Source organism: Malania oleifera, chromosome 8 (assembly GCF_029873635.1).
Source record: "Malania oleifera isolate guangnan ecotype guangnan chromosome 8, ASM2987363v1, whole genome shotgun sequence".
NCBI classification, from domain to species: Eukaryota; Viridiplantae; Streptophyta; class Magnoliopsida; order Santalales; family Ximeniaceae; genus Malania; species Malania oleifera.
The window spans coordinates 102,156,965-102,229,053 of NC_080424.1; the positions used below are offsets into that span (position 1 = coordinate 102,156,965).

Below are 72,089 nucleotides of genomic sequence, written 5' to 3' on the forward strand. Positions count from 1 at the left end.
ACATTATCCTCAAGCTACTGAAAAAGGACAGACACCAAATGAGGAGGCAATTATCATGGAATCAATGAAAAGATTAATTGAATAAGATCATCAATATGTCCAGCCAACCTCTGACACCCGATATATGTGCACTAGTATTACTGCTACTGCATTGAAGAAGCAAGCCGGTAGAAACCACAGAAGAAGACGAGAAGCAGCAGAGTGATAAAGTTGACAAGACTCTGACAGCTGGCCCCAATTTCCAGCTCAACTGTACTCGACAAATTAAGCAAGCAAAAGGACTTACGGCTGTACCAGAAAGAGCCTGTAGCTGCACGTATATACATACATTCATGCTCACATATATAGGGTCACATGCCATGTTTGGTCAGCCATATTATTGTGTGGGGGAAAGATTCGTGCATGTAGTCCTTGCGGACAACTGTGTGAACATATATCCTGCAAGGCCACCCATGGGAACAACATTCTACTCTGGTGAAGAGGGTCCAAGCCAGGGTGGGTGGCCGATTGTTGTGCCATTAATGATGTTGTGGGCTATTGTTGTGCCATTAATGCTGTTGCTGGTTCATGTTAATTTGGATCGAGAATGGATTTATGGTTTCGGATTTTGATTTTTATGCATAGATTTAAACAAAATTTAAAGGGCCATGTTTTGTTTGAATCTGCAAAATTCGAAAGCTAGGGTCCAAATTCTATATCCCGGAACACATAGTTAGAAAGAAAAACCAAAATATAGTACTCAAAACTATTTGGTTGTGCCATAAATGTTGTTGACTTGTATTTGAGAGTATGAATTTAAGTTACAAATTCAAATTTACATGAATTTGAACAAAATTGTATTACCATTTTAAGCCTAAATGCGAAAATTTTCAATTTAAGATGATACAAATTCCAAGCTCTTAGACACAAGAAAAAAAAATGCAATACCAAAAATTATTACCCGTGTTTGAATAGATTTTGAATTTGACTTTGTATTAAATTTAGATAAGATGTAGTTTAAAACTGTATTGAAATTTGTCTAAATCCACCAAAATTCATATCCAAGATGCAAAATTTATAGTACTAAATGCAGCGTCACCTATGTTTAGTGGATGGCTTGAATTTGGATGTGTAAATTTAGATAAAATGTATTACAAAATTATGTTAAATTTTATCTAAATTAAAATTTGAAACTCATTTTCTCAAACGCAATGTTAATTTCTTGCCGTAAAATTCGATATATTATCTAGCTAGCATAGAAGAACATATCGCACTCGCTGTTGCTCCAAACAGTCAATGCAATTTCCTACTGTAAATTTCTTAGAACTAGCGTGTGGGGGATTCCCAAATTATCCTATTTATGTTTGGCTTGAACAAGCTGCAGGTACTTTCAAAGATTTCATATATTCATTAAAATGATATGGGGTGGTGCCTATTTTCCTGCAAGCTTGCTCAAACCAATGAATTGGCAATGGACAACAGTACAGAAATAATGTAACAGTGTTGGGCCAACTAAGGAAACTTGAGTCATCCTTCTCATTGTTACATGCTGAGAGGCCATAAAAGGTTTAACTGTAGTAGTTCATCCACCCCCAATAATTCAGGGGAAAAATGACACTAGAGAGCGTGTGCTTATACATTGATTAGAAGATATGAAAATTTATTTTTTGGCAGTTCTCCGGTTAAAGTTTGAAATTTTAATATTTAATTTATTTTTAAATTCAAATCTTAAAATCTGTAAATTTAATTAGTTGTTGTTTTTAGGAGCATAGATTTAGTGTTTAGATTCCAATTTTTCTATATTTGAAGGAAAGGTAATACAATTTTATATTATATTTTGTTAATACCTAATCATAGGAAATTACAACATAACTTTGATTAACCAAGTATATTTGTTATGATGTTTTTGACCGACCGCCCATCTACAAGAAATGAATTAAAAATGTATATAATATAATAGAACGAAATAGAATGGAACAAAATAAAATCTAGTTTATCACTTGATTTCTAAATACTCCTTGTAAATACATTTTTCATTTCATTTTGCAAATCAAGCTCTAAGGACTAGAGTGGATGTTGCACGGTGTGTGAATTCATTTATAAACATTCGACAGTTTCAAAATTTGTGTATATTTTAGGCAATCCATGTCTTTCAAATTTCTCATGTACCATCATGCATCAACATCCTTTTCCAAGTGCATATGAATGGGATGTTGATGAAGCAAACCTCTGTTCTTGTTTGGTGGAGGTTCTCAAGCTCTTGCTTCTCTTTTTGAGTCACGCAATCAATGTCAACAGGGACCATTCAATCAATGACATTAACCTCCAATCAATTGAAACATATAGGAAAATCAAAAAAATAGCCACCAGCAAAACAGCAAATCTAGTTGTATTTTTTCCTATTTAAAAAAATTGGCATCAACCCATTTTAGTAAAATTAAACAAATCAATGAAACTTACCCAATATTTGGAGAAAACTTGATTTGAATTTGTATTAGATTTGGATAAGATATAATACAAAATGAATTTGTCCAAAGCCACTTAAATCTAAATCCAAGATCCGAAATTCATGCTCCCAAATGCAGCTTTAATGGATATTTGTCAGCAGCCTAAACAATTCACTTGATTGGTAAGAATTATAAGTTTAGCGGTACGATTGGTAAAATAAACTCCATGATAAAATTGAAACTTACACAACTTAATTTGCAAGTACATGGAGTTACTAGTGATAATTTCACTATAAAATATGGCTATGCAGCCAAGACTCGATTGAACTGTGGCATGACAGTAAGAATGAGATATTTTGTAAATAAGAAAAATAACTAGAGATCTCAGGAATTTGGATCTGCATGCTTTGGTTCTTGCAGCAAACAGCAAACACAATCACATGGACATGTTGGCTACTTATTTTGTACCATAAATAGCTAGCCTTCAGCCTTGAAGCCCAACCACTAGTCGAGCATCTGATTCTTTTTCCCCTTCAACAGTGACTTCACAAAGATGCAGCTGCATTCCCCAAATGCTAGACAATAACTACACCAGAGAGAGAGAGAGAGAGAGAGGTGTGTAGAGTTGCATAAGCAGAGCCATGTGATATGGTTCCTGCATCAACCAACATAATAAAAACTAGCAGCACCCTGCTAACTTCTGAAACACTGAAATATCAATTTTGCATTTAACCTCAAGAAATTGAAACATCAGTTCTGTATTTAGCTTTTCAAACATTGAACATCAATTTCATAACCATTTTACAGTATCTTCATATACTGTGGTCTGGTAAAGAACAGGTAATAAAAGTATCTTCTTGGGAGAGGAAGTGAGAAGCAGTGTGTTCAACTCCAACAAACATGAATTACAGAAAAGTGAAGACGCCTATACTGAAATTTTCCTTCAGCCTACTTATGTAAAGCAGACTGCTTATAAGGTAGTGTACTTGTGCACTTACATTGATGCTGATCCAATTCACCTTTTTTAATGTCAAAACTAGCTACCATGTATTGCAATTTCACAAGTTCTAGAGCTTGATTCTCAAGAAACTCTACCAAATTGCACCATAATACTCAGTTTTTTGTATTGAAATGTGAAGCTTTACAGGATATTAGAAACCAAAAGCTTAATGCTTGCATAATGCAACTTTGCCTGCCATATTCATCACAAATGAAGCCTGTCGCTGGTAGAATACAGCAAGCAAATGGCTAACCCTGTGTGGCTGATCCGCATATTCTCTTTATACAGATGAAATGTCCATTATTATTCAGTCACACTTGGGTATCAACAAGACACTAAAATTTTTCTACATCCATAATACCTGGCATCCAAAACATCCTCACCTTAGAGGCTTAGACCCACAAAATAAACCGCAGATACCCAAACTGCCAAGCGCTGAACATTGGGAGAGCCATCAAATGCGTAACTTCTGGAGATTCAAACAAATATCTCAGGTAATCAAAACACTATATGTATCTTACAACTTCCAATCTGGAACACAGAAAGCTTCTATATTTCCAAGTTCGCACAAGAAAGGGAGATGAAATACAATGAGTGAATGCAAGAGAAGCATAATATGACCCCTACCTGGATCATCACTGAGAATGCAATATAATTTATGAATAATTCATTGAAGAAAACTTCAATCTTTCTAAAAGAAGACCACCAAGTAATCAGATAAGCAGCCATAACATCTACCATTTCCTTCTTAATTGCTGTAAACTTAACACTACAGCAAATGTGGATAAGAGTGTGGTTTGTTAAAGACTTCTGCAGAAAAGGTACTTGTGATTCTAAGGTTTATTGTATCCCAAAGACGAGGTTCACAGGTGTATTAACTATTAAGGCTCATTCAGTTGGGCTTGATACCACCATGCTGTCTTTTTAATGCAATAGCATGTATGAGTTAGGACAATATCATGGTAAGCTTTGTCAAATTGGTCGTGAGTAGACTTCTAGTGCCTCAATCTTTCAAATTCTTTAAATCCAAGCAGTAGGCCAAGCATGTATCATCTCTAATTGAAATTGTTTAACAAAACAAACGTCACATGGATGCGTGTCACTTTGGGCTTTTAGTGTCTGCTGTTCAAATGAGAACTAATAATAACCATAGTCAATCTTCTACCAAGACAAGGATGAAACGGAGGGTCATTGCACCACAGATTGAACTGGTGGTGACAGGGGAAGAGATGCAGACTTATATGAGCAGACCACTCAAGGTAGTAGACCACCAACTCTACCTTATAGCACAGCTCCTGACCACATACTCCATCCATAAAAACTGGCAATATTGTCTATAAACAGATATACATTGAACTAGCCTATCAACATCCAAGTGTTCAACTACATTGAAATTAGAAAGGTTCTTTAAAAGGACAGTCATGTGTTTTGGATTGCCTTTGGTGGTTTCTCATGTCAAAATCAGTTTCTTAGGCCTGTTTGGTATTGTTGCTATTTTCTGTTTTCTATTTCTGTTTCTTCACAATAAAAAAATAGATTATAAAAAGGCCAATTCCAAAATACTTTAAAAAATTAAAGGCCAATTACAAAATAATTAAAATAAAAATATACATAAATTTTAAAAAATAATAATAAGGCCAATTACAAAATACTTTTACAATTTTTCAATTATCATGTCCAATAAAATTTTTATTGTAAATTAAATTTTGAAAGTAGAGCAATTAAGTAAAATAATTATAATAAATTTTATTTTTATTATAGTAATTTTTTAATTTGTACTTTTTTAATTTTATCATTTTAATCAAATTGTTATAATATTTTTATTTAAAGATGAAAACAAATATTTTTTTAATTAAGTTTTTAATTTGTACTAGTTTTATGAATGTTAACCAAACAGGACGTTGGTTTCTAATTGTTAGTTTCTATTTCCAGTTTTTGGTTTTCGTTTCTTTAATTTTTGACTGTGATAACAAACAGCCCCTTAATTTACAGGATCCTCCTGCTAGAAATCAATTGTCTCCAGTAGCATCCATGGCAAGTATTCCAAAAAGGGCATTTTGCAGTTTATGTTGGGTAAACAAGAAGCACAGTTGTCATCAGTGGGGGTGTTGGTTGGTTGGAATATCAACCCTGGGAAAGTATCAACCCAAAAAGATGTTTCTATTGGTGGTCATTCAGTGTATAAGGCCACCCTGCAAAAAAGTGTCACACCCCAATACTGTCACCATAGTATCAGACTATCAACCTGTGCAAATAAGGCATCATAATTTGTATCGCTACATTAAGTTGTTGACTGTTCATCTCCTTCTCAACCAAGCAATAGGCCCTAACTCATCAACATTTTGGATTATACTAGTCATTATGCCCAACATTCACATGAATATCTTGCAGTCTGTCTTCTAGTGCACAATATACATTTATTTTGAAGCCAATCTGGTAACACCACATCAAGATTTTATTTGGAAATTAATTCAAAGGTACATGTAGTTCTGTTGCACCATGCTATTGGTGAATGGATAAGAACTTAGCAGGGAAGCAGCAAGGGAACCACATAAGCAAGCCATGTGACCCTGACCTAGTTTTACTCATCAATCTCTTGAATCCTATCCAAAAACTCCATTAATTATAATCCTGACCATAAATACATGATCAAGGAGCTGACCTTAACTTTCAATTCTTCAATTGCAGTAAGTCGTATCATAATCATTACTCATTCCTCTTCAACAGGATATAAGTTTCCGCTGATCTTTGAATATTTCTCAAGTCAATCAGATTCTTAAATTTACATCCCCTTCCTCCCAGTATATTTTCAATTAAACTTCAAATGAAAGAAGATTTCCAGTTTCATGCTGGGGCAAGCCAGAAGCACTTTTTGTTCTAAGACCCTCCTTAAACAACCTTCCATTTCAAGACTTGTGCAGACAAGCCGAAGATGACAACTTTGGGTTCAGCAATCCTATGGGTGATCTCACAATTCCATGCAAATTACCCACCTTTGTTGAACCAACTTCTCAGTTGAATGCCCAATGGTTAACATCGAGAACAGTAGGTGCTTCCTGATGGGGTGTGACATGAACTCCATTATGTGAGGTTTCTTCATACATGTTTTGATTTTCAAACCCAGCCAAAACCATTGACAAAAATCGCTAATCACACCATGAAAGATTTTCACATGCACCTTTATATTGTTCTATGTAAAAATATAACAGATTGAGGATTTTACATTTCACACCAAGCCTTCATTAACAAATTCATTTATAGATTCATCTTTCCATTTAGCACATTGGTTTGTATTCATGTATCTGGAACAATTCATGCCAAAGTCAAACACTCTCCGATGATCTGTTCTAGCATCGACTTACTACAGTGCACTTCACTCCAAACTCCAAGGCCTTGCAGAGTCGCAGAGGAAAGTTTGAAGTCAAGTATCCAACAGATTGCCTAAGAAATCCAAAGAAGGAAAATGATCACATCATTCCTTTTAAATCACCAAAGCATCTCAAGAGAAGATTAACAACCCTAGTCCCCACCCTTTGGGACAAAAAATAAATAAAATAAAATGAAAAAACTAGCATGAAGCATCCCAAATCCATGCTGCTGTTAAGGAATGAGCCATAGAAATGGTTAGCTTGCCAAAACCATTATTTTTTTTTTTCATTTTTTTTCCCCTGTAAAATAGTGAACATAGCTGCAGAAGCAAAGGATGCCTTCCGAAAAAACAAAATTACCAACTGCTACAAATTCATTTAGTTGTCTCCATAACTCTTTCCATTGAGTCATGATGTTGCATGTTACCTCTATATTTCATATTGGATGCCAAATAAACTTTAAGGACTAGCCCAGATCCCACTACACTCAGAATCTAACTAGTAGAACCAGACTCAGTTTCAATTAACACCCAAAAAAGGGATAGGCACACAGTCCCCGTAATATCTTTTTCTTTTGATACTTCTCAATTATTTTAGCTAGATATCCGCAAGCTTAAAATAGGTACATTTACAAGTTTGCAGGCTGGTGCACGCAGACAAAATATCCAGTCTTGTATAATTCTCATGGGTATAGTTTATGAATTTTATCTAAAAGCCTGCTGCAAGTTGAAGCCACAATAACAAGAAACAGAAACAGAAACAGAAGCATCTTATCCTCCAAGTAAATATTGTGGGGAACCAATTAAACCATCACAAGTGAATGCAGCCTCAATAAGTTCCTTCACAGCGTCCATGTGGTTCAGAGAACTTCCAAATCAAATCCATCAAGCATATTCCACAGCCAGATGGCAATCTGTAACAATCTATAAACATCGTTTTATCTAAAATTTATATATGAATACATGCAATCTGAATCATGATGCCATAGAGCATAATAACATAAACTGAAACTTTGGGTGTCTAACACAGATCAAGCTTCTCTCCAAGTGACGCAAGGGATAAAGCATCTGTCCCACACCTTGCCAAATCATCTTAGACATGATGATGGATGCCCAAGATTGCACCATGTAATCAATGCATTATGATGATGTCCTCGAGCAAAAGCATGACAAACCAAGTTCCTCTTAACATGTTCTGTAGCCAACTAAGCTCACATGTAGAGTGGGCCATGGCCCAACACTAACTCAGCAGTGACTGGATCACCATGGTTTATTTCTTTTCCACAATAACAAGTTACCACTTACCACCAACAAAAACACAATAACAAGTTGAGGATCTTCAATACATCTGTATATCCTTGGAACATAAGTGTGACCTCAATCTTGATATAAGGGAGACCTAGGGCACTTGAGGTATCTCAAGATAAGAATGATTGCATCCTAGTGCCTCGTTCCCAAAGAATCAAGGAAATGGCTCAGAAGTCACAGCACTTGTTGTGAAAGATATATCAGGTCGAGTGGCTATAAGATAGTTCAGCTTTCAACAAGTCTTTGATATATTCAAGGTTAACTAACAAAACCTCCACATTTGGCACTAACTTGTTGTTAGGATCCATGGGTGTATGTTTGGATCCCGACTAAAAAGGTGTAGAACATACTTTTCCCGTAGTAAAACAGCCCCATACGAGATCTGGATACTTCTATACCCAAGAAGTATTTCAATGACCCTATGCAATCTAGTTTGTAGCAAATGCTTCAAAAGTTGGAGGATCATCACCATTAATCACAATATTATCCACATACACAATGTGCAAAACCTTGCCAAAACAATAAAATATAGGGTGATCTACGGACCAAACTTAGGTACCAACACCCAATCAACCAACCATGCTTTTAGACTAGAGAACTTTGGACCATTAATGAATTTCTTGAGCCGACAAAGTACAAACTAATTATGACTCCCCCAAGGAACAAATCTAGGTGGTTGCTCTATATAGACCTCCTCCTAAGGTGGAAGGCATTCTTTGCATATAAATGATGTAGAGGCCAATGGCAAGTGGTGGCTAAGGAGCTGAATGAGGCAAGTTTGGGGATTGGAAAGAACTTGTCAAAACAATCCAAATTGTACACTGAGTGTATCCCTTAGCAACAAGACAAGTCTTCAAATGAGCCATGAAACCATCTAGATTAACTTTCACGGTATACACCAGCGACAACCAACCACAAACTTATCACGAAGAAAAGGTACATTTCTATCATTATCCTATAACACACCCATTTTTCAACCATTACAATCCTCCACCTAGAATGGAATAGAGCTTCAAAAACATATTTTGAAAGAGCAACAAAAGATAGAGTACAAATAAAAAAGGTGAAAAGAAATCCTAGCAAACTAAATTAGAGACTTGATGTTGGGTACAAGTGAATTTCCTTTCTGAACAAGAAGAAGATCAACATCTTAAGAAATAAGAACATCAGACAAGGGACCTAGAGGCATAGAAGCAGAAGCTAGAGGAGCCTCTCCTATCTTAAGCCACTGTCATGTGTACATTTGCAAATTAAGATAATCCAAGCGACAAGACTCAAACTAGAAAGTTGACATGAGCAAGACAATGAATCGACATAAAGCAGGGCTATAATATTGATATCCCTTTTGAGTACAAGAGTAACCCAGAAAAGTACATTTAATAGCACGACAATCCAACCTATCCATTTTGGGCATTAACTGATGCGCAAAAGATACACAACTAAATATACAAGGAGCAAGTGAGAACTAAGTAGCCTTTAGGAAGATAACTAAACATGAGATTTTACCACCAAGGACAAGGGATGGAATTTATTGATGAAAGAGCAAGCAATGAGCATAGCATCACTCCAAAAAATTTAAGGACATTCACTTGCTACAGTAGGGTACCAGCAACTTCGAGAATATGTATGTCTTTTTCACTCTACAACCATTTTGTTGTGGAGTGTGGGCACAAGATGACTGATGGATACTAAAGTTAGTCAGATAGGTAGTAAATTAGGTATGAAGTCTTGGAAATATAATAGAAGGAAAAAATGTCTACCAATAAAATTCAGATTAAATAAAACATAAATACTTGACAAAAGTTAAGGCATGGAAGGACCACTATCCTTAAAGTCACCTTCGCGCCTACAGAGAACATTTCTCAGTGCATATAGGTACTACGTGCACGACCTCCAAGATTACTCAGTTGGCTCGGTTTTGCGTGCATTCAAAAACATCATAGCTATAGGAGATATAATGTCATTTAGTTACCCAACAAAATATAAATCTCAAGAAAGAGTAGAAGATAAAGTTATTTTGAAGAAGAAAAACTGAATTTTAAAATGAGATATTCTAAAAATGTTAAAACTAATATGTTAAATTTAACGTATACTTAATTAAAATAAAATCGACGACAATTAAACAAATATTTTTTTTAATTTGAAACATCTAACATTAATACAATAATACCAACATGAAGTACTCTCAACATTATCAGTATGACGTGTCCATGGAACTAAGTCCTTATTCAAGAATAGAAAGCATAAAAAATATTAAACAACTCACAATGATCTTTCATTAAATACAACCAAGTCATCCTAGGGTAATCATCAACAAAAGTAACAAAGTGTTGAAACCACAACTTTGATGTAACACAACTAGGATTCCAAATATTTGAATGGACTTGCATGAAAGGGTTGATTGCCCATTTATTGACTCAAGAAGCAAAGGGAACATGATGGTGCTTTTGCAATTGATAAGACTCACACACAAGATTAGACAAAGAACTCAAAGTAGGAACTAGTTGTTTTAACATGTTCAATGAAGGATGGCCAAGGCGACAATGGGTTTGAAGTGGTGTAGCAACGACAAACAATAGAAGAAGAGAGTGACTCAAATTAGTAGAGTCCAGCAGCCTCATGTCATGTTTTAATTGTCTTCCTTATCTTTAAATTTTCAATAAAACTCTAATCAAGAATGAAGGTTAAAGAACAATTTAGTGACTTTGTAAGTGTTAAAACTTGATATACATTGTTGGCCCACAACTTAACAGCTTAAACTTTTAGGTAAAGTGGTAATCTAACACGGTATCAAAGTTGGTTACCAGGAGGTCTTGGGTTCTAATCTTGTTGTCCGCATTTACTATGTGGTGTTTAAAAAAATTATTGTGTTCCCAAACATGGGTGCTATTTACCGTGTGTTTATTCGTCCACGTGCTGTTGGGCTACACCTGCGGGGTAACCTTACTAACAAACATCAAATTGAAGAGAGATTTAATAATGTATAAAATAAAAGAGATATTAAAGGGAGTAGGATTTACCATTCCTATTCCCCTAACTTGGGTGGACCCAGCCAAGGACTTAAATTTCGATTTCGATGGTCTCAATTTACGGAAATTTCGATTTCAATTTCGATTTCGATTTCGATTTCGATTTCGATTTAAAGAAATTACGGAAATTTATAGTAAATAATGGAAATTTAAAATAAAACTTTAGGAAATATTAGAATAGATGATTATGCTTAATATGGTATCAAAATATATTAAAAAAATGCATATATGACAAGTTTCTAGTGTGTAGGATATTAAACTGCATATCGCGAAACAAACTATGAACTGAAGAACATTCAAATGATTATAAAGTTTTGAAGCTATTCCTTTAAGATTTAAGGCAACAAATTATCATTTAAACAACTACATTTTCAATAAAAATTATACATTTAATGATCTAATACCACATGGACTTTCTTGGTAGCTCAAAGTCATCTCTCCTATCCCTATCATTAGGATTTCGAGATGACATATATTGTTTACAATAATCACTCCATGTCATATAATTTCCAAAATATTGAGTATAGGTGTACATGTGTTGTTCATACTCCTCCGTAGTCATCTGGTTCATGGCAGTTTCTACTCGGTCAGAAGATCTTCGTGTGCTAGGATTTCTTCTTGCATGTTCTACTTGTTGTGTATGTCCATAGGATTGTTTTGCATTTACATACTGGTCATACTCATACCCATATTCTTGACGTGTTTGTCCATACCCATAGACATGTGGTTGCCAATTTCCATATTGTTGTGCCTGCTCATTTGCATGTGAAAACGGTTGGCCATATGTAGATTGTGAGGAGCTGTTCTGTGTAGATTCATAACTACCATAACTATTAGAGTCGTGCTTTGTTCCTATACTCATAGATTCCATACTAAGGGAAAAGGTATCCTCTTCTATTTGATGCATCTTCCCTTTTCCTTTTCTACGACTGTACTGCCTATCAACTGGACGTGTTTCTCTTTGTGGACCCTCATCTTCTAGTTGGGAAGGACGTGTATATTCCACTTCTGGTCTATAATCTTGCCATCCTTCATTTCCTCCATAGTCCCCACCATCACCACCTTGCCCACTGCTATCGCGGAGGTTAGATCCGTCACCACCAGCATCATCGTCGTCATTATCATCATCACCACCAGAGGGCATAGATGAAGTTCCATATCTAGATCCAAGATTCATTTGAGAATCATCACTACTAGATATTACTTCTTCTACCATTACCTGATTAACATCGATGCCAAAGTCATCTTGTGCATGCTTGGCCATTTGTGGATGGGGACTTCCGTCTCGTTCATCAAGATGAGATGGCCTAATCCATTGAAAAAGTGGATACTCATCCTCATCACCCAATTCAACTGATATGTCAAGAAGGTCCAGGGGATCTTGTTCAGCCACTTTGTCCATTTCGGCCTCCATATCTCTTATTCGAAGCTTCATGTTGTAATAACAAAAAACAAGCTGCTGAAGTCTGCTGTAGGCTAGTCTATTTCTTTGCTTTGTGTGAATGAGTGCAAATGTGCTCCAATTTCGTTCACAAGCTGATGAAGATGCGGTTTGTGACAAAATGCGCAATGCTAGCTTTCTTAGGATTGGAGCACTTGATCCATACATCATCCACCAATCAGCTGTGCAAGATGTTTTAAGAACACAGTTAGTATTTACTACTTAGTAGATTATACTTGAAGTTTGTAACTTTGTATTGTACATTTATATAAAAATACTTACCAGGTGCCATGGTTGCCCTAGCTGCTTTAGCAGCTGCTTCTCCAAAGCTTCTTTTAGCATCTCTAAATATAATAATCTAAAAAAAAATATTGTTATTGAATAATTAAACATGGATTAAGACTTATTTTATTTAAAAATATACCTCATTTCCAATTTGATCCAGGCCCGAGGAATGTGGCTCAAGGGTGTTAAAAACTTTGTGAACTGCATCAAGAAAATAAGGATCTTCCCCAACACCTTCTTTGTATTGACATTTTGCATTTAAGAAATAAGCTGCCAATTAAATAAAGTAAAATATAAATATGTAATAAGTATTTTGATATATAAATTTCTTGAAATTTATAAATATTTTATACCTGCTGCATGAAGAGGATGTTCAAGGTTCTTTCCCACCGGTCATTGATGACTTTGAGAACCCATCTTGCACTTCTTGCACCTATTTCAATGGCCTCTTTCATCACCCTTATTGCTTCAAACACAACTCCTAATGTTGGTCACACTTCACTGTCAACTATACGCTATACTCGATATATAGGCTCATAAATGTTACAAATTTTTGCCACTCTATCCCAAAATTGATGGTTAAGAACTGTACTTTCAATTTCTCTACCCATTTTTGTTCGACTAAGAGCATGCTCAGCCCATTCATCAGATGTGAATAGAGATTTTAAACCTACTCTTTTTTTTTGTAGGCTATCAAGTGCAATGTAGTTTGTAGCAAATCGTGTGGCCCCTGGACGCACAATATCCCCTTGACAGTGCTCCCTCATTTTAGCAAGCAACCATCCATGATTATATATAAAATTAGTGATATGTCTCCCCTGCAAGATCACTATGCTTATTGCCTCTCTTTTTCCGATCTCTTCAAAAATGAGATCAATACAATGAGCGGCGCAAGGAGTCCAATACAAGTTGAATTTTTTCATTAATTTTAGACCCGCTTTCTTGTAGGCACTACCATTATCGGTCACCACTTGGACAACATGTTGCTTTCCTACCTCTTGCACAACATGTTTTAATAAGGAATATATGTATTCATGGTCTTTTATTTTGTCAGAAGCATCTACCGACTTTAGAAAAATTGTGCTTCCTTTCGAGTAAACCATGAAATTTATGATGGATAATTTTGTAGGGCCTGTCCATCCATCACACATTATAGTGCAGCCATACGTGGCCCACTTTTTCTTCACTTCTTGTACGTGGTCTTCCATTTCTTTTACCTCTAAATCAAGGTATTTTGTTCTGATTTCATAGGGTGTTGGTGGATCGACTCCCGTTCCAGCTGATTGGCAACCCCATACCATGTTTTTAAAATGAGGTGATTTTGCCTTCTCAGGTGGAACATTATCATATATAAAAAACTTCGAAATCAACCTATTCATTTCTTCTTTTATTTTACCTCTTTTGAATAAATTTTTCAAGTTTCTTTGTTTTGCTGCATCTGACTTGTAATGTTGAGAAGGCTTTGAAATATATGGCTCTATTTCTGGCTCTCTCACACTTTGAGATCGCCTCATCTGAGGTTGCCCTGCACTACTATCAGCCCCTGAACTGCCTCCTTGTTGCCTACCTGCAAACCTACGAGATTGGTCTCTTTCCCATTCCGTCTGTTTTGAAGCATAGAATGCTTGACGATATGCAGACCTTTCATAGGAAGAAATGTCAGGCGGGTATGCAATATCGTCAACATCATCAACTTCATCAATTTGTTGTGATTGCATCAAGTTCCCACGCAATTCATTTTTTATTTGATCCATTCTTTCTATTTTTTTGGCCTTAGCTGTTGTTTTTCTTTCTAAAACAATTCTCATTTCCTGCTTAACTTCTGGAGGTACTTTGTCGCAGAATTTTATATTATGCTGCGGGTCGTAATTTGCTAGGTGCATTTTTAATCTTGTTGCACCACCACTTTTCATTTGTTTTCCGCAGTATTTGCAAATAAATCCATTCTTGACATTGGGCATCGGGTATCCATGTTCCCATGCTGGATCTTGTTTTCTTCCTTCAGACATTTTTGTAGATAATTTTACTTTCCTACAAGGTAACAATGAATCAAAAATTAGGTGTTAAATTAGTCAACAATTTTAAAAGAAAATTATTTGAGATGTTTTATTATCAATATAATCTCAATAAATAAGACAAACATTAAAATATTAAATTAAATTTACAAAATTTAATGATAATGTACAAAATTACCAATAAATTATGAAAATTAAATTAGTCAAATAAATGAAATAATTTAAACTATATTAAGCTAATAAGTACTTTAATTTATTTAATTACTAGGCTATATTGATTAGATGTTAAATTACTCTAAATTTGTAAAAAAAAAAAAATTATTTGGATGTTACTCTATAATTTTAAAATAAAAATATTTCGATGCTAAATAAAGATAATATAATTACTAAGAGAAATATTAAATTATTAAATTAAAATTACAAAATTAATGATAATTTTTAGAAAATTATTATTAAGTAATAAATTTTTAAAATGAATATATTTAAATAAATGAAATAATTTTTTAATTTATACTATAATAAGACAATAATAGTAAATTATTCTAATTTTATTTAATTATTAAATTTACTAGTTATTAACTAATTATTTATTATACATTTATACTAACTTATTATTTAGTATACTAGTAAAGTAGTAAGTAGTAAGTTAGTAACTAGTAAGTTAGTAACATTAACTAAGGGGTAAATAGTAAATGAGAGAGGAGGGCATTGCTGTAAATATATTGGGGGAAAGGGGGACTTTGAGTAAATGTAAAAACTTAAGAGTTAAGACATCTAATTTAAAATATAAACCAGCCTTTAAGGCAGCCTTTTTATTTTGTGGAGCTGCTGGCTGCTGCTGCTCGTGGAGGGAGGGGCGATAGAGGCTCCAATTCTCGTCCCTCGTTTCTCTTTTCTCGGTTTCTTGCTCGCAGCTCAGCGAGGGCCTCGGCAGAAAGGAAGAGTGCAGGCTGGAGTTCTTGCGGCTGGCTGCGACTGTGTGTGACGCCGACAACGATGGAGGTGGAAGGTGAAGCCGAAGGCTAGAGGCAGAGGCTCGAAGGGCTGGCAGGAGGGGATTCGAAGGTTAGGGCTTTTCGGAGTTCGAACTTCAAAAGTGGATGCAGGAGGCAGCAGAAATTTGGAATCTGGGGTTTTTTTTTTGAAGTTTGAAGATGGAAGAAGAAGAAGAAGGCTTTTGAGAGTTTGAGCTTGAGGTATGTATCCGAATGCATGTTAATTTATAGAAATAATTTGCGTAGTGGTCGATGGAATTATTTGTTTGAATAATGGATCTGCAGAGTGCAGAGTATCTCTGCGAGATTTTTTTTTTCACTGTATAAGCTCACGGGTTTCACAACGTGTACAATCACGTGGGAAAAGGCAAAAAAAAATCTGAGAATACTCAGAATAGTGCTGAAATTCCTCCCTCCAATTTATTTTTTTTTTCTTCCACATGAATTCCAGGAAATTTCAGAAGAACAGCCGAAATTTTCGAAATTTTCGAAATTTCGAACGAAATTTGCCGAAAGCTCGAAATTTCGGTCGAATTTTTACAAAATCAAATCTGTCTCTCAATTTCCTTTCGGGACCCCTCGAAATCCGAAATTTCGGTTGAAATTTCGACATTTCGACCGAAATTTAAGTCCTTGGACCCAGCAACAACACAAACTCTATTAAATTTGTGACTATATTAATGAGGAAGACAGCATCAAGGAAGTTGGGAAGCTGGGCTTACTTCAGGATGAAACCGTCGACGGTACATTGATTATATCGACGGTTTTATTCTCTGTCTGAAACCATTGTTACAATTTTGTTTCTATCTGAAACCGTCGATGGTTTGGTTTGAAACCTTCGACGGTTTCCAATCTGTTAGTCAGTTATCTGTTTTGTCAGTGTTAGTTTTTTGTTAGTTAGTTGTTAGTTGGTTCCTCAATTATCAATTTATTTGTATAAATAAGAGATCTAATTCATGTACAAAGAAGTAAGAAATATTATACAAATTGGTTATTCATTTTTTCTCTCCAAGATTTTGTTTTCTCTTCATTGTTTCTTGCAATACATTGTTTTCTTTACCTTGACATGGTATCAGAGCATTCTTTATCTTGACATGGTATCGGAGCAAGGTTCTCATTTTTTGATTGAAGATTTTTCCAATCCATATTTTCTTCATCATGGAGAAAGCCTTGGTTCGATTTTGGTTTCTCAACCTTTGAATAGTGAGAACTACTATACGTGGAGCAAATCAATGTTGAAAGTTCTCAATGCCAAGAACAAGACGTGTTTCGCAAATGGAACATTTTCTCAACCCAAAAATCAGTCTGATCCATTGTACATTCTATGGTTTCGTTGCAACAACATGGTCCTTTCATGGATCTTGAATTCTCTTACACGAGAAATTGCTGCCAATGTTATCAACACTTCGATTGCTGAAGAAGTTTGGAGGAATCTAAAGATTAGATTTACACAAGGTAATGGTCCCAGTTTATTCCAACTCAATAAAGATCTTGTTTCATTAGTTCAAGATCAATCTTCTGTTAGTTCTTATTATACGAAGTCAAAAGTTGTATGGGATGAATTTTCTACTATGAAACCAATCCCTAGTTGTTCTTGTAATTCGGGTTGTTCTTGTGGAGCTTTAAAAACAATGATTGATCAACATGAGAAAGAATATGTTGTTCAATTTTTGGAATATGTTGTTCAATTTTTTATGGGTATCAATGATTCGTTCACACATAATCGAGGACAAATTCTACTCATGGACCCGATGCCATCTATTAATAGAGTTTTATCTCTTACTTTACAAGAAGAAAAGCAAAGAAAGGTGGTGGGACCATCTTTGATGACTGAAACTGCTGCTTTGTTCAGCAAGAATGTTCCTGAAACAATGGCAAAGAATTATCAGAAGCGACATTCTAAGCCAATCTGTACTCATTGTGGTCTCACTGGGCATACAGTTGATAGATGCTACAAGTTGCATGGTTACCCACCTGGATATCGTCAGAATCCAAGAACCAAAACATCTTTGGTGCACCAAGTTTCATTATCTTCTGTTGGCCTAATAAGGCTTAGAATCTTATTTTGATGATAACAAATCAAAGGAACTTAACATGTTTGGTTAAGATAAGTTTTAGGGCTCAAAGGCTTTCATAAAAGATCAAGCTTATGTGTTTAAAGAAGATTAAATGACGATTATGCTTAGAGACATGGCTCATGATGAAGCTCAAGTAAATTGAAGGAAGAGCTCAAGATAGACACAAAGAATGGAAACCAATGCATGAAGACTTGGCGCTTAGAAAGTAATAGTTTATAAGAAATCTTAAGTACTTCAAAATTTCAATATAATTGTTTGAAGCTCTTAGGAAAAGTTAAATGACTTAGAGACCTTATTTCAAAATCATGGAAAATATTTTAAAGTCTTACTTATATCTTTCCAAGACCTAAGTAAAGTTTTGAAATCAAAAAGTTTATAAAAAATAAATAAATAAATAAACACTTAAGCTGAAGGCAAGACAGGCGACTAAGGAAGTTTCCTCAGGCGACTGACATTTTTATGTGTTTTTAAAAATGCAAACAGAACTGCCTCAACCATTAAGGCTCAGGTGACTGACCTAATACTGACTTTCAGAATACGCTGTAATTTCAAGGCACAGGCAACTGACCTTCGTGTTTTTAAATTTTAAAACAACGAGGGAAGTTTCCAAAATTTTTTGTTTGACTCCCAATCTTTGAGAAAACTTGGGAAATACTTCAAGTAACTTGGGGAATATGTTTATACACTTTTTAAATCTATAAATACAAGTTAATTTCACAAATTACAAACACACCAACAACAATCAGCAATTATCAAGCTCATACGAATTACAACGTTCAAAGCTTTCTTGCTCAAATATTTTCTGAAGTCTTGCTGTGTTTGTGTTGATACAACTCACGGTCTCTAATCGTTCTCTACTGATATTTTCAAATCAAATCAGAGCCCCGGTGATAATAATCTGAGCTTCACTCTTTTATATTGATTATTGATTGAAGTATATTGATTTTCTATTGTATTAAACTGCTCTTGTTGAGAGAGTTCTACTTGTACACAAAATTGTTTCTTGTTTTGTTGTTGTTTGACGATTCAGGGTTGCCGAATCGTTGGCTAACGAGAAGGGGTATTATTGTTAAAGAGGGATCTCCACCTGATACGGAGAGGTTGTAACTTGGCCAGTAAAGAAGTTGGAAAAGAAAATCCTCATAGCGGTTGCTTGGGGCAAGGACGTAGGCCGCTAGCCGAACCTTGTAAAAATACGGTCTTCAGCTCTTCTCCTTATTCTCTTTAATTTTCTGTAAACATATAACCTGCGTGTACGATTATTTAACACTTGCTAAATATTGAGAGTTGGTGAAATTTCTTACTTTGATCCATATTTGAAATTAGCATACTATTTTGATTGATTGATTAAAAAATCATATTATCAAATTTTAAAGCTCACTGAATTACTGAATTTGTTTCATATTTAAAACCAAGAAACATATTGGTTATCATTATTTGGTTGTTAAGTAGTTTGACAAATTCACAAGTAATCTTGAATATTGATTTTACTACACTGCTGAAGTTAATCTTTCTCTATCAATGAAAGGAAAGTTTCAGGTCTTGTAAAATCGAATCGCTAAAATTATTTATTCTAACTATTCATTGATTGAAAGAAAATTCAGATTTTGAATATTCTAAGATCTTATTCAAGCTGATCTTTGTTAACTTAACTTAAAAGGATTGTTGGTTGTGCTTGTAGGGTTGCAAATCAATATCATTGTGATTGTGTGATTACTGAATATTAATTCGTTGGGTTAATTCTTAAATCAAGGAATTTGTAGAACAAAAGTTTTAAAGAAATTTTAATAAACCCAATTCACCCCCCCCCCCCTTCTCTTGGGATTACACCTTACTTCTCAATTGGTATCAAAGCCCTAAGTTGTAGTAAATCTTAATCTAGAAGCTACATAAAGATCCCCATGGCACACCTACGTGTATCTCCCTTTGCCGAAGGCCAATCCTCTTCTAGAGCACCTATCTTCTGCGGTGTTAATTACACCTTCTGAAACAGCAAATGAGAATCTACTTGCAAACTATGGATTGGAAAGCTTGGAAAGTAGTCACACATGGTGACCTCATCTCTACTAAAAACGTAGACAACAAAGACATACCTAAAGAAGAAAAAGAGATGACTGATAATGACCTAAAGATGCTGCAAATAAATTCTAGTGCAATGAATGCACTATATTACGCTCTTGATGTAAATGAATTCAATAGGGTCATGGCATGTAAATCACCTAAAGAAATCTGGGATAAACTTGAAGTAACTTATGAAGGAACGGTTGACGTAAGGGATAGTAGGATTGATATGCTTACTAGCGAGTATGAAGCATTTAGAATGAACCCTGAAGAAACCATCACTAGTATGTACACTAGGTTTACCCATATTATAAACTCTCTTAATGCATTAGGGAAAAACTACTCTACCTATGAAATGATTCGAAAAATTCTTAAAGGACTTCCACCTATTTGGGAACCTCAGGCCACTGCAATAACAGAAGGAAGGAACTTGAAAAATACCTCCCTAGATGAACTAATAGGATCACTCCTCATATACGAGATGGCAATCAATGAAAGAAGTTCTGAAGGTAACAAAAACAAGAAATCAATATCCCTTAAGGCTGCAAAAGAAAGTTCTAGTGAAGAGGAAGACAACGAACTAGATGACGATGATGTAGCCTTAATTACAAGAAGACTTGGAAAATTCTTCAAGAAGAACAAGAAATTTACTAGAAAATTCAGAGGCTCAAAAATTGATAAAGGAGAAACTAGTAAGAAAGAAACAAAGAATGAACCTCCTATATGCTATAACTGCAAGAAAGCTGGACATATAAAATTTGATTGTCCACAGCTAAAGAAAGAAGCCAAGAAGAAGAGAAAGAAGGCAATGAAAGCAACTACATGGGATGACTTGAGCTCAAGTGAATCAGAAAGTGAATCGAGTGATCAAGATGTTGCAAACCTTTGCTTCATGGCAAGAGATGCTGACGTAAATTCCTACACTAGCTCATCTAAAGAATCTAGTGATGAATCATGTAGTGACTCGTGTGAAAGCATGCCTTCATATAGAGAAATCCAAGCTGAACTATTTACTTTGCATAAAAGGTTCATAAGAGGTACCAAAAGAAACTTAGCTTTGAAAGAGCAAAATGAAATACTCAAGAACCAACTTGAGATTTCAAAATCAGCTGAAAAAGAAAAGAACTCACACATTGATGATCTCGTGGATAAAATAAATGAGACGTCCCAAGACTTAGTAAAGCTGCAAGTAAATGGTGAAAGTAAAAAGGATTCAGAAATAAGTAACCTTAAAAGTAAAATTGAGGATAAAGACAAAATCATCTACAATTTCACAAAAGGAAAGGAAAATTTTGAAAAGCTGATTGGAACACAAAGAATGTCATTAGATAAAGAAGGAATTGGATACAATGGAATTGAAAACAAGAAGAAAAAGAATCTCTATATGAGATACTTCGAAAAAGAATCAAGACATTATGCTAGCACATCTTCTACAAATGCTTATGAACACACTACTTGCTTCTTGTGTTAAAAAAAAGGACATATAAAGTTTGAATGTCCATTTAAAAGGAAAAATGTTATAATCAAGAAAGTATGGAGAGTCAAAACTAAAAATAAACCTAAAATAAAAAGACCTGGCACCAAAAATAACACCTTGAAACCCTTCTTGTGGGTAAGTTTTAGGACAACTCCATCAAAAGCAAAATTTGTGACGCTTGCCAACTTGGAAAGCAAACTAAGACAAGTTTTAAAAAGAAGAAACACATTTCTACTAGTAGGCCCCTGGAACTCATTCACTTAAATTTATTTGGCCCTACTAGAACACCATAGTCTAGGAGGAAAGTAACATGCTTTCGTCATTGTTGATGACTACTCCAGGTTTACCTAGGTACTCTTCTTAGCCTCCAAAGGTGAAGCCTGCAAAATGCTAATCAACTTGTGCAAGAAACTCCAAAATGAAAAGGGGTATGGAATTCTAAATATTAGAAGTGATCAAGGAAGAGAATTCAAAAATAAAGACGTTGAAAAGTTTTGTGATGAATATGGAATAGCTCACAACTTTTCGGCTCCTCGAACTCCTCAACAAAATGGAGTTGTGGAAAGAAAGAATAGGTCACTGCAAGAAATGGCTAGAACTATGTTAAAAGAACACAATTTACCTAAGTACTTTTGGGCAGAAGCGGTAAATACCACTTGTTATGTGATGAATAGAGTATCTCTTAGATCAAACCTAGAAAAGACCCCCTATGAACTTTGGAAAGGAAGAAGACCAAACATATCTTATTTCCACATATTTGGATGCAAGTGTTTTGTATTGAATGATAAAGATGACTTAGGAAAATTTGATGCGAAATCAATCGAAGGAATATTCTTAGGATATGCATTAAATAGTAAAGCATTCAGAATCTACAACAAAAGGACCTTAACAATCATAGAATCAATACATGTAACCTTTGATGAAGCAAATCCATTCACTAAAGCATCTAATATTGAAGAAGCTAAAATAAAACAAAGTTTAGAAGACTTAAAAATCCATGAAATAAAAGAAGAGAATAAGGAAACAAGCTCAAATTCAGATGATATACCTATAGATCAAACTGAACTACCTAAAGAATGGAAGTTTGTAAGAAATCACCCAAAGGATCAAATAATCGGTGAACCCTCACATGGAGTATCTACTAGATCATCTTTGAAGAATATGTGTAGTCATTATGCGTTCCTATCTCAGGAGGAGCCCAAGAACAAAGATGAAGCATTGAGTGATGACTCTTGGATAATAGTCATGCAAGAAGAATTAAATCAATTCAAAAGAAATAAAGTTTGGAAGCTAGTCACTAGACCCAATGATCATTCAGTAATTGGAATTAAATGGGTGTTTAGGAATAAGAATGATGAAAATGGCATTGTAGTGTGTAACAAGGCTAGACTCGTAGCTCAAGGATATAATCAAGAAGAAGGAATAGACTATGATGAGAGCTTTGCTCCCGTAGCCAGAATGGAAGCCATAAGAATGCAATTAGCCTATGCATCTCACAAAGATTTTAAGTTTTATCAAATGGATGTGAAAAATGCGTTCTTAAATGGATTTATAAATGAAGAAGTATATGTAGCACAACCTCCAGGATTTAAGGATTATCATTATCCTGATCATGTGTTTAGATTAACAAAACATTATACGGACTAAAACAAGCTCCAAGAGCTTTGTATGAGTGTTTAAGTGGATTTTTGTTAGAAGACAAATTTTCTAGAGGTAAAATGGACAACACACTATTTATTCAGGCTAAAAATGAAGATATGCTTATTATACAAATATATGTGGATGATATCATATGCTACAAATGAAGAACTATGCAAAGATTTTGCAAAATGTATGCAGGATGAATTTGAGATGAGTATGATGGGTGAGTTAACCTACTTCCTTGGACTTCAAATTAAACAAGCTAAAACTGGAACAATCATAAATTAGTCAAAATACATAAGAGACTTGCTTAAGAAATTTGATATGGAAGATAACAAACCTTTAGGGACCCCTATGAGTACATCTATAAATCTTGATAAAGATGAAAAAGGAGAACCGGTAGATATAAAGTACTACCGAGGCATGATAGGAAGTCTATTTTATTTAACAGCCAATAGACCGGACATTATGTTCATTGTATGTATGTGCGCCCGGTTTCAAGCAACCCCTAAGGAATCTCATCAAATAGCCGTCAAGAGAATCTTAAGATATTTGATTGGTACTATTGACTTAGGATTATGGTATCCTAAAGATACGGACTTTGAGATGATCAGCGATTCTGATGCTGATTAAGCAGGATGTAAAATTGATCAAAAAAACACAAGTGGTACTTGCCACTTTCTAGGAAGATCTCTTGTATCTTGGTTCTCCAAGAAACAAAATTCTGTAGCACTATCTACTGCAGAAGCAGAATACGTGGCAACAGGTACCTATTGTGCACAAACTCTTTATATGAAGCAACAATTAAAGGATTTCATTTAGAGTATTCGGCTGTACCTAAAAAATGTTATAATACAAGTGCAATCAATATCTCCAAAAGTCCTATATCTCATTCAAGAACCAAGCATATTGATATTAGACATCATTTTTTGAGAGACCATGTGCAATGAGTTTGTGAATACAAGTGATCAATGGGCTGATATCTTTACGAAACCACTTTCAAATGACAAATTTATCTCTATAAGATGCGAACTAGGTTTATCGCATAGTAAAGAAGTAGTTTGAATAGAAATTTGGAAGATTGCAAGTCAAGTGACTGACTCATGTGGCTCAGTCAACTAACTAGCTACTATTTGAAAAAAAAATTCCAAGATTTCATTAGTCAGGCAACTGACTCTATGAAGCACAGTCGACTCACTCGTTACTGTCTATTCAAATTCTAAAGAATACTAAACATCAGTCGCCTGACGTTCGGTGGGTTATATTCCCACGAACGAAAAACTCTTATTTTTCAAACCCTCAGTCTCCTGATCCTGTTTCTCCTCTTCTCTAAACTGTTTTCTCCTCCATATATTAGCCCTTCTTCACTCAAAATCTTCCGATTACACTTTGCTTCTCACCTTCCTACTTCATTATCACTCACTTTTCTAGGGTTTTACCGTTCGAATCATCATGCCACGAACGAAAAACCGCTGGACACAAAGGATCCTCTTCTGGGAAAGATGACAACGAGAACATTGAGCAATGGCTTATAAGTCCTCACGCAAAGAAACTCTACAAAGATCATCTTCGAGCAGCTGACCCTATCTTTGGTAAAGTTCTAGACACTATCTTCTTTGAAACTGATTTTCCAGACATTCTACCCATGTTCAGAAATTTAGGATGGAAAAGATTCATTACCTATCAAGCCAAGGGAGTGTATTCGAACTTGGTCAAAAAATTTTATGCAAATATGGTTAAAGGAGACACAGTAACCTCAATGGAAGTAATGGGGAAATCACTTACTCTCACTCCACAAACATTGACACAAATTTTTAATATCACCCAAGGGGAGTTTGCGTGTCCATCTTTTGGACAATCTTGGATCATGGCTCAGGACTTCTCTTCTGAAGAATTTCTCCCATTAGTCATGTCTGAAGACCCTATTTATTTTGGCAATCCTCCACTTTATAACCAACTAAATTTGCAAGCTCAAGTCCTCCAGAAGCTCATCACAAACAATATTTTGCCTCGAGCCGGATCACATGACCATGTTTCATACTTGGACTGTTTTGTCATGTGGTGCTTGCTCAAAGGTAAGAAGCTTGATTTACCAAGTTTAATTCTCAAGTGGATGATTTCGAGAGAGGAAGCTCGACGAGTGATTATTCTATATGGTGGCATTTTAAATCTTATCTTTGCATACTGAGTGTAGTCACCCCTTCCACCTTGTTCATTAAGCGAACCCACTATGACCTTTTCTCTTCGACCACTCTCAAACAAATGGGTTATGAAAAGCATGATTAAGGTTGGTTTCCGAAATTTGGAAGGCGCCAACGCCAAGCTCCTGAACTTGCTCAGCAACTTGCTCCTACTCCTGATGATATACCTTCATGGTTCCTTGCTTACCATCCGTAATTCATAGCTTTTTGTGGTGAAATGAGAACTGGATTAAGCTCTCGTCAGCACAATTATGCATCTCTTCAAGCTAATTATACGTCTCTTGATCAGAGGCTTAGTCATATTGAACTGCAAATAGCCGGATCATCTTCTTCGCGTGGAAAAGCTCCTATGCAGACTAGTTCTGTTGATGCTGAAGAAGAAGCCGATGAAAATGCAGCTGATGCTTGGATTTTTTTTTTGTAATATGTGTTCTTAATACACTATGTTTTTGTGCTCTTTTGTATTTTCTCATGCTATTTTGGGACTTATTGTCTATCTTTTATTGCATGATGAATGACACGTTCTATTTTGTGCTTTCAATGACTCCATACTTTTGCTTTGTATGCTATTCTTACTACCCTTCTCTTTGTGATTGATGTCAAAAGGGGAAGAAATTTGAGAGCAAAATTGAGTATGCAATGAGTATGTAAATGAGTATTGCATATGAGTATGAAAACTTGACTTGCAAAACTAAGCATGATATTGACAACATATGTATAATATTGATACTAATCTTGAAATCTGATATGATATGATATTTGAGCACGACATTGACTTTGAAACTGAGATTGATGCATTCATGGTATATGAATGATGATATACTTTTCAAACATTGTTAAGATTATGCCTATTGTAAGGGGGAGCCTTATTAAGGCTTACTCCATTTTACTCATTATTTGTCATCATCAAAAAATGATAGATTGTTGGCCTAATAAGGCTTAGAATCTTATTTTGATGATAAAAAATCAAAGGAACTTAACATGTTTGGTTAAGATAAGTTTCAGGGCTCAAAGGTTTTCATAAAAGATCAAGCTCAAGTGTTTAAAGAAGATTAAATGACGATTATGCTTAGAGACATGGCTCATGATGAAGCTCAAGTAAATTGAAGGATTAGCTCAAGATAGACACAAAGAATGGAAGCCAATGCATGAAGACTTAGCACTTAGAAAGTAATAGTTTATAAGAAGTCTCATGTAAGTACTTCAAAATTTCAATACAATTGTTTGAAGCTCTTAGGAAAAGTTAAATGACTTAGAGACCTTATTTCAAAATCATGGAAAATGTTTTAAAGTCTTACTTATATCTTTCCAAGACCCAAGTAAAGTTTTGAAATCAAAAAGTTTAAAATAAAATAAAAAAAACACTTAAGTTGAAGGCAAGACAAGCGACTGAGGAAGTTTCCTCAGGCGACTGACATTTTTATGTGTTTTTAAGTATGCAAACAAAACTGCCTCAGGCAACTGACCATTAAGGCTCAGGAAACTGACCCAGTACTGACTTTCAGAATACGCTATAATTTCAAGGCACAGGCGACTGACCTTCATGTTTTTAAATTTTAAAACAGCAAGGGAAGTTTCCAAAGTTGTTTGCTTGACTCCCAGTCTTTGAGAAAACTTGGGAAATACTTCAAGTAACTTGGGGAATACGTTTATACACTTTTTAAATCTATAAATACAAGTTAATTTCACGAATTACAAACACACCAACAACAATCAGCAATAATCAAGCTCATACGAATTACAAAGTTCAAAGCTTTCTTGCTCAAATATTTTCTGAAGTCTTGTTGTGTTTGTGCTGATATAACTCACAGTTTCTGATCGTTCTCTATTGAGATTTTCAAATCAAATCAGAACCCCGGTGATAATAATCTGAGCTTCATTCTTTTATATTGATTATTGATTGAAGTATATTGATTTTCTATTATACTAATCTGCTCTTGTTGAGAGAGTTCTACGTGTACATAAAATTGTTTCTTGTTTTGTTGTTAGACGATTCAGGGTTGTTGAATCATTGGCCAACGAGAAGGGGTATTATTGTTAGAGAGGGATCTCCACTTAATACGAAGAGGTTGTAACTTGGCCTGTAAAGAAGTTGAAAAGGAAAATCCTCATAGCGGTTGCTTGGGGCAAGGACATAGGCCCCTGGCCGAACCTTATAAAAATACGGTCTTCAGCTCTTCTCCCTACTCTCTTTAATTTTCTGCAAACATATAACCTGCGTGTATGATTATTTAACACTTGCTAAATATTGAGAGTTGCTGAAGTTTCTTACTTTGATCCGTATTTGAAATCAGCATACTATATTGATTGATTGATTGATTAAAAAATCAGATTATCAAATTTTAAAGCTCACTAAATTACTGAATTTGTTTCATATTTAAAACCAAGAAATATCCACGCTCTCTCTAAAACGTGTGGATGCACTAGCGCTACCAAAAATACCCGTAACAATACTGTGCCTATTTTGGTCCACTGGAGTTCTCAAACCATACATTGTAATTTAACATTCTCAAACACATGCAGAATAAATCATATCACATTTTAATTCTCAATACATTTCCAGTATTTCCAGCATCTCATACATATATCATAGCTCAACACAAAAACTTCATTTTACTCATGCCACACAATTTAACAACATATTTCATACGCTTACTGTAAAATAAGTCAACCCACATTCATCATTAATATACTGAAAATATACATTTAATTTCTTATAAAATTATCCAGAAAGATTATCATTATTTGGTTGTTAAGTGGTTTGACAAATTCAGAAGTAATCAAGAATATTGATTTTACTACACTGCTGAAGTTAATCTTGCTCTATCAATTAAAGGAAAGTTTCAGGTCTTGTAAAATCAAATCTCTGAAATTATTTATTCTAACTATTCATTGATTGAAAGAAAATTCAGATTTTGAATATTCTAAGATTTTATTCAAACTGATCTTTGTTGACTTAACTTAAAAGGATTGTTGGCTGTGCTTTTGTAGGGTTGCAAATCAATATCATTGTGATTGTGCAATTGCTGAATATTAATTCGTTGGGTTAATTCTTAAATCAAGGAATTTGTAGAACAAAAGTTTTAGTGAAATTTTAATAAACACAATTCACCCCCCCCTCCCTCTCGGGATTACACCTTACTTCTCATCTTCCAATGACCCAGATTGTTCTTCCATAACTCCTCAGTTTCCTTTTACCAAAGAATGTCAACAACTTCTTTCTTTTCTACAACCCTTTTCACAAACACCTCAACCCACAGCCAATAGCCATGAATGCTGTGAGCAACTCATCTGTTGTTTCAAACACTTTGAGTTTATCAGGTATGATTAATTTAACTGATTTTGTTTTTAAGCAATCAAATTCTTGGATAATTGATAGTGGTGCTACTGATCACATGGTCAGTTCTATTTCACATCTTACTACAATTATCTCTATTATAAATACATTAGCAAAATTGCCAAATGGAACATGTGCTCCTATCACACATGTTGGAACTATGAAACTATCATATTCCTTAGTTCTTCATAATGTTATGTATGTTCCCTCTTTCTCTTTTAACCTCATTTCAGTGAAAAGACTCACAAAAAATTCTTGTTGTTTTCTATTTCTTTCTCATTTTTGTTTTATACAAGACCTACACTCATGGAAGACGATTGGAGTGGCTAAGCAAGTAGCCGGACTATATCTGTTGCAAGCATCTGTTATGAATTCTAGTGTTTTTTCTGTTGTAAATTTCACTTCTGCTGTAAATCTTCCTTCTTTTGATCTTTGGCATTTTAAGCTAGGCCATCCTTCTCTCAATAAGATTCAAACTCTACAAAAGCTATTGACTAATATACATACTACTTCAAATTTCAATTGAAATATCTGTCCATTGGCAAACATATCAATCGATCCTTGTAGAGCAGTAAGTAAATCCTAACTGGACAACCTACTGGAACTCTTTTCTAAACAATACTATGTCTAGATACAATGATCGATCCATAAAACATAAAAGATTGCCATTCAATACTAGTCATTCCATCAGAAATAAAATTTTCAATTTGATACACTATGACATTTGTGATCCCTTTTCCTGTTGAGTCAATTACTGGTTTTAGATATTTTCTTACAATTGTGGATGATCATCCACGTTGTACTTGGGTATGTCTAATGAAAAATAAATCTGACACTCACTCCCTAGTTCAGTCATTTTTTAAGCTCATAGAGACACAATTTGATATTCATATTAAAATTATAAGGAGTGATAAAGGGGCTGAGTTTGATATGCCTGAATTCTATTCTTCTAAAGGAGTCTTACATCAACAAACATGTGCTGCTACACCTCAACAAAATGGTGTAGTTGAGCATAAACATTAACATCTATTAAACCTGGAAAGATCTCTTAGATTCCATGCAAATTTACCCCTTGTTTTCTAGAGTGAATGTGTTCTCATAGCAGCTTACTTAATCAATAGAACACCTTCTCCTCTTCCATCTGATAAAACACCGTATGAGATGTTATTCTCAAAACCAACAAATTATTCTCATCTTAGAGTATTTGGTTCTCTGTTTTGCATCTACTTTATCCCATAATCGTTCTAAATTTGCACCTAGAGCTCATCCTTGTGTTTTTATTGGGTATCCATATGGCACCAAGGGATACAAACTCTATGATTTAGAAACCAATATCATTTTCTTATCCAGAGATGTCATTTTTCGAGAATTATATTTTCATTCAAAACAAGTCATGATCTTCCCACTCCGTCAGTAGTCATACCAGTTCCTTAAACAGATGATCTCGTTCCTATTGATATATTCACATCTCCTATAACTCAAACTACTCAAAATATTCTTTCAGATCCTGTTGATACTATTTCCAACTCCATAAATGAAACAGGAAATAATTCAGCTCCAACTACTTCTAAGAAAAATCTTGATTTTACTACTTCACAGCCTAAGATTAAAAAATCCACTAGAATTCACAAAAATCCATCATATCTTGCAAATTACCATCGCAACTTGGCTAATATTGCAGATGCCACTTCATCATCTGATTTTTTGAGTAAAGGTCTCCTCTCAGGTACTCAATATCCAATTTCTAATTTTCTATCATATTCTAATCTTTCTTGTTCTCATAAAGCATTCACACCTTCTATTTCTTTGCAAAAAGAACCAAAATCTTTTAGACAAGCCATTCAACACATTCAATGGTGTAATGTCAAGGCTGATGAAATTAAAGCCTTGGAAGATAATAAAACTTCGGCTATAACTCATTTACCTCTTAACAAGCAAGATGTTGGATATAAATGGATTTACAAGATTAAATACAACTCCAATGGTTCTATGGAAAGATACAAGGCCAGATTAGTTGCTAAGGGCTATACACAACAAGAAGGATTGGACTACTTGGAAACTTTTTCACTAGCAGCCAAGTTAGTTACTGTACAAATTCTATTAGCCATAGCTGCATCCAAGAACTGGTATTTGCATCAATTGGATGTCAATAATGCATTTTTGCATGGAGAATTGGAAGAGGAGGTGTACATGTCTCTACCTCCTGGTTTTCATTACAATTTGAAGGGATTAGGACTCAGGGGGAGTTTCTGCCTTCTGCTCAAGCTAATCCCACTAGCTCTCAACTTGTGTGCAGACTGTATAAGTCTTTGTATGGCCTTAAGCAGGCATCAAGACAGTGGTTCTCAAAGTTTTCCTCTGCCTTGCTAGCTCATGGTTTTATCCAATCTTCAATTGATCACACTTTGTTCACTCGACAGAAAAATAACTTGTTCATTGCATTGTTGGTTTATGTAGATGATATCATCATTACCAATAATGAGGAAGATGTTGTCGCTGATTTAAAGAAGTATCTTCATTCTCAATTTAAGCTCAAAGATCTTGGACCTTTGAAATATTTTCTTGGTCTTGAGATTGCTCGTTCCGCAAAACGCATTGCGGTATCACAAAGGAAGTATGCTCTCGATATATTGTTTGATTCTGGGTATTTGGCATATAAACCAGCTTCATTTCCTATGAACCAGAACTTGAGATTATCCAAAACAGAAGGAAAGCCTCTCTCAGATCCACTTTGTTACAGAAGATTAGTAGGCAGACTTCTCTACTTGACCATTACAAGACCTGACTTATCATTTTCTATTCAAATATTAAGTCAGTATGTTGCAAATCCCACTGAAGCTCATTTAGCCGCTGCTCATCGTGTCTTAAGATACATTAAAAGCAACCCTAATCATTTTTCCCATCAAAAAATGATTTACAATTGAAGGCATTTTGTGATGCAGATTGGACTGCATGCAGAGACACTAGAAAATCCATTACTAGTTTTTGTGCGTTTCTTGGACAATCCTTCATTTCATGGAAATTCAAGAAGCAAAATACAATGCCTAGGTCTACAGCAAAGGCTGAATATCGTGCCATGGCAACAACAACATGTGAAATTACTTGGCTGCAACACTTGTTGAAAGATTTATTTGCACCACAGAGCAAGCCAGCTGTGCTTTTTTGTGACAATGAGGTTGCCTTCCACATAGCCGCCAACCTAGTTTTTCATGAGCATACAAAACATATTGACATTGATTGTCATATTGTTAGAGAAAAATTGTTGGTAGGCACTATGAAAACATTACATGTTTTTTCAGCTAGTCAATTGGCAGATATTTTGACTAAGCCTCTTGGCTACAACCTCTTCTCTAATATTCTTTCCAAAAAGGGTGTTCTCAATATGTACACAGTATTAAATTTGTGACTTATATAAGGAAGACGGCATCAAGAAAGTTGGGAAGCTGGGCTTACTTTAGGATGAAACGGTCAACGAAACCGTCAACAGTTACATTGATTATATCGACGATTTTATTCTCTATCTGAAACCATCGCTACAACCATCAACAAGTATATTGTTTTTCTCGTCGGTCTTTTTTTTCTGTCTAAAACTATCGACGGTTTAGTCTGAAAACGTCAACAGTTTTCAATCTGCTAGGTAGTTATCTGTCTTGTGAGTGTTAGTTTTTTGTTAGTTAGTTGTTAGTTTGTTCGTCAGTTATCAATTAATTTGTTTAAATAAGAGATCTAGAAGTAAGAAATATTATACAAATTGGTTATTCATTTTTTCTCTCCAAGATTCTGTTCTCTTCATAGTTTCTTGCAATACATTGCTTTCTTTATCTTGATAAACTCAAGGTAGGTTTTTAGAATATTAGAGGGTAGAAAAGAAGTTGGTGCAAAATCAATAACACAAGGACTAGCGAGAGAGATACATGCAGGTTGTAGGATCACTTTCTAAGCAAAAGATGCAATGTGATGAGATGCTTGTTGGAATGCCGCATACGGCAAGAACCTTGATTTGCTCCTCTTATGAGACAATTATAGTACACCAAACAAGTAACTGAAGAACAAAAATACTTCTTGGATTTGTAGACTCCATTCCAACACAAACAACCTTCAACCACCGAAGGAAATCACAAACACACAATGAACAAGACAAACAAGTGAGCGAATCAGAAACATGGCAAAAACCACGATTTTTAGGCACCAATATACTCAATAAACATTGATAAACAGCTTCGGGCGGTACCAATCAATCATTGCCGAAGTTCCGCACATAAGCAACTAAAAAAGTGAGATCTTTTGGGGACAAAAGCACAAGACTAACAACTTGATATTATGAAGTACAGAAGTATTTAAAGCACTTGAGAAGACATTAGAGAAAAAATAGGGCTCAAGAAGCTCTCACGCACCAGCGCTTGAGATCAGAGCTACCGCCTTTCAGCCGACACGTAAGGGCGCGCGAAATGTTTTGTGGCAACATATGGGTTTGGTTTTGCAAATCAAAAGCGCATTTGGGTTTAGAATTGTTGTTTGTTTTCCTCTAATTTTATTGTGGAGTAGTGGCTTTGTGAACTTAAAATTAAATTACCACATTATATTATATAAATGCAAGGTAAAAATATAATAGGAGGAAAAATATTCCTAGTAAAAATATAAATACTTATAAAAGCATGGAATGACCATTTTCCTTATCGATTTCATGCCTACAAAGAACATTTCTTGATGCAAATAGTTGTTGCGCACACAATCTCTAGGATTACTTAGTCGGTTCAATTTTGTATGCACTCACAAACACCAAAATGATAGGAGATGCGGTATCATTTAGTTACTCAATAAAATATAAATCTCAAAAAAGAGTAAAAAATAAAATTATTTTATCTTAAATTAAATTAGATCATAAGTTATATAGATAAAATTAAGTATAACTTCCAGCATCATAAATAGAAAATCGTTAGAGTAGTAGTTAATATTTTAAAAACTTAAAACTAATATATTAAATTTAACGTATACTTAATTAAAATTTAAACAAATATTTATTAAATAGATAGTTTTTTAAAAAATTCGAAACATCTAACATTAATATGGTAATACCAACAATAAGTAGGCTTTTTTAGTCCTTACCAGCTAGCATTTTCAATAGTTCGTAAGATGACAATTCATCAAGGATAAGTCTTTTTTGCTATGTTATCCATTATCATTATTTATACATTTAAATATTTTATTACTTATGAAGATTGTAATCTATGATCCACAATATTTTTCTTTATTTTTAATTTTTTATTTATTATATATATTTGTTTATATATATATATATATATATATATATATATATATATTTTTCCATGGATTAATCACACATTGATGTTACATATTAGGGTCTTTGGCAACCAAACAACAATATGTTTATTTCAAATTTTGCTTTTATTAGAACTTGATTTCCACTCTTCTAACTTCTTTTAATGTTCTTGAAATGTACGGTAAAGGATAGACATTTGAAAGCAGTATTATAAATGACAGAGTCCATAGCGTAGAGATTCACCTAGTAAGAATTAAAATCAAAGTTCACGTGAGGCAGATAAATTAAGTGCCAGACATTGGAAAAATAAAGTAAACATGCAGAGTCAAAGGCACGAAAATACAGCCTGACACACGTCCAAAACTTTCTCCTTAAATGACACAACTAAAATGAATGGGCTTAGCAGTAAGAAATGCTCCATAGTACTCAGAAGATCATAAGAATGCTCCTCTGAACAAAAATGAACCCCTCCTAACTACATATTTTTGCCAGTTCAACTTCTAAAAAATGCCTAGTAGTCTAAAGTTTCAAAAAAGGAACCATTGGATTTCAATTATCACCCCTTTAATCTTCTAATTGTAAACACTAACTTTTGACTTCTCATCTTCCAATTCAGCTCAAGATCAGAAGATTCTTTATGCGCAAAGGAAAAAAATCAAAATAAAAACATGAAATATTAACAATCAATAGCAATCAAGAAAGGTAGAAACAGAGAAACTATTCCAATGATAAAATTTACAATGTTACTTGTGAGACATCAAAAAAGGTTAAATTATTCCTACTACTAACTTATCACCACATGATCGTTCCCCCTGTTTTTTTCACCTCAGATTGATTCTCTTCAGCAATGAAGAATCAACTAAATCTAGATATTAAGTGCACACTTTGCACAACCTATAGGAAATCACAGCCCAACCTGAAAGAGTGAAAAAAAAAAAAACATACAGGTACAACAGCATATGCCCAATCACAATCTGTCTGCTGACAGGAAAAATATTATAACACTGCTCTTTGGATCCACAGAAACTTCAAAACATTTTTTCTCCCGCTTGAATCAAACGACTGCAAACTCCAGGAGCTAAATATCTAAGCAGACAAGACAGCTGGCTGCTGTGTGCCCTCTTTGGCTTGTAAACTCTCATAATATTTGACAAGAACTGCCCATCCACCCGGGCACATAAAACCATCAGGGGGGTTCTCACCATTTCTGGCATAAGCCCGCATCTGCAAAAATATAAGGACTCACCAAATCAAAACCAATAATTTAAACACATTTTTCCAACTCCTAACAGTTATAAGGAGTAATATAAAAACGTCATGACAATTTTATTTTCAATGAAGAGGTGGAGCCATACGAGCACCATACAACAACAGGGGATAAAGAAACTGTTGTTTGATGAATCTTCCGCGGCTGTAAACCATCTCCAAACAACAAATTTTTTTCCCAAATTGGAAAAGGCTGGACTCCTAGTAATCATGTCCATGTCATAAAAACATACAACATGACATAGCGCTTCTTAGACCACCAAGGTATCCCATATTGTAGTGGTGTTTAAAGACCACATAGTACATCTTAGACCACCAAGGTATCCCATATCATAGTGGTGTTTGAAGACCCTTCAACTGTTTAATATTTTACCCCTTTTTGATTAAAGGGCAGCCCCACCATTTGATGAAATTTCTTCAATCAATGTGCAATAATATTTCCTGATTATGAACAGCCTTGAAAAATTCACCGTTTAGTATTATACATTTGAAAATGTCTAGAAATTCAACGCCAATAAAAGGACAGCCTCGTGTAAAAGACCGCTCCTAAACCCAGGTTTAGGGAGGTCAGATGTATGCAGCCTTAACCCTGCATGCAGAGATGCAGTTTCCATAACAAAAAGTGAAATCCAATAACTTCTTCAAACTACAAGCCCAACCAAGAAATGTGGAGAATAGATAAAAGTAATTAAGTTACAGGAAGATAATCCTGAACTCAATAGCACAAAATCGTCCACTTAAAGAATAACTATTATATATAAACACAATTACAGAATATCCACTATTTGAAGGAAAAAAATCTTCTAACAATTTCTTTCTGGTCATCGACTTATCTAAAAACAAGAAATCGGAATAATATTTCTACCTTAGTTCCAGAGATGAAAAGAAAATCTTTAGCGCGTGAAGGATCAAAGAAGTCCATTTTCTTTTCCACTGTGTCATATGCTGCCACCTGCATCATAAAATGTAGATTAAAAATGAAATGAAATCACTTCAGAAAAAAAAAAATTAAAATATAAAGTTTTAAATACTAGAGAGAGGAGGTGGGATTGAGATACACAACTTCTAATGTCATCATTTATACACAAACAAAAAACAGTTCCATACTTCCATAAAAAGGCCCCAAAACAAAAAATTCTATCCAATCCAGTTAAGAAAGGAAACATCCTAATTCCCAAATGGTAGAGGACTACTAATAATGGTGGCTCATACAGCGCATCCGGCACTGTAAGGGTGTCTACTTAGGAATAATTCTAAATGTATAGGTCTTGTAATTTGTAACAGCTTAGCTCAGTATGTTTGGTCTTTTCTGCCATCTGTCTCAGCAGATGTGGGTACAAATTATATATCAAACTGCACCAGACAATCAGCCATAGATGTTGCGCAAAGATAAAAGTTACTTTGTTATCTGCAGTATATAAAGAGTCACTCCCTACGCATTTGCATCTACAAAGAAGATTATTAGAATCTAAATCTATGGACACATCTTGAGTTGTAAATCCAAAACTTTTAGGACAGGTCATGTAATAATAATCCTTCCATATATTGTGAACAAGTATAAACATTCAAAAAAATTATTAATGCCACGAAGAGGACATCAGATATTCATCAACCGTGAACATCTAGTAAAGCTATGTAAGGATAACAAGATTATAAGTACCAGTAATATTAATTTTAAAATAATATTGTATTTATCTTTCAGTTTGAAAATGTCTTTTCATCACTAAACTGCTAAATTTAGAAAATAAAATCAATTGAATGGTGGCACATGATTTAATGTTACTATTAATAACATTGTGGGCCATTTTATTTATTAAATTGTACAGAAAAGCTTTGTTATTGGTCATAATTTTTTAAATTTTCTAATTCAAAATTACCAAAAATTAGCATTGGAGTTTTGGAGGCCAAAGAGAGCAACTTGTTCTACTTATTTATATACATAATTACAAACAAAAGAAAATAGGCATAAAGAAATCGAGAGTTTGAATCCCATGCGTGACAAGAAGTACTGCATAGAACTCACCCTAAACGGCAAAATGTTAAGCTTCTCCAGACCAGGAGCCATGCTTAGCACCTTCTTCCCATGATCAGGATCATACAAATCTCTCTTCTCTGTTGGATGGCCCATACCAGCAGGATCACGACCTACAATATAGAAATTAGCCCCTGCATTTATCCTCGCCTTGGCATGCCACTGTACTTCAGTAGGACCAGCATAATGCATGGGTGAAGGGAATATAGACACAACAGTAGTCTCAGGGTCAAGGATACCATCTTCCAAGACCTGTGAAAAATCAACATAACTGAAATTGAACTACCATTTTGGACACTTCGTGCAAATATAAAAATCAAACCATGAGGAAATTTCATGGAATTTGAAGAAATGTCTTCATAGTCAAAATGAACTAAACGCAAATGATAACAAGTCGGGATGAAGTAACCACTCTAGAAATCCTGAAAAAGTTAAAAACAAGTAGATTTTCACTACAAGCTATGGCTGATGATAAATTAAATACTTGCTTCAAAACCTATGAAATAGAAGCAGATTGTTTTATCACTAAATGTAGTTAAATAGAGGATGTCTGCAGAAATAACCTTGCTATGTTGTTCCATCCGAACATCCAAGGGCACATCATCAGCCTTCGTGAAACCTCCTAATGGATGAAGCAATAAAATAGGATTCTTGTACCCCATTTCCAAAAGTCGCCTGCGTGTATCATTCATTAACAAGGCATGCCCATTATGAACAGGGTTCCTTAACTGAAAAGCAAAAACTGCATCTGCCTGACGTCTATCAAATTCTTTCCGCAATTGCTGGGGAGAGAGCCTGTAGTGATCAAGACCATCATTATATTTGATGGGTTTCAGCACCTCCAGATCCCCACCAATGAGCCAATTCCCAGCTGGAGTAATTACCTCCTCGGCATAAGGTAGTCCTGGAGCAGTGGTCCCCCAAGTTCTAGCTATTCTTTCTTCTTTGTTGTGCTTGTATATTTCAATGCTGTGAAAAAATCAAGAACAATAAATTTAAGTTGCATACAAGTTCCCAATTCCAATCAAAGTATTAAAGGATAGTGCAAAGCAGTGGTATTTCATTTGTTGGATTGAATGCAATCAAGTCCTTCATAGAGCCCTGAGAAAACCCAATTGTTTATCTTTCCTACGTCAATTGATTATCCAAATGACAAAATTGGGTATGTGATAATAAAAGAGAAAAAAAGTTAATTAAAAAAATCCAAATTGTAGCGCAAGGAAGGTAATTCCTCCAAAAACTTAAGCTAATTTCGAGGGTTTCATACTATAAGTTGCCCCATAAACAACTAACATTAAGAGTTCAATCAAAAAATATTCCACATTGTAGTTCAAATAAGGCAGTTTCTCCATCCACTCAAGCGGACTTTAGGCCTTGAATACCATAAGTTATCCAGCTTTCTACCTCCACCTCAACTGCATCAAACTTCAGCTAAACTCAAGCCCTACAATATATTGACAAGGCTACAGGGGAAAGGGAAAATCAGATTAGACCAGTCCTTAGCTCACCAGTATAAAATCTAATCAGTTCTGTATGTCAAAATAAAATATCCTTCCCCTTTAGGTTTTCCCTCTCTTTTTTGACCTAAGGGGCATCAAATATTAGCCCTACTGTAAATTGTTCTTACTCGTGGTTTTAAAAAAGAAAAAAAAATGAGGAAGAGGGAAAATTTAGGTTCAGTTGTGGAAATCAGTTCACTTTCTAACTATGATTTTCCAAAGAATTATAAAATGTCACATTGTTTCTCATTTTTTCACATTTATATGGACAGCTTGAAAATTGATAATAATGTGCTTTCTAAGTTTTACATACAAATGTTGGAATTTGATAAGAGAACCCTTTGACACTTTTATGGTTCATTTAAAAAATTACAATAAACCAAGCCTTAAGTCCCACTAGGTGGGGTCGGTTACATGAATCATTTTTCACCAATTTATGCGATCATGGACAATTTTCTTCGACAAATTCACTGCTATTAAATATTTGGTCACCATCTCATTTCAAGTTATTTTAGGTCTATCCCAAGCCCTTCTACTGCCCCTCACAGTAACCAACTCACTCTTTCTTAGCTGATTTCAAGGGTTTAATACTATAAGTTGCCCCATAACCAACTAACAACAAGAGTTCAATCAAACAATATTCCACATTGTACTATTGTAGTTCAAAAAAGGCAGTTTCTCAATCCACTCAAGCTGACTTTAGGCCTTGAATACCATAAGTTATCCAGTTTTCTACCTGCACCTCAACTGCAACAAACTTCAGCTAAACTCGAGCCCTACAATATATTGACAAGGCTACATGGGAAAGGGAAAATCAGATTAGACCAGTCAGCTCACCAGAATAAAATCTAATCAGTTCTGCATGTAAAAATAAAAGATCCTTCCACTTTTGGTTTTCCCTCTCTTTTTTGACTAAGGGGCATACTGCAAATTGCTCTTACTCATGGTTTTAAAAAAGAAAAAAAATGGGGAAGAGGAAAAACTTAAGTTCAGTTGTGGAAATCAGTTCGCTTTCTCATTGTGATTTTCCAAAGAACTATAAAATGTCACATTATTTCTCATTTTTTAACATTTTATATGAACAGCTTGAAAATTAATAATAATGTGCTGTCTACATTTTACATACAAATGTTGGAATTTGATTAGAGGACCCTTTGGCACTTTAATGGTTTATTTTAAAAAATTACAACAAACCAAGCCCCAAGTCCCACCACGTAGGGTCAACTACATGAATTTTTTTTCGCCAATTTATGCGATTATGGACAATTTTCTTCGACAAATTCACAGCTATTAAATCCTTAGTCACTATCTCATTCCAAGTTATTTTAGGTTTATCCCAACTCCTTCTACCGCTCTTCACAGTAACCAACTCACTCTTTCTTACTCATGTGCTATGTGGCCTACATTTCAAATACCCAAACCATCTGAGTCGTCCCTCCCTTATCTTATTTTCTACAGGCGTTTTGCTAACTTATCATGAATATGCTCATTCCTAAATTTATCTTTTAACATTATATAACTGATCCATCTTAGCATTCTCATCTCAGCAACTTTTACTTTTTGGATATGTTGTTTCTTAGTTGTCCAACATTATGATCCATATAGTATAGTTGGTCTTATAGGCATCCTAAAAAACTTTCCTTCAAATTTTAAGGGCACTCTACGATCACACGACACACTCAAAGTACTTCTCCATTTTAGCAACCTGCTTTAACTCTATGCATTACATCTTCATCAATTTCTCCTTCATCTTGCATAATAGATTCAAGGTATCGAAATCTACTAGTGCTATTGATTTCTTCATCATCAAGTTTAACTTTACCTCCAATATTCCCTCTACTATGACTAAAATTAAATTTCATATATTCTATTTTATTTCTACTTATCCTAGAACCTCTAGATTCTAAGGCTTCTTTCCATAATTCTAACTAAGATTCTACTCTTGCGTAGTCTCATCAATCAAGACAATATCATTTGCAAACAACATACACCATAGAACCTCATTTTGGATACTCTTAGTCAATTAATTCATCACTAAAGTAAAAAAGATATGGACTTAAAGCAGATCCTTGACGTACACCTATTGTGATTGAAAATTCCCTATCTCTCCACCTATCAAACTGTGGAGGAATTTTGATCAAAACATTGAAAATTACATTTTTTTTTTTCCAAAAATTGACATACGGATGGTCGACCGACCTATAGGCATGGTCTATCACCCCCTTCTGTATTCAAAAAAGTAGCCATCAGGCTATAGAAGAAAATCAACCAACCTCTGTAGGCAATTGACTAGCAAATCCACAGGCTTTTCTTTTGGCCATTTATTTTGGATTTTTCTTAGATATTCATGTTTATTTGACTCTAAACACTCTTTAAAGTGTGTTGGTCAAGTTTGATTGCTAATACCACTAGTCATTACACTACCATACATATCCTTAATGACATCAGTATATCCACTACATACACCTTTTTTTTTTCTAAAACCCACCACAAAACTTCCTTAGGTACCCTATTATACGCTTTCTTTAAGTCAATAAATACCATATGCAAGTCCCTCTTCTTTTTCCTAAATTTTTCTATTAATCTTCTTAAATGATATATAACTTCTGCAATAGATCTCTCAGGCATAAAACCAAATTAATTTTCTAAGACCTTCAATTCTAACCTTCATCTTTGTTCAACTACCCTTTCCCACAGTTTCATTGTATGACTCATAAATTTAATTTCATGATAACTATTACGATTTCCTTTATTTTTGTATATAGGTATTAAAGTGTTTTTCCTCCATTCATTTGACATTTTCTTATTTTTTATAATTGTGTTGAATAAATTAGTTAACCATATAATTCTTTTATCACTTACGCATTTCCAAACTTCAATTAGGATGTTAATACGTCCTATAGCTTTTCCATTTTTCATATTTTTTAGTGCAGACTTAACTTTGTTAGCTCTAATTTTGTGAATAAATCTCATATTTTTAACCTTTACCTCATTTGTCAATTTTAAGTTTGAGCATTCTATTTAAATAGCTTGCTAAAGTAACTTTTCTATTTTCTTTTATGTCTTCTTCCTTAACCAAGACAATATCATGCTCACTTTTATACATTTTACATTATAAAAGTCCTTACTTTTTTTTCTCTAACTCTAGCAAGTTTAAATATATTTCTTTCCCCTTATTTTGTATATAATTTAGCATACAAATTATTAAATGATCTATGTTTAACTTTACTAATGGTCTTTTTTGCATCTATTCTCGCCTCTTTATTATTTCAAATTTTTTTCATGTTTCTACATTTTTTTCATGTTTTATACCCAATTTTTTTGTCTTCGTAGTTTTTTGGACATCTTGATCTCATCACTAACTTTCTTTGCTATCCGAGAATCTTACTCTTGATTCACCTAAAATCTCTTTTGCTATCTTTTTAAAAAAGCTAGCTATCATAGTCCAAAGATTGTTTATGTCTACACCATCCTCTATAGTCCAATCACCATCCTTAATCATTTTATATGTAAAATACAAGATTTCTAAATCTAGCAGGAAAGGGAGGGAATGGATACTCAATTTAAAGGGAGTCAATAGAATTCCATACTAGATCTCATAAATACACATAGAATCTTGTGGAAAGTCGCATTCGATGAGTTCCACTACCTAGTTCTCTTGCACTAATTTATTTTATCCTTTCTCTTTCATTTTTTAATACATATCTCCGACACTAATACTCTATGTTATATGGTTAAGCTTTCACTTAAGATAACTTTACAATCCTTACATTATAAACAATCTACCCTCTTAGAGTCCTAGTTAAGAAAAAAATATATTTGATTTTTATTTTATCTACTTTTGAAGGTTATAAAGTGTTCTCTCTTCTTAAAGCAAGTATTTATTGTATTGAAATCATATGACATGGTGAAGCCTAAGATCATCTCCCTAGACTCGTTTTTGTCTTCATATCTATATCCTCCATGTATCCTCTTATAACCTTTATTATCCCTTCCAACGTACCCATTCAAACCTGCTCCTATGAATATTTTCTCAATCCCTAATATCCTTTGTATAATATGATCCATATCTTTCCAAAATTGTCTCTATGTCTACTTAAAAAGCATAAGCACTAATGACATTTATTATCTCTCAACCTAAAGACTATCTTAATTTTTAAAATTTTATGTCCTACTCTTTTGACAAGTTTTTTGTCTACAATAATTCCTATCTCATTCTTATGTTTTTCTTTTCCAATGTACCAAACTTTGAATTCCAATTTTTCAATTTTTGTACCTTTCTCCCCCACCCACTTAGTTTCTTGAAGGCAAATTACATTAATTTTTATTCTAATCATTGTGCCACAATTTTCATATTTTTACCCGTAAGTGTCCTTATATTCCACGTTGTTAATCTAATCCTAGTCTCTTGAACGAACTTCTTTACCTGCCCACATCTAGAATGATGCGGGAAACCTTGTCCACTTTTTGCTATACTCCGCTAGTATAAGCACAATGCATTGCACATAGGAGACATCTCAACAAACAATCGGTAAGGATTCATATCATACTAATCTAACAAATTTTACACTAACAGTCAGTTACCCGATGCAACACTCCTTTACTTGGATTTGGAACCAGCTGAGTGTGAAAAGATTAGGACATTAAGTGCATCACAGACAGAGTTAGATTCATTTAAAAAAACTAAAAATAGAAAATAAAAAACTGTTAGAAAATTAAACACATCCTAAACTCTTGAACAGTTCTCTTCTGCATGCATAGGAGGAAGCTCGAAAATGCAAGAAATACAGACTATAGCATTATGTACATGCTTTATCAGTCAGTTTGAGAAAAAATAAGAATCATTCTCAAACGAAATGAACACCAAACAAGCAATGGTTCCGAAGATCATCAGCAAAGTAGAGACTAACCTCCGAAGAATACCAACAAAATCTCCATCAAGCCCAACCAATGCAACATCCGCCGACGCCCCAATGCTCTCCTTATCCCCGTCGTCGATGGCCAAAACAATAGGCAGCGACATGTTCACAACACCCCCATCCTTCGTTCTGATACAATTAAAATGCAGGGTCTGCAAATACTCGTGTTCCCTCATGAACCCCCTCAAAGGACTCGCCCAACCCTCGCCGATCACATGAACCCACTCGAGATCGATCTGGGTAAGCTTCACCTTCGGCATTGCCTGCGCCTCCAAAGTCTTCGAAGCCCGTTCGACCTCCGGCACCACCAGGTCGACCAAAACGCCGCCGTCCGGCTCGATGAGAGAGCTTCTGATCATCGGCAAAGAAGAAGCAGCCTTTTTGGGAGACATTTTGCGATGACAATGTGCGATTGGGATTGAAGTGTTTGAATGGCGAATGGGTTTAGGCGAAATTGTAGTAATGTTGCGATTTCTGCTTTTGGGTACTATGGATTTGGGATTGAGATTCAAATGATTGGTGATGTGTGCTCTGATCGTTAGAGACATGATCTTTCCTGGGGTTTCTTTTTCGGGTGAATCGTTGATGAGCAGGGTTTGTTGGAGGAATTTATAGGGAGAATCCGCCGAAGTTGGAGAAACCTTATTCCGCCGCCACTAGATTTGGCAGACATAGTGGAGAGGAATGAAGATACTCTTGAGGTACAAAGACAGCCACACGTTCGTTGTTTGTTCTTGGATTGTGGAGGCACTTTTCTGAGTTTTTTCCCGTTTTAATTTTTTTTTTTTTTAAATATATTAAATAATACCTCATTCTGAAAAGTATTTCCCAAAATGACTCTAACGTAATTTCGTTACTTGTAGTAACGAGATTTACTTTTGACTAAAGGGCTCGTGCTAATGTGTGGCAAATCTCACTACTCCAAATAGTGAGATTTAATTGGGATAATTAATGCTCTGTCAGTCGCCTTTCGACGTGTGGTAAATCTCTGCCAACCGCCTTTTGACGCGTGGTACATCTCGCTACTCCAAGTAGCGAGATTTTGTTGAAATAATTAATGCTCTGCCAACCGCCTTTTATCGCGTGGTAAATCTCGGTACTTGGAGTAGCGAGATTTACTTCAGAATAACCTCGCCCGCTTTTCCTCCTTTCTTGCACGAACAGAGTACCTGTTACAGAGCCAAGCAAGTTACCGTTGAAGGAAGACTTCGAAGCAGGTGACCGTTGCGGGCTTCATCAAATCGAAAGTTATATAAGGAGATGGGGTAAGTTATGTTTTCCATGTTCAGTGCATAGATTTTTAAATTATTTTTATTTCATCCAAAACTTTGATAATCGGAGAGACAGAGTTTGTGATTTGTGTTAAAAGATTCGTGGATAAACATTACTCTTAAGGTTTGTATTTCATTGTTTTGGTATTTGAATTTAATTTTTTGCCGATAATATTTTATTTTTTCCATTCAAACTGTTGTTCAATATATATTTTTTTTTTTTGGATTGTTGTTTCATTGTAAAATGCATTATCTTTCCTGCCCTATAATTTGTTGAAGTTTCCTCCACTCACTAAATTTGTTGAATTTCCTTCTACTTTTTAATATAATTGTGCAATTATAATTAGATCATATGGTTTACTTTCAAAATGGGAAATTTTGTTATTTAGTCCTTGAATTTTCTTCTACTGTTTTTAATATAATTGGGCACATCCGCTAAAGTTTTTCAAGAACATGTAAATTGTATGATTTTAATTGATGCTTTGAGTTAATGTGAGTGCACATTGTAATTATAAATTGTATTGTTATTTATCGTATTAAGTGCATATACTTTTCTATGAGTTAACGAAATTTAGAATTTAAATTTTGACTTATTTTATTTCTTATACAAACTTTAATAATTTTAGCTCATTTAAGAATGTAATGCCTATGATATATTTCATAGATAACGCATAGAGTATATATATACACGTGCCTTTGATGTTTCTTATATTTAATTTCAAGCTTTAGTTTTCCTTGAATTTTAGTTTCAATTTCTAATGAATCAAGCTCATACCTTGAACCAACCACATAATAAAGTTCAAGTTGAGCCGCATGTTTGAAACATTTTGAATAGATTATAATAGAACTTTATAATTATAATATAAGGAGTATCATTTGTGAATTTTTTATTGTCAAATAAGAGGTCCTAGTGACGGGATTAAGTCCCCTCTCCCTCTCTTATGATTACTAGAATACAATAATTAATAAGATAAAAAATATTCATTTTTTTTTAATTTGCTTAAAAGACAAATATCTTTCCTGAAATTTCAAAAATGTCACAGACATCTCCTAAAGTATCAAAAATGTTAAAAACCTCATTTGATGTTTGTCAAAAGAAAATGAAATTTATCTTAAAAAAAATACTTGTCTTTTTGCAAATTTTAAAGTGAGATTTGTGCATTTTTAACAAATCTCAAAAGAGATCATTGAAATTCTTGAAATGTCAGCGGACGTTCTACAAATTCTTAAAACTCTTGGTATAATATTTAAAATTCTTGAAACCTTAGGATATGTGATTGTCTTTTTATCAAATTTTTGGGAAGATTAGTGTCTTTGTCTAAATTAATATACTTTATTAAAATTACCTAATAATTTAGTTCACCAATCACACTAAAAAATTGAAACTTGCAAAAATTATATTTAAAATAAAAATAAATAAATAAAAATATCCAAAGGAAGTAAGAGCAGATAAGGTGGGGAATTCATCATAAGACAAGCCCTATATGTATAAGATCCTAGGGTGGGGGGTGCCTGAGGAGGCCACAGTTGACAGAGCACCATTAAAGATCCAACGGTACGAGGGCGAAGCCGGCCTCGACTAGTCACCGTCGATGACGCTGACTGGGAACACCATAGAGATGATAGCTAAAAGGTCACATTATTAGAGGAGAGTAGTAATGAGTTTTTTCCTCCTCGAATTTATGTATTTTTCACCAATATATCAATATAAATGTAGTGTTCACATTTTAAAGCACTTGCCATAAGATGATCCCATTCCCATTTCATGAATCGGGATGTTATGCATCCTAAGTTACATTTTTCCAAAAGATCCCTTCAACTCCTTTGAGTATGGCTGTTCAGATTAGCAATGAATCCTCAAAAGGCTACTTAACAAAATTGACCTTTAAAATAAGTGGCAACCCAACCCATAATGAGGCAGAGTACGAAGTACCATTTTGAAAAAATTACTCTTAAGAGCACCATTTCATAGTTCTTTGGATTCTAAGTTGAATTACAATTTTGGGAAAATCCGAAGTATATGTCATATGGGGAAAATCAATACATATTCATGTTGTTTATTCATAGACGTTGAATTCATCTATTTATTTTCTTGGTGGGAAACTTAGGTCCAAACTCTAAGTTCATTCATTCATTAGAATTTCTATACATCTATTTGGTTTATAGTTATTAGTTATTTCGTCTCATTTACACATCACTTATACATACAATTTTGTCTTACGTAGGTTTTTTTTATTTCCCGATCGCCGATCTAAATGGCAAGAAGCTCAAGCAGTGATCCAGTCATGGTATTTTTATATATAAGGGGGAACATTATAACCGCATTAGATGGTGTTAGGTATAGTAGTCGGCCAGTTCGACTTATTCGAATTGGCTGTAGGTGTAAATTAAGAAAATTATATACGAAGATATATAAATATTTGCATATTGATCCAGATCAATATGCATTGTGGGTGACCGCAAGATACCCTGCGCGAGAGTTAAATAATACAGCGTTCTATGAGGCTGTTCCGATATCAGATGATTATGGGTTGCACATTGTATTGGACGCACACTGTGTCGGTGAGACATATTTAACGATGCAATTGTATGTCGAGACCATTCCTCAAGTGGGTGTAATCGCAGTTAGGCAACCAGATGCGCTCGCGGAGCAATTGGATGAAGTCGGTGAAGACACCGAACAAACACATCAGGTCGATGTTGGTGAGGAGGTTCGTGCTACGTCCACGGTCGATTTTAATGAATATTCGGGATCGTCATTCCAGCCGTCAGAGTACGAAGCACCTATTCCTCACACGTTTCTGCAGGGAAATTGCGAAGACGTCCCGAGTGCGGGACCAGCATCGTTGTTTGCCATTGCGAACGACGCATTGGACGAGGGCATGAACATTACAAATGATGTTCATGTTGAAGACGAACACATGCACGAGCAGGAAATGGGTGAAGGGTTAAATGATGTCCCTGATGATGTGAACTTACGTCACCATGACACGGACGACGCAACATTTGACGCCCAATTCATCGGCGAGCTTCCGATGTACGGTCATATTGACCTAGCTGCTGTAGATTTAACTGCAGTCGATGAGCTTCCCATACGTGTCACTCATCGGGAAGAATCCTCTGAGTTGAGTAAGGGGATGCTCTTCGGTTCGAAGGATCAGCTGATCGCCGCAGTGCGAATATATCACGCTCGCACCCACCATGACTTCCATGTGGTGCGATCTACTCCTGAGTTATGGGTTGCTAGGTGTAAGGACCACGATTGCGCGTGGAGATTGCGTGCCATGTATTGGATGATACACCGTTTTTTCAAAATCACCCAATATAGTGGTCCGCATACGTGTCTGAATGAACTTATATCGCAGGACCATAACCAAATCACGTCGTCCCTCATTGCTAGGGAGATAGTGAATATGATCAAGGGAGATGCGTCGACGTTGATCACTACATTGAAGGAGTTCATTGATCGTCGATTCGGGTATTCAATCTCTTATAAGAAGGTTTGGTTGGGCAAACAAAAGGCAATAGCCCAAGTCTTCGGTGATTGGGAGAAATCGTATGAAACGTTACCGAAGTGGATGGAAGCGATGCGCGCGTACAATCCTGGGACTATAGTCAGGTGGAGGTCAACTCCGGTTCCAGGTAGCACTAACAGCGCAACCTTCGTATCTGTATTTTGGTCATTTGCAGCATCTATTCAGGGTTTTCGTCACTGCCCTCCCGTTATATGTGTGGACGGGACACACTTGTACGGTAAGTACAAGGGCAAACTCCTTATTGCGACGTGCCCCGATGCAAATAGGCAAATATTTCCCCTTGCATTCGCTATTGTGCAAGAGGAAAGCCTCGACACATGGAATTGGTTTCTGTGTTCTCTGCGTTTGATTACCGATAGGGATGACATTTGCCTCATATCAGATCGACATCCAGGGATTATCGCTGTGGTGCAGCACAATCCTGGTTGGCAACCACCACGTGCGCACCACCGATTTTGCCTTCGACATGTCGTCAGCAACTTTAATAAAAAAAGTCCGGAGTGTCAATATGAAGCGAATGGCTAAGCGAGCGGGAAGGGAGCATCAGGTGAGAAAATTTGACACCTGGATGGAGAGAATATTCGATGAGGGTGGAGAGCCAACCAAGTCGTTATTCGATCAAATCTCTCCTCATATGTGGACTCAGTGCCACGATGGTGGAAAGAGGTATGGAAACATGACCACCAACCTGGTCGAATGTTTCAACACCGTCCTAAAAGGCGCACGTAGCCTTCCCATAACGGCTCTCGTGCAACTAACATTTTATCGCATTGCACATTACTTTAATAGCCGACGGGAGTCTGCTCGTAACGCAATATCTGGAGGAAATACGTTAACTCCGCATATATTGCTAGCGATGGAAAGAAGGAAGCTGAAGGCGACCGAACAACGAGTCAATACGTTTAACCGGTCTAGGAGTACTTTTAGCATTACGACCGCGCAGCGGGGACCCCATAAAGGAAACAATGTCTAAACTTTGAGCATCCAGAGGCGCGAATGCTCCTGCCGGAAGTGGCAATCTTTACACTATCCCTGCTCGCACCTTCTTGCAGCCTGTGCCGAGACACGGCTAAATGCGAGCCAGTTTGTTGAGCCATATTGGAGCACTGCCGAGCACTATGCAACATATGCTGCAAAATTTTATCCAATCATGTATGAGGCATATTGGCCAACTTGCTCATTGCTAAACTTGCAGGCAAATCCTGCATACGCTCGACATAAAGGTTGGCCTAGGAGCTCACGTATACATAACGAGATGGATGCTTGGGAAGGTCGGAAACATATCATGTGTAGCATATGCCGTTAAGAAGGACATAACCGCACAAGATGTCCGAGAAGGACCCAACCTGGGAATGCAGCTAGACCTTTGCACTGACCTATAACTTATAGGTTATCCGGGATTTGCGTACTTATACTCCTCGCGTCACGACAAGTTTTCAGCTGCCATTCTACTCCTTCCTTCTGAACAATTTGTTTCCAAATGTTAAATCCTCAGACCGCTTTCATTTTTCGGTGACCATGCGAATGCTCCATGCTCAATTTGTCTCTGAGCAATTGAGTCACAGTGTCCATCAATCAAGAATAGTGTATGTTCAGATGAAAACTTGGTGAGATATTTTCATTTGTACACATATAGGATAAACCCTAAGATTTTTGTTCGGTTCCACCATACAAAGCACCGGGGACAGATACTCAATTCTTATGATTTCTATGTCAATGCTTTCAATATTCTGGCTTGTTTGCAGGATCGATCCAGGGCCATCCGATACTACTGTACTGAGTATGGGTGATCGGCACTGGTCCAGTCGGGCATGGACCGATTTGCATGCTGACGTGTTATATTGCCGAGGGGGCAGTTAGAGCGTACAGGATAGGATAGGCGCAGACCCTCGCATTATTGATTGGATACGTGACGCGAGTTTTTATGGGATGTATCAGATTGGCCATATCCAGTTGGATTGGCATCTTGTGACCGCGTTGGTCGAGCGATGGAGACCAGAGACACACACTTTCCACTTGCTGCACGGGGAGGCGACTATCACATTACAGGATGTCGCAGTGTTATTCGGGCTACCGATTGATGGGTTGCCCATCACTGGTCGTACAGTTGGACCAGTACAGGATGGAGGCGTCGGTCAGGGGGGAGGACTTCGCCACATGTGCGAGAGATTGTTAGGAGTGGTGCCTCCAGATGATGAGTTTGTTGGTACCCGCATTCGCATGCAGTTTCTAGAGGGGGAGACGTTTCGCCAGCTTCCGGCTGATACTGATGATCAGACTATAGCGTGTCACGCACATGCCCACATGCTGCGATTGATATGTGAGACATTGTTCTGCGACCTATCGGGGAGTTACGCACACTTGATGTTCCTTCCACTGCTCGCGGAGCGAGGAGAGATACGCCATTATAGTTGGGGTGCTACAACGTTAGCCTGGCTGTACCGGGAGATGTGCCGCACCGCTGACGTGTCGCACTCACAGATCGGAGGAGCACTCCGCTTATTGCAGGTTTGGGCGTGGGAGAGATTCACGTCGTTAACTCCTACGCGCCGCGGTGTCCGACGTCTTATTCATAGGGACGAGGACGGACGGCCGATTGACCCAGCTCCACTCGCGTGGAGGTTAGTAACTCCACTTAAAATCATTTCCTTCAGTTGTAGTACGTACTAGTGGTTACACCTTGCTAACTTACGTTTTATTGTGTATAGGTGGAGGGATCAGTTGTTGGCGCCAAATGTTGCACAACACACGCTGCCCTAGTACAGATACGAGCTAGACATGCATCGGGAGCACGAGGTAGTCTCAGTTATGTGTATTGATAGTATTTTTCAATATTTGCATATATTCCAGTCCCACCTCTAACATTTACTATATGTATACGCGCAGTTCGTATGGGCGCCCTACACTGATGACATTGTTGCCGACCTACCAACTGGTTATGCAGTTGGGTAGGACCTCTGGGTTGGCCGAGTGCCACTCATATGTTTTCATATTGTCGAATGGCATCTCCTAGACCGAGTGATGCGCCAGTTTGGCTTTCGACAAGGCATCCCTAGTCGCTTCTGTACTTCGGGGGTCGATGTACGTGGGGAGGACTTGCACGAGATTGATGGTCGCGGTCGGGGGAACACAGATTGGGCTGTGGAGCACACCATGTACGTGAGTATATGGGTACATAGGCGCGAGTACATCGTCAAGGGAGTGCGGGCAGATGGCCCGATGCGTCCGAAGGATCCGTATTACTCGTGGTACAGGTCGATCACACGTTGCTTCGTAGATAGGATTGCGGCGGTCTACATGAGCCTCGTACGCTTACTCAAACGTATACCTAATTTGTTACCATTTACATTAGTAGTTTAATGTTGTAAGCACTATTTTTGCATGCTGCAAGCTGACGTATTACACCAGGGCGACTCGCTATCATCAGACCCCGTTGTAAGCGATTTAGCGAGAGTTGGTTTGGACATTGTCTACGAGGACGGGCAATGGATCCTTACCCCACGAGGTGGTCGAGCAGCTCCAGTACGAGGGGGTCGAGTAGCTACCTCCAGCCGTCTATCGAGTCCGGCCTTCTCATCGCCCATTGTACATGAGGAGTATGTGTTTGGGCCGTCCGCACCGTATGCCCCATCGACAGCTGCTGATTTTGCGGGACCCTCCAGTAGACCGACGGATTATCGATCTAACTCTGCCGCGACGCCGTCGATGTCGTACTTACTAGACGACCCTCTCGATGCGGAGGAGGTGGACGCACCCGACTTGCCAGCTCGGACTCGTCCAGAGACTACATACGACATAGCTCCCCGTCCACTTCACCTAGAGAGGGATTATCCAGTACGTATGGGCGGAGACGACAGACATGTAGCCCCTCGACGTGACCGGACACCAAATGCGGATGAGCAGCCAGGTGAGGGCAGACGTAGACGGCAGCCACCCCGACACCGGAGACGACCTCCATGCGGTACCGAGTAGGCGATATATGTATTTGTTAATTAGTTCATACTTTCATTTGTACATAAGATATATGTTTACAACTTCATTTGTACATAATGTATTTATTCATTATTCATTTGGGCATAATGTATTTATTAATGACTTCATTTGTACAGCATCTATTTGTATAGAATATATCATTTGTCCTTTATTTCTACTTGTTTGGAGTATCATTTGTACATAATGTAATTGTTTGGAGTATCATTTGTACATAATGTAATTTTCTTAATTCTGAATCTATAGAGCAGCAATAGGTAAAGTGACAAGCAGGTATCATTTAGTGTAGTAATTTGATATGTTGAATGTATACGAATCTGATGAATGTAACGTTGTGAACATACTGGTATCAATTGTATTTGAAGAATGTTTTCTTTGCACAGGTGCGTGGATGGATATGCTCAATTTGTAAACAGGACTCTGCCAAAATTAGTATAGTATTTTGATAGGTTCAATGTATACGATTCTCGTGAATGTAACGTTGTGAACATACTGGTATCAATTGTATTTGAAGAATGTTTTCTTTGCACAGGTGCGTGGATGGATATGCTCAATTTGTAAACAGGACTCTACCGATATTAGTATAGTATTTTGATAAGTCCAATGTATACGATTCTCGTGAATGTAACTTTGTGAACATACCGGTATCAATTGTATTTGAAGAATGTTTTATTTGCACTGGTGCGTGGATGGATATGCTCAATTTGTAAACAGGACTCTGCCAAAATTAGTATAGTATTTTGATAGGTTCAATGTATACGATTCTTGTGAATGTAACGTTGTGAACATACTGGTATCAATTGTATTTGAATAATGTTTTATTTACACAGGTGCGTGGATGGATATGTTCAATTTGTAAATAGGACTTTGCCGAAATTAGTATAGTATTTTGATAGGTTCAATGTATACAAATCTCGTGAATGTAACGTTGTGAAATATAATTTAGTCTCTCTATGTATGCTTCTTAGGTTTTATTTCTACTTTTAATTTCACAATATTGAAAGTAACACCAAACGGGCCCCCAAGGAAAAAGGAAAGAATTCAATTAGGTGCAATTCAACTTGAATAGGGTTGAAATGTATACTCAGTAAAAGAGCTGTATGATATGATGATTTATCTTTAGAACTACCAAAAAAAATATAATCCTAAAAAGTGTATATCGAGCCATTTGTATTTCTACAACAGTTGCTTCGTGGCATCATTGTATCCTTCGACTTTCGAATGCTTCAGAATTGTGTTACTGAAGATGCAAAATTTTCATGAACATAAGAATTTTAATGTTTTGACCACAAACATATTGCTAATAGATTCCTTGGCATGGAGCATTAATCTTTTGTTCATAATAAGATTGATATGGAAAGAAGGGTATGTCTTCTTATTTTAAATATAAATTAAGATTTTTTGTTAATTAATACCAAGTTGTGAATTTAGATATGAATAAACAGCTTCAATGAAAAATCTTTATTCTCAATAATGGAATTCGAACTAAATGAGGGAAAACATTGGAATACTTTGGAATCATTGAATGCACAAACCAAATGCTAAGCAAAGGCACAATAGAACCAATCATTAAATCAGAAATGTAATGACAATCCAAAATGTAGAAAGTTAAACATGAGCCAGACGAAAATAATAACCTATGATTTGTAAAGGAGGAAGTTCTATTAACTCCTATCAATAATGGATACATATATGATGAAGAAGTAAAAGTTAAAAAACATTAAATGCTAGAACATGTTAATAACATAGAAGAAGGAAATAATTTACAAATTTTAGCTCATTTTGTATAATTCATGAAGGGTGATACCGTTTAACATTCGGAAATGTAAAGACAATCCGAAGGGGGACTGTCGTCTGAAGGAGAAGCAGAATCAGAATTCACCTTCTCTCAGCTACTCGCTGCCTTCTCTTCATTACCACCTACACTGCCGAACATTGAACTACTCTTCTTCTCTGGTGAAATACATGGATTCTTTGCAGGCATCAAAATGTCCGTCAGCAGCTTCTGGCCTACTAGCTGAGGCTGCTGCTTATTATCTTGTCCTCTTTTCTTTCATGCAACTGTTGCTGTCGATTTAGCATTTGTTGTTACTGGTTTTCTTCTACCCCCATTCTTTCCATATTCTGGGCGACCAGCTACCACATCCACCTTAAAATCTTCATCGCTGAAATCATCGTTTTCATCTTCCCCATCAGATATCTCTGTAACAGTTAACAACTTTTCTGTGCTGCAGCCTTTGATACTTTCTTCCTCACAGACACTTGGGGAATTTCATGTTATTCCCAACATCAAGAACAATAAGTTTTGAAATGAGCAAAAGACTCCATAAGTATAATTGTAGTAGTCATTGGAGGAGTAATGACTAGTCTATTTGATTTGAGATCATTAGGGTGTTCTCTTTCTTGGAAAAATGGTACGGTTTTAAGCAAATTGGCTAGGGTGATTGCTAATCAGAGATGGATTTTGGGGGATCTTAGGGCCTAAAAAAACCTGTAAAGGTTCTTAATGCATCCCACTTCTCCCAACAAAAACTGCATGACATTCCCTCGGATGGTGACCTGCAACTACTACTGAATGAAAGGAGAGGGACTGTGAAATTATAGATGGGAAAGGAGAGGGAATGTGAAATGATAGGTGGTCTGGGTGTGCTAGATCTAAAAGCCTGGCATTTTTCCTTGCTCACAAAAACACTTTGCAATATCCACTCTAAAAAGGCTTTGTCTGGTCCAAATGCGTCAATCAAATCTACCTAACAGGTTCAAGTCTATGGGAGGCCAGGATATCAAATGATGAATTCTCACTATACAAAAAGCTCAGTAGAATTAAGAATCAGATTATGTGAAGATGTGCGAACCACCTGGATGCATTGTTTCAGCTTTTTGAGGAATGGGACCTCGATCATTCTAGCTCTTTCATTTGCTATAACTTCTGGATAACTAAAGGAACTACGGTTCCTTGGTCCATGGTGGTTTGGAAGAGTGGAAGTACCCCTATACATGCTTTCACTCTTTCGCTGGGAATTTTAAGGAAACTACCTACTTGTGATAGGCGTATTGGGTTTGAAGGAAACCTGTATTGTTCCTTTTGGTTGGTAAGAGAGTTGGTTTGGCCTCTACTGTTTATCTCATATGGAATGCTAGAAATAGGAAAAGGTTTGAAGGAAAATTCATATCTCAAATGGAGTTGATTGTGACCATTTAGAAACATATAGACACAGTACTAAGCCAAAAGGTCCCTACATTTGCTCAGGCTCTCTTAAGATCCTGAGTGTTAACTTTATTGCTTGTAATTTTGATGAAGTTCATTTCCCCCCTATATCTGCCCAGTGTTCCATGTAAATACTCATTTTGATCAATATATTTACTTTTCGATCAAAAAAACAGTATGATAAATTGATGGATCATCGACTCTCTTTGTGCTACAGATAGCGGTAATAAATAGAACATAACATTTAAATATTTCCTACTCAATAATAAAATATATAAAGATTTTCCTATTTAATTTAATATAGTTAATGTATATATATTTATAGTGTATGATTGTTATATAGTCTATGGAGTAGCGATATTTAACCAAATCTGGCTACTTGAAGTAGCGAGATTTGCCAAGTGTCAATTTGAGAATTATTTTTCTAAAAAAATATTATTTAATATCTATATTTTAAAAAATGATAAATGGGGAAAAAAATCGGTTCCTTGTGCTATGGTGTTTTTTTGTTCGTTCGATGGATCGTCTCGGGAGGACAGCCCCAAACCCTGATTTGTCAGCTTCTGATTGGACAATATGAGATGGCTGATAGGCAGCTTAGTCTTTTGGACGGTAGCAAATCGCAACATGGGATTTAAAAATTTTTATATAAATAATTACTAAATATATTAAATGTGAAATTAGATAAAAATATTGAATAAAAATGTTAACAAATATAGCATATGAGTGCTGAGCTAATTTCTAAAATCCCCTCGAAAAAAAATTATTAAACAATAGTTTTTGTTAAACTTATTTTTATTAAGCATTCACTTTTTACGTGTCTTATTGTAATTTATCATTATCATTATGGAATGTTTTAAAAAAGAAAAATTGAAAGATTAGGAGTTAGCTAGGTAAAAGATAAATAAAAATAAATCATAATTTTGGAATTTAGAGATGGATTTGAGTTTTAATATTTTATAAAAAGGTTAAAAAATATTTCCAATATATATTGTATAATACTTTAATTAATTCTTGGCTTGTAAAGTAAAAGATAACTTGATGCTTGTACTATGGGGGGAATATCATACAAGTTTGTTATGAAAAATATTAAATTCAAAATTTTGAATAGTATATGAAACAATTTTGAAATGAGGATACACTTCTTAATTTTGTTGTCTTGCCTGATCTTAATAAACATTTAAATGGATCCAAAAACATAAGGGGACAGCAATACAATATTAATGAATTTTTTGTAAAATTATAATTGCATTATTATTATTATTATTATTATTATTATTATTATTATTATTATTATTATTATTATTATTATTATTCCCAAGATCCAGCACTATCTATGACAAGTATTTTTGTCATTTGACTTAATAAATGAAACTGTCGGATCCTTCTAATTTAAATATTAATATGAGTAAAGATATTTTTAAAAAATAGGCTAAATTCAACAAAATTAGATTTAATTTTTTTATTTTTATTTTTAAAAGTATCTAAGACTTAAAATTGGGACTGAGGAATTGTGTTACAGAAGACCTCCTCTTCTTCTTTCTTAATTAGTCTCAAGCGATAACCACCCTTAGGCCTCCCTATTAAAGAAACTTTTTTTTTTTTTAAGAAATGAATTACTAAAAAGGTGAATTACATTTTATTGTGCATGTCAGTATAATGGATGTGATCTGCAGGTTAGAATTCTGAATAGTTGCTACAGAGCATGCACAGTAGCCTGCATATAGCCATTATTTCCTACCATCCTATTTTTGCTAGCATCCATCAACTACGAATACTAATAAGTAATAAAAATAATATAATGTATATAAACATATTTAGTAATTATTTCTATAAAAAATTTTAAATCCCATCTTGGGATTTGCTGCCGTCCAAAGAGACTAAGCTCTCTGTTAACCATTTGATATTGTCCAATCAGATACTGACAAATCTGGGCTGACGTGGGCCATCCAACTCTGCACATTTTGGGGCTGTCCACCTGAGACGATCCATCCAACGAACCAAAAAACACCACAGCATAAGGAACCGAGTTTTTTCCTTATTTATCATTTTTTAAAATATAGATATTAAATAATATTTTTTTACAAAACTAATTCTTAAATTGACACGTGGAAAATCTCGCTACTTGGAGTAGCGAGATTTGGTAAAATATCGCTACTCCAAGTAGCGAGATTTGGTTAAATATCGCTATTTGGAGTAGCGAGATTACGTCAGGGTCATTCTGGAAAATACTTCCCAGAATAAGGTATTATTTAATATATTTAAAAAAAAAAAAAAAAGTTAAAACGGGAAAAAACTCCACCTTTTCTCCTCATTTTTTGCCATTTAGCATTTTTAATATCTGTTTGTAAACAAAAGTAGGGAGTAACAATTTTTTTATTCAAGCAAGCCAAATTAGACGGTACTAAACATGGGATGAAAAATAAAAAATTATCATCAGTCACTCATAAAGTATTTTTGATAATCTAGCAAATAAATTATAAATAAAAATTGAACCTAATACCTTAATTAAGGTAATCAAAATTCGACTTCGTCCTGACCACTAAACTAAACCTAATTGGATAAATTAGGAAATAACATTATTAAATGACATTATGTTAAATAAAAAATTTTATTTTTAAGAGACATAAAAATTATATAAAGGATATTGTGTCATTTTCCTACAAATCGTCGACGGTTTCTACATACCTTTCGACGGTTGCTTTGACGGTTTAAGACATAATGTTTTTCAGGAGAAAACCGTCGACGGTTTCAGCAAATCGTCGGCGATTACATCTGTTGCTGAATTGTCAAAAATTCTAACAGTTGAAGATTTGCTAATATCTGATAATCTGCGTCAATCTAAGATTTTTCAATTGTATTACTTGAATATTTGTTCTATTTGATAGTCTAAAATCATCTTGATTTAGTATTCAAATACTTTTAAATTTGTAATAACTATACATTGTACAAGTCCTATATAAAGGACATCTCTACATTAATAAAAGTGTCTTGCATTTTCTATATGGTATCAAAGTTTTTTCTTTAACAAGCTTTCTTTTTTTCCCCCCCTAATGGTCATTTCCTTTGAGTCTGTTATTGTCAACACTCTCGAGCTTCCTGACAGTGGCAACTCCTCTTATTGCCATAAATGTCGGCTCCCAGCTTCCTTTGAAGCTGACCCCTTCTAACTTCCCTTCTTGGCCCGCCCAAAATACATCATTGCTTATTGGCTATGACCTCCGAGGCTATCTTGACAATACCACCGTATGTTTGTCACGAACCCTTTCTACCAGCACCTCCTTTGGCAATTCATCTTCTGCAGGTGTCTCCAATCCGGCTTTCTAGCGTTGACTCCGGCAAGATAAGCTGATCATTCACATAATCCTTGCATCTGTCTCCAAACTAGTTATGCCGCTTCAACCACTCATGATGCTTGGTCCAAGTTACAACAATTGTATGTCAATCAATCACGCGCTCATGTTATACAACTTAAGGAGGAGCTGACTCTCATTCAACGAGAGTCCTGCTCGATATCGGAGTATCTCCATTCCATCAAGGTTTTAGTTGATGAACTTGTGGTGATTGACTCTCCTATCTCAACGAACGACATTACTCTGTATGTCCTCAATGGTCTTGGTCCTGAAATTCATGAGATTGTAGCACCTATTCGGGCACGTGAGACTTCTCTTACATTTGAGGAGCTTCATGACATGTTGGTAGGTCACGAAAGTGACTTGCGACATGTTGACACTTCCAATTCCATCCTGGTTGCCACTGTGAACACCACTCAGCGCCACACTACCACTTCCATATTCAACCACAACCAACGTTCTAGCCCTAATTCCTATGGTCGGTGTCGCTCCAACTCTGGTTGCAATAATCACATGGAGCAATCTAGTAAGCCCCGGATTATTTGTTAGTTATGTGACAAAGTGGGCCACTCGGCCAAGACTTGTTACTCGACTTTAGGAGTAAAGTCAATAAATTGTGCCGCTACCAACGCGTCCACCAACAATAAAAGTCAAATCAATAAAAGTCACAAGTTGCCTTTCTCTTCCACTCCTCTTGTTAGTACTCATCCATTTAAATACATTTATACTAATGTTTGGGGGCCTACGACTTCCATTTTCATTTGATGGGTTTCAGTTTTATTTCTTGTTTGTTAATCACTTTACTAAATATTGTTCGTTGTTTCTCATTCGACGAAAAAGTGATGTTTGCCAAATGTCAATTGCAAGGGCTACTTGAAAAACAATTTGGTTTTCATATCAAACACTTGTACTCCGATAATGGGGGTGAATATCAAGCTCTTTGTCATTTTTCTTTCCTCTAATTCCATTAGCTGGCTTACTACTGCTCCTCATACACCTCAGCAAAATGGTACAAATGAACGTCAACATCTGCGCATTGTTAAAACTTGTAGTGACCCGAATAATAATAACATTTTAATAATAAGAGGGAGAGAAAATAGATACAAAAATAGAAGGAGGTCGTAGACTTCGTCGACGAACACAGGGTCTCATCAACGAAGGTCTTTAGAATTTCGTCGATGAACATAGGGCTTCGTCGACGAGAAAATACCGAGAGGGGTTATGAGGCAGCCTGAATTTCATCGACGAATACAGGGCCTCGTTGACGAAATTTGTGAAGGACTCGTCGATGAATACAGGGTCTCGTCGACGAAATCCCCTAGTTTATATATATGCAGAATCTGGGAAATATCTCATTTTAAGAACTCTCTCTCTCTCTCTAGACTCTCTTTCCCTTCTCTCTTCGTTTCCAGCCCCACCAGTCACCGGATCGACAATCCGAAGCTACCACGACGCTCCTGGTGGAATTCCCTACAAGTTTGCCGAAGCGGATCGTCGAGAAAACGAAGTTAATTTTCATCCCAAATTCTGGGTAAGGTCTTTTATTGAGTTTTTGGCTTTATGGTAGTTATAAGAAATGACGTAGGCGAAAAAATAATAATATTTTGTTCTAGGATATTGTGTTTTCAGGAGGTTGATCTGGGAATCCTGCGGGTATGATGCCAGATTTTTATAGGGCCTTTTCAAAGTTGAGGTAAAGGAAATATGCTATGTTAGGAGTTTTAATAGAGTTAATAGAGATTTTATAAGCATATTTTTATGTCAGTCTATTATACAGTTTTTATAGAAAATGAGCATAAATGTTTGTGTGGCCTAAGTAGACTTTCATGTGAAGAATGAATTTATACAGTTGTTATGAAACATCATACTATACTAAATACAAAGATATAGATAGTATATACATTTGATACATAGGTAGCATCAAGATGCTACAGATGCAGTATACAGTTTTACAGTATATATATAGTACATAAAGACAGTGTTACGGTAATTTTGGAAACACAATGAAAATAGTAAAATAGTATATATGTATATATGTATATAGTAACAGAACCATGAGGAAAGGTACATAGACAGATACAGATTACAGAGCACGGTACCGTTCCTAGATACAGATAAAGTGCAACCACATATCTCAGATAGTATGTGGGTACCGTCAGCCGTGCTCGGAGAGTATGCAGCTCCCCAGTACACTGGTTTGAGGGGGGCGATTTGACGAGGTAGTAGTTAGTACCGAGCTTAGGAGAGGATGCAGTTTGGTCGGGCTGAGGTAGTGTAGAGTATGATGACTTATCTGAAGGGCCGACCAGATAGAGTCCCGCCTACGGGCCGCACAACCCTATCATGAGGGGTCAAATCATGACGTACAGAGTCCTAGGGATAAAAGCACAGTTATATATATATTTACAGTTTTACAGTATATGATGAGTATAGTATGATATATTATCACTATGAAAAGTATAAAATATAGACGATACAGTGTATTTTAAATTGAGAAAGATAGATATGTTTGAAAGATATGTTTTACTGATTGTTGCATTACAGTTCAGTTGTTATATTTTAAAGTACCTTTAACTTAGTTGCCACACACTAGTAATAGCATATTTCCACTTACTGAGCGTCAACTCACCCCATTACATAACCATTTTTCAGGTGAGACAGCTGGGCGAGCAGATCAGGCTCGCGGATAGAGGGTATTTAGATCACCCTGGGTTTTGGGTGAGTTTTTGACGAGTTTGTATTTTTGGGAAAGATGAGGATAAAGGGGTTTACTTTGTATGGATATGACCTGTATATATTGGATTCTGGTATTGTACAGTTATGTTGTAATAGTGATATGCCTTATGTTTCCGCTACGTAGGAATGCTTATCGTATGACTTTAGATACATGGTTACATATATATATATATATATATATATATATATATATATATATATAATGATAAGAATTTTGTGGTCGTTGCAAAACTGGTCTCACTATGTTGAGTCAAGCGAGTCTTCCCCCATCTTATTGGTCCAATGCATTTTAGGAAGCGGTTTATTTGATAAATCGTATGCCCACTCATATTTTGAAAAATAAAAGTTCTTTTGAATGTTTGTTTGGTCATCGTATCGATTAAAAAAATTTGCTCATCTTTGGTTGTTAATATTACTCATGGCTCAAACCTTATACACCGGTAAAATTTAACCAAAATCTACGCCTTGTCTCTTTATCGGTTACTCATGTTCCAGAGTGCCTATAAGTGCATGGATCTTGTTACCTCTCGCATTTATGTGTCTAGGCATGTGGTTTTTGATGAATGTGTTTTTCCTTTTTCTTCCTCTGCCCATGTCGTTGTGCCTTCTCTATCAATTTCAGGTGCTAACACAAAAGATCTTACCATACCACCGATGCCTTCCATTGGACGAATACCCTCCTCTTTGCCACTGTGACGGACAATGCTCTTGTAACTCTAGCTTCCCCATCCCGGTCTTCATCACCCTCCCTTGCACATTCTCTGCCAGGGGTAATCCCTTCATCTACCACACCTGCATCTCCGATTCGGACCACCTGTACTTATGCTATGACTACCTGGTCTATAAATAATATTCATAGACCCAAACATATTTACCTTGCCACTAGACACCCTCTTCCTCAACCTGTTGAGCCCACATGTGTATCTCTAGCCTTGAAAGATCCAAAGTGGCAGCATGCTATGTTCGACGAGTTCACTACGTTGGTTAAACATGGCACATGGGAGCTGGTTCCACTGCGCTTTACAATCAAACTTGTTGGCTGAAAATGAGTTCTCTGTATCAAACGACATCCTGATGGTAGTATTCCTCGTTATAAAGCAAGGTTAGTGGCCAAAGGTTTTCATCAATGGCCTGATTTTGATTACAATGAGACATTCAACCCTGTTGTGAAGTTGGTGACCATTCAAATTGTCCTCTCCATTGTTGTTTAGAAAAAATGGCCACTTCAACAGCTAGATGTTAATAATGCGTTTCTACATGGCCCCCTTCAGGAGGACGTATTCATGGAACAACCTCCAGGTTTTGTTGATCATAATCTATCTTCTCATGTTTACAAGTTAAAGAGGTCTTTATATGACTTGAAACAAGCACCTCGTGCTTGGTATCAATAACTGAGTGTTTGCCTTCTTCAACTCGGTTTTCAGCAGTCTAAATTCGATTCCTCTCTATTTATCTACACTTGTGATAATGTTACTCTATATTTTTTGGTACATATGGATGATCTTTTACTTACTGAAAGTAATTCTGCTACTATCTCAAAGGTTGTTCAGCAGCTCAATCATCGTTTTCTCTGAAGGATTTTGGTCCCTTACATTATTTTCTTGGTGTCGAGGTGATTTCAGTTACCCGTGGGTTATTCCTCTCCCAACAAAATTATATTTAGGATCTTCTCTCCCGCATCAAGATGGATGGTGCTATGGCATTGATGACTCCACTTGTCACAAAGGATCTTCTTCAACTTCAAGATGGCTCCTCTCCTACTGATCCGATTGAGTACCATTGAGTTATAGGAGCTCTCCAATATCTTTCACTTACTCAGCCAGACATTGTCTCCCTGGTTAATAAGTTGGCTCAATTCATGCACAAACCATCTCAGCTTCATTAGACCACTACTAAACACGTTCTGTAATACTTAAAGGGCACTCTTCATCATGGCATCCTCCTCAAGCGCACTAAGAATCTCACTCTTCAAGGGTTCTTTAATGCTGACTAGGCCAGTGATAAGGATACTAGAAGCTCCACCTATAACGCCCTGACCCGCCACGTGGGCCCGGGGTGCTACTTTAGTGACGTCTGTGTACTAAATATCATAATCAGTAATAAATACAGCAAAAATAAGTGATACATTATCCAAAACATATTATCAGAGTTCTAAACTGTTATCATATGTAGAAAACTCCCCAATATCCATATTGCAATCCATAATACAAAACAAAACTCATCTCAGTCTATACAACCATATTACATACTCAGGGTTTCAAACCCAACTTAAATATAGCAGAATTCTTACTGAAACTCACAAAAATCTAACTGGCTATCAACCTGCCCCGGAGTTCGCTAAACTCGACCTCGAGATGGTTCTGAAAAGATAATTTGTATATTGGGGTGAGACACCTCTCAGTAAGGAAGATTAAGTTAACATCAGTGTGTGGTCAGCATGCATTTAGTGTTTACAGAAAATATTCATCATTCATTTAACCGAAAATAGCTACTTTATATTGTACTCACTTTATACACTTGAAAATATTCATCTCGTTTACATGGTATAAACAGTTTAGTAAATAAATAGTATCATTTACATAAATCTACAGATATGCATAAAATAAATTTCCTGAGACTAAGCACCATTTACTTTCCCTATGGTACGGGTTGTGGGGCCCAAGGCTGGATGAAGCTTAGGGTGACCAACCCAGACAAAGTCAAATTATACGTCTGCATCTAACTCCGACTACGCAGGCATCCGCAACTCGCTTGCGGGATTCCGATTGCCCTACCACATCTTAAAAGTTCAGACTTCCAAGGAAGGTACACCCTCTACTGAGACTAATCAACTGAGACCACCCTACACTTTCATCTAGAACAGTGTGGGTGCACATGGCCAAATACTGAATCTCTAGTAACGGTACCATGCCCATAACATAACTGGTCCTTAGGGTTCCTAAAGCATATCATGCAATTTAAGTAATAAAAACTATATTTAATACTCATTTCATATAAAGTCTGTCATTTAATAACTCTCAATCATCGGCCATCATATAAAACTCGGTTCACAGCCGCTATATCAAATCCTGACCCTCGCGGTCGTCATATCAAATCTCTGTGTTTTCACAACAGTTCTAGTATTTCACAAACATTTACAAACTCGATTATACAATAATATCAAATCCCGGACCTCGCGGCTGTTATATCAAGTCCTTGTGTTTTCACAAACAGTTCCAGTATTTCATAAACATTTACAAACTCGGGTATACAATAACCCCAAAATTAATATTCATCCTCCACACAATTTCAGTATTTTAAACATAGCCCGTAGGCAACCAAGAATACAGTATATTTAGTTTATAAGGTTAACCAAACTCACTACCGTTCATTTTATTCAAAATAGCATAACATATATCCTAAGTTTGAAAAAGGTTCATTTTGAACGGTTGGTTTTCGAAGCAATAACTGAAAACATAAATATACTTACACCAAAAAACATTTCAATCGGTTCAAACTCGTTAAAAAGCTGACTTAACTTAATCCCCTTACCTGTTTCTGAAAAAGAAACCAAAACGGAAGAAAAAACCGAAACCTTAGCTTTTCGAACTAGTAGAAACTGAAGATCCTACGATCCGGTAAGAGAGAGAGTGATCCAGGAGTAAGAGAGAACCCATAGGAGCCTTTTAATGAAGAAAAATCGACACCCTAGAAGAGCCCAAGAAGAGAGAAATTTGAAATTTTCAAGAAAAATGAGGTTATTTCTATTTATAGGTGGGCAGTCCAGGAGAAAATCAGCGTTGGTTTTCCCTGTACCCACAAAATCATTGCCGATTTTGCAGTTGACTCGCCCAATTGACCCAAAATCGGTGACCATTTTCTCATGCTCCCTGAAACCATCTACGGTCTTGGCCCTGCCAACAAAATTCCTTCCTTTTTTCTTTTGTTTTCCTTTATTTCTCTCTTTTATATTTTTTTATTTTATTTTCCGGATTCAGGTTTTTACACCACCTCTGCCTATCTTATTTTTATAGGTGATTGTCCCATTTCTTGGAGCATGCGCAAGTAGCATGCTGTGGCTCGTTCCTCCATTGAGATGAAATATCGAGCTCTTACTGCCACCTCTGAATTTGTTTAGATTCGCTCATTGTTTCAAGAACTCAGTATTCTGATTACTAAGCCCCCACATTTGTTTTGTGATAATATTGGTACTAGTCAATTGAGTCTTAGCCCTATTATGCATTCACGAATGAATCACATTGCTATTGATTTTTATTTTGTTCATGATTTGGTTACCAAAGATTTGCTGCAAGTCTCTCATATAGCACCCACGATCAACTTGCAGACCTTTTGACTAAGGTTCTATCTCATCTGAAATTTCACTCTCTACGAGATAAGGAGAGAAAAAATATGAGATAAAAGATATGCTCCTCGGTTTATAGTTTAATTTTAATTCGTTGGCTGCCAAGTAACTTAGGAAAATTATTTCATTTGGTCAAATAGAGATTACAGTTTGGAGAAAAAATAAACTTAGCAATTTTGAAAATTTAACAACTTAACTAAAAGTGTGAAACTAATAAGAGAAAAAAAAAAAAAAAACAAACAAACAAACAAGATGGCAAGCACAAAACCCTACAGAAAAAATTATTTTGAAAGTTAATTGACTTCTTTGTATATAATGCATTAATTAAAGGACACGGTCTCAAGGCAATTTTCTATCGTGGTCAAAATTTAAGAAAATAAAAATAAAATCTGAAAATCAATAAAAATAATTTAAAACTAAAATTAGCAATATGTTTTTGGTAAATATTTTTAAAATTAAATTGTACATAAAATAATAACTAAAAATATGATTAAAATAATAAAACTACACAGAAATATGAATTTTAAAAGTTGTAATAAGAAATAAAAATTATTTACAATTATTTATAGTTATTAATTTTCAAATTCTATTTTTTAATGTTCAAAGAACAATCCTACTGTACATGAGAGTTGAAACTGATAAAAAAATAAATTTAGAAAAATTTAAATTTTATGAATTTTTATTTAATTGTATTTTTGGTTTGCACAGATTTTTTAATAAAAATTATATATAGAATAAATCATTTAAAATGAAAAAAAAAATCAATTATTGATATGAAAATATTGCATAACCAATGGCGGAGCTATGTATATCTCAATGGGGGTAAGGTCCCCCATTGAGAAGTTCAAAATAAAGGAAAAATTTAAATGACCTATTGGATGCTCCCACTAAAAATATTCATTTACCACATTCTTAGAGACAATAAATAGGAAAATAAATATTTTATGGTAAATAGATGTTATTTATTACAATTTTTATATGTTAACGTGTGCATATTTTGATTATTTGTCTTGATAAATATAAAAAAATATTTGTATTTTATTATTCATATATGTTTTTGCTCTCAATAAAATAAAATTGATGGGTTCGCCACTAGTAGTAAAGCCAACACAAAAATGTAAACCATAAAAATCTTATTTCAATTTTTGTAAAAAAAAAATGAAAATAAAAATAGAAAATCAACAATGTAACAAAAGTGTTGTCATTATAGCAAAAGAATGTAAAACATAAAACAAAAACAATTCCAAACAAAACTACAAATGAACTGTAACAAATGACAATGAAGGTTACTACTAGTATATTAGTATTACATTGTCTGTGTGTGTGTTTATTGTACATACATCACAGATATTCTGTTGTTATGAATAATTAAAGTTTATATATATATATATATATATATAGACACACACATTTTTTAACTATATAAATATGAGAAGCTTATGGAAAAGAAAATGATAGTTGGTGACACAAATTGTAGTAACCCAACCAAAAAAAATTATTATTAATTAATCATTTAATTATTATTAAATTGAAATAATTAATTAAATAAATAAAATAAATAATGGTATAAACTTATTGGTGTATATATATATATATAATATAATAGAGATATTTATAAAGGAAGGCAAAGCTTCCTTAGTAAGTCACCATCTCTCTCGCGCCCCTCTCTACCTCTCACCGTCTCTCTCAATTCTATCTCTCTCCTCATGCTTTCTTACTCTCTTTTTTCATTTTTTCTCTGTCCATAAGTCGAATAAAAAAACGAACACCACCATGAGGTCCCGGCTTTAATCCTTAACAAGTTAATTAGAGTGGAATCGTCATTTGGGGATCCTAAGCACCACTCTAAGGTTAGGGTGAGGGGAATAAATTATGTTTAGAAATTTCTAAAATTCAACCGATTAAATAAGTGATTATAGAAATTGACATAGATGTGTTCTGGGTATTCGAATATATAGAAATTGGATTTTGAATTTGTAATAACCTGAAAAAAAAATTTTAAAATAATTAATTAAAATTATTAATCAATTAACTAGTCAAACATTATTAAATAAATATATTAAATAAACAAATAAATAAATAGTATGAAAAAAAAGAGTAATTATTAATTAATGAATGAATTAAATATTATTAAAATAAATAAATAAATAGTAAAAAAATGGAATAAAGGTATATATATATAAAAGTTAAAGTATGAGTTTAATGTATAAATATATATATATAAGTTAAGTTAAGCAAGTAAAAAAAAAGAAGAAGAAAAGGATAAGGAAGTAGAGGCTTCCTGCGACCTGCGTCTGTCTTCGTCTTTGTACTCTCTTCTTCTCTCTGTGTTTCTCTTTCGTCTCCATCTCTCTCTCCTCTTATCTCTCGACGGATATTCGACCGATTAGGAAACGGAAGGTGCCGTTGGATTCTTAACTCCGCCACCGACATTTCTACTAGAGCAGATTTGTCATGGGAGCGACGTAAGTACCACTCATAGGGAAAGGTATATTTTCCCTAATTCTCAATTTCTTGTTAAATTTGCTGTTAAATCGACGATTAGACACCACCATGATGTCCTAGTCGTGATCGTTGTTATTTTGACATAAGTAAAGTTTCAATTAGGGTTTTCTAGGCCCTACTCCAAAGCGAGAGTGAGATTTGAAAATTTTGGTAATTTGACTATATTTAAGGGTATATTTATTTATTTAGAATTTATGGGTTTAGGAAATATTAAAATAATATTTTATTCAGGATTAATTATATGGAACTAGAATTTTTTATTTAGGGTCGGGGTGAGCACCGCAGGTATTTTTCGGAGTCCCTGTTGGCGTAATTCAAGAAATCAGGTAAGGGAAAAATATATATTAAATTAGAATTTTTTATGAATTTAATAGAAAATAAATTGTGTTATATATACGTGTATATGTTTTGGTATGGGTTTAAAAAAGCCAACAATTTAAGTTACGTTTTTCGAGCTTAGGACTGTTTATTAGATACATATATGCGAAAATGAATTGATGAAAGTGAAAGATATTTTCAAGATAATTATGTAATAAAAAAAAGTATTTTCAGTATATAAACATTAAATGTTGGTTGGCTTATTTTACAGGCAGTGTATGAATTTTATTGCTAAATTGTGTCGCATGAGTAAATAGGAATGTTGTGTGGAAATATATGTTAAATGTAGGAGATGTAGGTTAAGTACGTAATGCATTGTGAATAAAACATGATATGGACTATGTTGCTTGTGTGTGTTTATGCAACCATGTAAACAGTTGAAAAATGTTGGGTAAACAACTGAAAAATGTTGAGTAAAGCAGCTGAAAGATGCTGGGTAAAACAGTTAGAAGATGCTGGGTAAATGTATGACAGCTGAAAAATGTTGGGTAAAATAGTTGAAAGATACTGGGTAAAACAGCTGAAAGATGCTGGCTATGAAATGAAATGAAATGAAAAAGGAAATGAATGAAATGGAAATGAAATGTAAAATGGGAACAATGTAAAATAGGAAAGAGTCACTTAAAGTGAAATGAAGTGAAATGTTAAAGTTATGAACATGAACATAGGTGAATGATTGAATAATGGCAAATAAAATAATGTATTATGGTATTAGTAGTATTTATACTAGTAGAACATGTTACGTTTGGGCGAGACAAACTCTTCTCCCGAGGGCTTGCTGAGAAAGGCAAGTACCCTGGCTGTATCAGGTGTAGCAGTAGGTTGCGTAATGTGTTAGGGTAGAGGGAAACTACTTGTATGGGCGGGTAGATTTCCCTATTCTTGGGAGTCTTCGCCGGTAAACTTTTGTATGAATTGTGTGAGTACGAGATCAATTTATTACTTGAGGGCTTACTGAGTAAGGTGAGTGCCCTGATATGCTTTAACTGTGACCTTTGGGTTGCCTAGGTGTCAGAGCAGAGGGGTGCTACTTATATGGGCGGGTAATTACCCCTATCCTTGGGTAATCTCGTGGGTTAAATCATTTGCATGTGTTTGGTTAGGATCAGAGAATGATTTCAGAAATTATGTTAACGATTTTCAAATGTTAAATTTTAGGTTGTTATATAACTCATGTTAGCCACACACTGTTTTAATATATTGTTTCTTCCCTCACTGAGATGTGTCTCACCCGAATATGAATTCATCTTTTTTAGGACCTCTTCGAAATCGAGCTTACAGAGTTCGAGGTTTTTATAGCATTATTGGGAAATAGAAAAAGAAAAGGGTATATTTTTATGTTAATTTTGGGATGTATAAAATTTATATTTTTATGTTTTATGTCTTTACGTTTTAAGTCTGTTGAGAAATGATGGACTGTGAAAATACTGAATATTTTTGGGAGATATGTGCATATATGAGAATGCAGGTGATGGATGATTTATTATGGATTATAGTTAGAATTAGTAAACTCTGGTATTATGTTATATGGAGATTATGTTTATGTTTTCCACTACGTATATTATGGATTATGGATTATCATGATTTTATCAAGTATAACGCGCCAGACCCGGGTTTAAGGGTTCGGGGCGTCACAAAATTATTATTATTATTATCATGAAATGATTAAATTGACGTTTGTGAGTCTAAGGATTTTATAATAATTGTTATTTTAAAGTTGAACCGATTGAATTAGAGTATGTGATTTTTGAATTATTGTAGTGAATTTTTTGAAGAATTTGACTAGTTAAAATTATGGGTTTGATTTATTATGCGTATCTTGGTAAAGGATCAAAGTGATTAGGGTTGACCATCTCATTTAGTAAGTGTAGTTAACACTTAACTCGTGTGGCATGAGATTAATTCTTCATAATAAACCGGTTGTGATTTTTGTGGTGTGAGTACTTATATGTTTGTGTGATTTAATGTCCTTTGTGCATATCACAATATAACGTTGGCAGGAAAATGAGGAGTTCATTATATTGTCCATGGTATAAGTTGCAATATAACGTTGGCAAGATTATGAGGAGTTCGTTATATTGTCATTTATATAAATGGGGTAAAAACATTGGCAGGATTGATGAAGTTCGTTTTTGTCGATGTGCTATGAATGGTGTCATGTGTATTGTATCTGTGAAAGTCCTTGTGTGGGCCACGTATTGAGATCTGCTCAGTATGCAGTGAGAACAATGAATACTGAAGTACTTGTGCATTATCATTTATGGGTGTGAGTATGTGTAGGTGAATAGAATACATTATGACTGTAGATATGTTGTGGCATTATGTGTGATGGTGAGTGTGCTATGGTATTACGTATAATATGTGCATGCAAATTTTTGTGGTATGACTAATGTCGCATGTGTGAGTACAATGTGCTAGTGTCTTTTCAGTTGCTGTTTATTAACAAATGATTATATTTTATATACACTAAAACTCATGATAGTCATATAGTGGTAATGATTTATTCGTCCTTACTGAGAAGTGTCTCACCCTAATATACAAATCATTTTTCAGGACCATCTCGAGATCGAGCTTAGCGAGCTCCGGGACAGGGTGATAATTAGTTTTTGTGAGTGTCTGTAAGAACTCTAATGTATTTAAGTTATGTCTTAAGTTCCTGGATTTGTAAAATGGTTGTATGGACATACCTTTTTGGTTGTATAGTATAGTACTTTGGTACTACAAATTGAGGATGTTTTATTATTTCCACTGCGTGTATGAGAATGATGGCATCAGGGATAGAGGAATGGAACACATAACACCCCGGGCCCCAATTTCAGCATTACACAAATTGTAATATCTGGTCAATGAATAGATTATCGAGACTTCTACTAATATTCTAAAGGGGGCCAAAGATAAAGCATGGCCAAGTAAGATTACTTCAAATTATGATGCTTGTGTTAAAAAAACTAATAAAGTAAGACAATAAAAGTGGAGTGCATGTTATGCCATATTAAAGTTGTAAATGATCTTATTAATGAATTGATCTTATCATTGATTTAAAGTACCATAAAATTGACAACAAATGCATAACATCAAAGTAGGGCTAACACGATGATTTGCACTCAGCTTA

The 72,089-nt window shown here is 35.3% G+C and overlaps 2 protein-coding genes across 2 annotated transcripts; both read right to left on the minus strand.

Moving 5' to 3' along the window:
* Nucleotides 1-6,437: 6,437 nt before the first annotated feature.
* On the minus strand, nucleotides 6,438-14,610 carry LOC131162868 (uncharacterized). The gene is made up of 6 exons (XM_058119472.1): nucleotides 14,424-14,610; nucleotides 12,996-13,126; nucleotides 12,854-12,929; nucleotides 12,036-12,753; nucleotides 6,789-6,867; nucleotides 6,438-6,572 (listed from the first exon to the last, which is right to left on the minus strand). Exons 1-6 carry the CDS (start codon nucleotides 14,608-14,610, stop codon nucleotides 6,438-6,440), a joined length of 1,326 nt encoding a protein of 441 aa, XP_057975455.1.
* A 20,033-nt stretch (nucleotides 14,611-34,643) lies between these two features.
* On the minus strand, nucleotides 34,644-44,384 carry LOC131161397 (ATP sulfurylase 2-like). Its single transcript, XM_058117139.1, has 5 exons — nucleotides 43,650-44,384; nucleotides 37,804-38,209; nucleotides 37,232-37,492; nucleotides 36,074-36,160; nucleotides 34,644-35,166 (listed from the first exon to the last, which is right to left on the minus strand). Exons 1-5 carry the CDS (start codon nucleotides 44,204-44,206, stop codon nucleotides 35,029-35,031), a joined length of 1,449 nt encoding a protein of 482 aa, XP_057973122.1. The 5' UTR covers nucleotides 44,207-44,384; the 3' UTR covers nucleotides 34,644-35,028.
* Nucleotides 44,385-72,089: the final 27,705 nt, after the last annotated feature.

Excerpts from the sequence above, each read along its gene's own strand:
- LOC131162868 (XM_058119472.1), bottom strand. The coding sequence starts at position 14,610 with ATGGATCAAATAAAAAATGAATTGCGTGGGAACTTGATGCAATCACAA. Across the intron at positions 12,930-12,995 it reads TGGATCAAATTGGAAATGAG|ATTATTATATTTAGAGATGC; the intron begins GTATATTTTTAA and ends ATTTTTTTTTAG. Across the intron at positions 12,754-12,853 it reads TAGGGCAACCATGGCACCTG|CTGATTGGTGGATGATGTAT; the intron begins GTAAGTATTTTT and ends CATCTTGCACAG.
- LOC131161397 (XM_058117139.1), bottom strand. The coding sequence starts at position 44,206 with ATGTCTCTAACGATCAGAGCACACATCACCAATCATTTGAATCTCAAT. Across the intron at positions 36,161-37,231 it reads TTAACATTTTGCCGTTTAGG|GTGGCAGCATATGACACAGT; the intron begins GTGAGTTCTATG and ends TTTATGATGCAG. Across the intron at positions 35,167-36,073 it reads TTTTCATCTCTGGAACTAAG|ATGCGGGCTTATGCCAGAAA; the intron begins GTAGAAATATTA and ends ATATTTTTGCAG.